The sequence below is a fragment of the Mesocricetus auratus genome, unplaced genomic scaffold, assembly GCF_017639785.1.
Source record: "Mesocricetus auratus isolate SY011 unplaced genomic scaffold, BCM_Maur_2.0 Super-Scaffold_100006, whole genome shotgun sequence".
NCBI lineage: Eukaryota > Metazoa > Chordata > Mammalia > Rodentia > Cricetidae > Mesocricetus > Mesocricetus auratus.
This window is the reverse complement of record NW_024429190.1, coordinates 31,979,944-32,040,292: the sequence shown is the minus strand read 5'-3', so window position 1 is coordinate 32,040,292 and position 60,349 is coordinate 31,979,944. Positions and strand designations below refer to the sequence as shown.

Below are 60,349 nucleotides of genomic sequence, written 5' to 3'. Positions count from 1 at the left end.
TCATATGCAAAACAACCTGAATGTAGATGAACTGAATAAGCTATCCATCCACACAATTCCATATACTCCCAATAACTGCTATCCATCCACACCATTCCGTATATTCCCAATAACTGCGAGATCCACAGTTCTCAAGGCTCTGGTATGCTCATCACACCAGATCCTACGCTGGGCCAGAACATCAGTAATGCCTAAGATGTGTCACCTGACTGCAAAGAGGCTGAGATAGAAATCAATGAGCCATCTAGAAAATCCCCAAATACATGAAAACCAAAAGATGTATGTCCAACAGAAGGAGCCACAGGGAAACAAGAAAATATTCCTACATGAAAAATAATGAAAGCGACACATCAAAACCTGCAAGGTGGACCCAAAATAGTTCTTAGAGGAACATACACAACTTTAAAAAGTAGGAAAACTTAGATGTTCAGGAACAGTCATAAGAAAACAAATAAATACATAGTATCAAACATCACATGTATATAGATGTATCAAACATCACATGTATATAGGTGGAGAGAGGTAATCCAGAGCATAAACCAATAATCCAAACAGAAGCATAAAACATAAACCAAGCAGAAAAACATGATAGATATTTTTTAAAGTCCTCAGTAGATTATTTGTAAAGGTTGATAAAACTGTTAAAAAGTCGAGTAACGCTAACCAAAGGAAGAACAAGAATTCAAAACAATTGATATGAGATGAGAAAGAAAGAATATTATTTCACATCCTAAAACCATTAAAAGGAGTAGTAGGGGGCTGAGGGATGGCTTTGCAATTAAGAATGCTTGGTTCTGCTGGGTGATGGTGGTACATGCTTTTTATCCCAGCACTAGGGAGGCAGAGACAGGAGGATCTCTGTGAGTTTGAGACCAGCCTGGTCTACAAGAGTGAGCTCCAGGACAGCCTCCAAAGCCACAGAGAAACCCGGTCTCAAAAAAACAAACAAAAAAATAATAGAATGCTTGGTTCTTTTTCACTTATATGATACTAGAGAATAAGCAACCTACCTAACTGCCTGTAAAACCAGAGTAATGGTCTCCTTGAATGGGTGGGGAGAGAGAGAGAGAGAGAGAGAGAGAGAGAGAGAGAGAGAGAGAGAGAGAGAGAGAGAGAGAAATATGGAACCACCCTACATTTTGAATGCTTACACATCAAAGATCATGCATGTCACTGCTTATAAATTATACCTCAAAAAAATCTGAAAAGCAAGACATCTTGTAAACATGAGCCAGAAAGGAAGATAGGCAGATGTTGGGCTGGCCTTGCTGGTATGAAGATGACCTCAAGTTCATATCCTTTCCAGGCAAGTTATTCAAATGGAATTCTGTATTATGTGCCATTGGTCCTTAATATTCAGTCTCGCAGGATTTGAGATCAGACTTACAATGAGGAAGCATCATTCTGGGCTGAACAAAGCCTTCTTATTCATTGGTGGGATGGCTGCCTTGCTGAGTTCCTACCCAGTTCCCAAGGGTATCAGCATCACTCTCCAGAGGTCTCTGGTGGAGATCTGGAAAGTCTGGGATCAGGAGCTGGGAAGACAGCCCAGTCATTAAGGTACTTGCAATGTAAGCATGGAGATCTGAGTCTGAGTTCCAGAGCCCATATAAAAAAGACAGCATGGTATAGTATGTGCTTGAAATCCCTGCTTTGGGGAAACTGGGACAGATAGATGCCTGGGACTTGCTGGTCAGTCAGCCTAACCAAATAAGTGAGCCCTAAATCCCAGGTTCAAAAACACAAGGTGGGTAGCATTCTAAGGAATGATATCTAAGGTTAACCACTGGACCCCACATTTGTATACACACAGCACACACACCAAACACATAGGCACACCCCCCCACACACACATGCATGGACACACACATATATTAACACACAGTGTCTTAGTTACCATTCTGTTGCTATGATAAAACATCAAAACCAGCGCAAGTTATAGAAGGGTTTATTGGGGCTTTCTGTTCAGGGGGTGAGGGGGGAGGGTAAGAGTCTTTTCCCATAATGGCAGGAAGCATGGCAGTAGGCATACATCTTCCAATAAGGCAACACCTCACCTTCTAATCCTTGCCAAAGAGCCACCACCTGGGGCTAAGTCCTCAAATGCCAGAGACTTATTGGGGACATCTCATTCTGTGAGTTCTTACTGACCTCAGGTAACCAACTTGGCAGTTCGTACACAGCATTCATGTGCTCCAAGCCACATTGTTCCCACACATTTAAAAAGAAAAGAAAAAAAGCCCACCACTGCATATTAACCAGATTAACCAACATAATGAGAGAAATTCATAATTAAGTGAGCTAATGTATGTAACAAAAAAGTGCTTAGCACATAGCAACCGCCTCATTGTGTAATTTCAGTACCTGTTTTCTTTTTAAGATAATTTGCTTTATAACTGGTCTGGGGAAAAGAGAGCTCTCAGGCTGTAGTGTAGAAACTGGTGAACGCAAGTGCCCACTGCCCACTCCCCACACCCGGAGGCCAGAGGGACACCAGGGACCCTGCTCTACCACTTTCCTTATCCCCTTGAGACAGGGTATCTATTTACATCACATGGAGCTGGCCTAGCAGCCAGTGAGCCCCAGAAATCCTCCTATAATTCTGAACAGATGAGAAGAAGCCCCGTGCTGGAGTAACAGTGTGCACAGCCATGCGCAGATGTTTGGGTGCTTAGGAATCCAAACTGAGGTCACTGAGCTTACACAGCAATCTCTGTTACCCACTGAGCCATCCCCAAGCTGCAGGTGGATTTTCATATAGATGTCTGCTTCCTCTTTTCAGGACCCAACCCGTTGTTTTTGTGTTAGTTGGCTCTGCTGAAATAGCAAGGCAGGGAATGGTAAACTCTGTCAACTTCAGCAAAAAGGGAGATTTCCTTGGTTCACACAGTTGAACACTCTAGGATCTTCTATTTAAATAGCTCTATGCCATCCATTTCTGATGACCCTAGGTCTGGCCTCCTAGAAGCTGTTTGTATTGTTGAGGAGGGAATCTTGTGGTGTGTCAAAGGCCCAGCTCTTTGACCAGGAGTGGGTGGGACCAGTTTCACAGGAATCACATGGGGATGGGGGAATGGCGATGCCCCCCAAAGAAAGAGACAGAGTCTGCACTTGAAGAGATCAGTGGCCCCCCGTCCCCCGTTTTATCAGCTATGACAGGCTAACATGTACTCACATGTGCTTGCTGCTCCTATCCTGGTCACTAGGAGGTCAGATATCCTCCTCGTGGCAAGGGACCAATCAGAAGTCAGCTGACTGGGCTGTGATTTACAGATCTGGGTGTGCTTTTTGGACAAGTGCACAACAGTGACGTGCAGACTATAGCAACTTCCCCGGAAGAGCCTATGGGCCATAACAACTAGTTGAACCAATCAGCACAGGGCAGGTCGTCCAAGCCTGGAATCGTACCAATCCTGAGACTGTTGCATACCCCTAGACACTCCCCTTATGCTGCCCTATAAGATCCCTGTCTCGTGATTTCTCAGGGTCTTTTCTCCAGCCATTCGCCATGGTGGTGGGGTGAAAGGCCCAAGTTAATGGGGTTAGCTCATTAAACAACTACAATAAAAGACTCTTTGCTTTTGCATCGAAATGGGCCTCTTGGTGATTTTGGGGTTCAGAATTTGGGCACAACATACTGCTCTGTCTTCTGTGTGACTGACACGTGGTTTTGACCCTGCAGACTGTGTCTCTACACATCTGACATGGAATCCATACTTGCTTTCAAGTCAGCAGATACAGGTAGGTCCTGGGGGAATTCACTCCTGAGAGTGAACCAGAATCAGAAGGCCTCAAGGACCAGCCAGACTCCACATTGTGATTAGTTTACCTGAGGCTCTGATGATCACACGATCCTGTCCTCCATTTTTACATCTGTTCTCATCGAGGCTTCAGCCCTGAAAATTCCTAAGAATATCAGCCCCACTCTGAGAAGGAGGCTGTCCATGATGACAGTCCATGACTGAGTCTTGATGGTTCATGTGTGTCGCGTCTGCTGCGCGGCCTGTGTCCGAGAACGTGCGGAGGGTGTCGGGGATTGACAACACAGAGACTCGTTCAACGATGTAAAGAAAACTTTAAGCAGGCCCCAAAAAGGTTCAAGAAAACTTCCTAAGAAAGGCTCCCACCAGAGAAGCTTCTGCTCTCTCTTCTCCCCTGGCTGGTTCTCCTCTGACCCCAGAAACTGATCTGGGCGTGGCAGAAGAGGCGGTTAGTCTCTGGACAAGGTCGAGCTCAGGGTGGTTTCTGCGGGCAGGCCTTTTCCAGGAACTTAATGCCCCCAGGCATTGTATTGTTTTTAGTAAACATTGTCTTTAGTGAACATTGTCTTACAGCTGCCTACTCCCAGGCAGAAGGGGAAGTGGGTCTCTGCTCAAGGTCTGGTGTTCCCACACATGTGCTGGAGTCTCTTTCTTCATTTGCTAAGGATTCCCTTAGCACTGCCCTTAGCACTGTAGGTAGCTTTGTGGGCTCAAAGGGCAGGGAGGGATATTTTGTTAATGTATTTCATTTTTTCACATGGACTATTGAGTCATTTCAAGCACTTTAATTGCTTCCTGTTATGAGACCAGTGGCGAAGGATGAATAAATTCAACCATTCATTTGGAAGCTTAAATGCCGGTTGACTGGAGAAGAAACCAAGTCTTGTTTTTCACAAACAGTACCAGAGAGTGTCCCAGACTTCCACTGTCATCAGCCACCACCGTCATCATGTTTGGGGACATTTCACACTTTGGAGATTATTTGTATGACATGCAAAACTCTACAGTTCCTTGTCTTTCCTTCCTAACATTTCATTCAGGCCTCCATATTTTACCACAGGGCCTGGGGCAGACAGAGTACCCAAGGAAACTTCCTTATGAATCTAGTTCACTTGACACAAGGCAGTTGCCTAGGATGGCTGAGTACAGAGATGGAAGAAAGAAGGTACTTGAAGACCAGATGTTTCTGCATCTTTGATTTTTTTTTAATCTCTGAACTTCCTTCTCCATGATTTGATTAAAAAGAAAAACTTGGTTCCAGCCAGGATTTGGGGCCTAAAAGAATACAATTTTTCTTACTGTGGGAGGAATTGGTCTTTCTAAAGGCAATATTCAATAAAGAAGGCTTTTTCCTTTACCCACTCTGGGCAATAGATCCCAGACTGTAGTTTATAATAGCATCAACCCAACAATGTCTGCCAAGAATGCTTTTGGCTGAAAATAATGGAAGATATGACGAGAAGTTTCTGAGACACTTGGTCAGTTGTCACATAAAAAAGAAAGTCTGGAGCTAGTAGGCTGGCCCTGTTGTGCCAGCAGAGCTCACATTGGCAGCACGGTAGACTTTTGGCCTCTCTTGGGTGGCAGGGTGACAATTTTTTGTACTCCAAGATGTGGCATTCCATTTCTGGGAGAATAAAGGAAGGGAAACATCCTGTCTTCTAGATGTTTTGATGTCTTGTGGCCAGGAATTAATCACAGGGCACTGATACAAACAAGAGTCTGTCAGGACAAGCCTTCTTTTGCTCTCAGAACAAAATGGAGTTTTGTTTGCCAAGAATGAAGGAGGGGTGTTAGCATTGGCTACCACACTGATTCTGATGTTTATGTGTAGGTCTCTAATATATTCTGGAAGCATCTAAAGAAAGTGAGATTAGTTGGGGTAGACTAGCTTATCCCATAGAATTGAAGTGGGGTTACCTAAGACCAGGAAGGTCCCAAATTCCAACCACTGCCACCAGCCATGGTGAAGTCAAGTTGTGTTCGTTTCTGATCTAGACGAATTGAGGAGTGACTTAGCAATGTACAGCTACAGGAAATGCTTCCATCTGGACCCTCTCATCCCTTGTCATCCTGCTTCTTCAGCATTTACAGACTTCCTATTGTTCTCAGCCATATACAAAACACATGGGCACATTGTGTTCTCTCTGCCCATCATCATAGTCATCCATGTCTTCCCTGTTGTGGGAACTCACTCAGCCAATACCCTTTGCGTGTGCCAGCCCATTAAGGTGTGGTCTCAGGTGCTATGTGTGGACTGAAGAGTGGGGAAAGAAGCCTGCTCTCTGTGTCTTGTGTGGTAGTCAGAGATCTGATCACAGCATCCTGCATCCTGCACCCCCAGGCCAGAAGACTGTGGGTGGCTCTCTACCGTTATTGTTATTCATGAGTGTTCCCCAAATAAATATTTGATATCCTTTTATTTGAGCTCTTGTGGACCCCTTACTCACACCTACAATCTGCCCACCCATCCATTCACCCTCCCCCACACACTTATTCATTCAATCTAAGTGTTCTTAATTCAATCAAAGAAGAGTCTCACCAACAATCAATACTTTTTAAAACCTGTGCTAGACTATTGCATTGGTCCATGTGTACATCCTACAGTGTGCTTGTAAAAGAATCCCTTTTCCTTTCCTTCCATCCAGGCATATGGCCAATTTCTCTGAAAAAGCTGCAATCCTCAGCTCAAGAGAGGAAGCAGTCTGTATCTGCTGTGGTTTGGGCATGAACACAATGCTTTTCAGTTGAAGGTTACTTGGGAAATTCCCTTCAGATGTAGCTGTGACTTTGTAGAATTGTGTGATGGTCAGAGATATGCAGTTAATCTGGGACTTTCCTTTCCTTGACCAGCACAGCCAGCCTTGAAGCATGGGGTTTTGCTTCTGAGCCCCATGGGAGTAGGTGGTGTCTCTTTTTTCATGCAGAGGAAAAGCAAGAACAATAAAAAAAACTTTAAAACAACATTGCATTTCTCTCTTAGCTCAGACACAGAAGTCTGAACCATCAACCAACACTCTCAGCAATTATCTTACTTTTCCAAGAAATGCAAGAGGCTTTCCATCATAATGTGTGGATACCTAGATACAGTTTTTTCAAAATTGTTACCAGATGGCTTGGAAGTGTGCACTGAGGTGGCATCTTAGGCCAATCCATTATAGGACAATGCCACAAAGCACACGGTGTAAATAGATGCTAATTTCTCAAAGTTCTGGAAACCAGCATCTAAGATCAACGTGTCACCACAGGCCCTTCTGGTGCATAGGTACCATTTTCTGAGTCACTGAATGACAGACAGAGGGAATGCTGACCTGTCTTCCTCTTTTCCCACCATGGTAGCATGGGCTAACTTTTCACAGTCTTCACCATCAAATTCCTTCATTAGGAAGTTAGGGTTTCAGTATAGGAGCTACAGGAGGGGTGAACCAAGCCTTCGGCACCTAAGAAATGAGCATTCGTGAGTGAAAGGGGCAAAGAGAAGGAATCACCAGAGGACAGGTGCCTTGACTAATTTTCTTTTACCACAGTCACCCCAGGCACAGCAGCTTCTAAATAGCCATCGTTAGCCATCCTTTCCTCCTGCTTCAAGATTCTGCCTATCAGAGGCTTCCTTGATCTTATGTAGCTTTGCTTTTGTGACTATAGGCTGGAGACTTTGGCCTCAGGCAAATAGAGGCCATGGTTCTTTCTCATGTGCCCCCTCATCCTCTAAGGCCTCTCCTGAGGCCAGATCTGCCCAACAGGAATTGAAACTCCCATAGTGGCTCAAAGTTCTCCAAAGGTCTTGGGCCCTCTAACTTTGAAATCTAGAAGTATTGTTCCATTTCCTTCCAATTCTCTTGATCAGAGGACAAACTCAGATGAGGAGAAAGGAAATGTAAACACAAACGATATGGGATCCAGTGTTGAGACTTGCCCCCAGAGAAGATGAGCATGCACAGGACAAAACTGCCTCTTTCCAGTTTTACTTGTGACTGGCCTCAAACCTCGGGCAGAACCACTGAAGAAGTGACTGTTTTCAGGCCTGTGGGTTGTGAAATTGTGTTGTGTGAGACTTCAGAGTCACACTCAGAACCACAAAGGCTTCAAGGTAATCCACTCATTTCCTCTCCACGCTTCCACATCTGTTTTTAATAACCCTTTCCCTGGACTGAAGACAAAGCCTTCTGAGAGCATGTGAAGTAAATTTAAGGGAATGTTCTTGATCTGCTGTGGCCAAGGAGGACTTCATGGCCACCTGTAGCAGAGCCTTATTTAAACAAAATGTGTTGATTATTTTTAGCATAACTTAAGCCCCAGGAGACTAATGAGGTGTTAACAGTGCGTGTTAATTATGTGATTTCTGTTGTCTTCATTAAAGCTAAGATTCTTAATCCTATTTGCCACCTGAAATCCCAGGAGAGCCCCGGTACTCCTCTGACCCAGCATCCTTTAGTTCCCCCCCGCGGTTCACACAATCACAGAGACAGAATTCCGTTCCCCTGAGGAGAATCAGATGAGTGGCTCACACATTCGGGAGACCTCGGGTTCCCCCTTTCACAGCCCTTTCCGTTCTTAATCTCCGTTATTAGTTGTAAGATCTGACAGAAAGTTCACTGTGCAGGAAGCTGGCGACATGAGCACATGCTGAATCGTTTAGGACTGACTGTCCTTCACAGAAAACTGCCAGAGAAGCTGAAAACCAGGAGGAACCTGAATCAACCTCCACTGCTTTTCCTAAGCATTTCAATTAACCGAGGAATTGTTGCGGCAGACACGCGTGACTCTGATTATTTTTAACTTCTGCAATCTATTCTATACTCCTGTCCCGAGTGACAATACATCCCATCCAGAAAAACCTTCCCTCAGAAGAGATAATCACCTGTCGTAGACTTGTTTGAAGGTGCAATGAGCAGCCCCTTCCTGGCTCTGACTGCATTGCCAGTGCTTGAGTCTTGGCTTGGTGATGGGGTTAGGGGCCTTATTGCCCGTCCTGGAGGTAATGGGGTTCTTAATGATGGCCTCATCGGGGCATATGAAGTTGTAATGAAAATAGCAGGTGACCGTGATTGGCAAAAAGTGCATTATGAGTCTCCTTAGTAATTAGAGTCGTCTAAAAATGGAATGGACTGTCACAGGAGGAGGTAAGCCTGCTGTCAAAGAGGCAGGGACACAGAAGTGGGGGACCTGTCTCAGGTGAGGGGAGAGTCAATCTTGGGTGTATGTGCGAGCCTCTTCCAGCTGTCATCTGGATCCTTGGCATGTTCTAAGTCCATAGAAACCAGCAGTCTGGACTTGGGTGATTTATAAGATGGAGTGTGATACAGCTGAATAATAGGCAGAACTGGGTTCAAGTCCCTGCTCTGACACTTACCAGCAATCCTCAAACACTGAGTAGCTGGCCTCAACTCTCTGGGCAGCCATAAATGAGCCCTGGAATATGTTGCTTCCAGAGCTATTGTAAGAGATGGAAATAATGCCTTTAAAATATGAGGCCCACAGTAAGCACTTAATAAATCACAGCTTTAGTGACCCCTAGGAGTCTACTTCTTTTTATTTTTTTATTAACTCTCCACTTCAATGATACAGTCACAGTTTGTAAAACCGGAAGAAATGGAGGGATCGTTCATATCCAACTGCAGCACTTGATCAGCCAAATAAAACAAAACTTCCTATGTCATCATAGGCAATGCCTCCCACTCAGGCAGAGTCCTGCAGTCCTCCCCATCCTTACCCCCCATTCCAGGAAAGGATCTTCACATTGCTGAATGGTGGCCATATGATGGACACATACATACGCTATCCCCCTCTGCTGTCATACTAGTTTTAGAAGTAGGCCTGACCATCCCCCACTTTACAGAGGAAAAATGTTTCAGAGAGAAGTCTCAGGCCTACCAAAGGACATTTGGATGTCTCCTGGATCAACCCAACTGAACTGCCACCAAATCATCCTTGAAATTTTGTGGCATCCACTACTCTCACAGGATGGTGTCAAGACAGCTACCCAAAGATGCTCCCACCTTACTGGGCAAGATAGTAGAGGGCCAGTCAGTGAGAGTCATGGAGTGGCCCCTCTGCTTACAGATTCTAAATGAATTGTGAGCTGCCGTCAGCTCATTCCTGAGTGTGTACCATGCGTGTGCGCAGTGTGCAGATGCACTTGTCCATGTGTGTACATGTGGAGTCCAGAGGTTGATGTTGAGATGTCTTCCTCAACCACCTCTCCACATTTTATTTCAAGACAGAGATTCTTACTAGCTCTGGATCCCACCAATAGACTAGACAGGCTGACCAGCAAACCCTAGGGTCTGCCAGTCCCCAGCGCTGGGGTTACAGATGTATACTCAGTACCCAGCTTTTCATATGGGAGCCAGGGATCCAAACTCAGGTCCTTGCACTTGGGCAGCAAGCACTTTACCCACTGACCGTTCTACCCAGCCCAATTAACTTATTATTTATCCATTTACCTCAGGCTTTATGTAGAAGAGATGTGTGGCCTTAATAAACTTTTATATCCCCTTTTGCACGCGTGACTAAAGATTTGACTATATAAAAAGTTGTATATAAAAAAGTCACCCTATCTTTCAGATACCGACTAATCTCTAGAGACACTTTATCAGTGTCTGTTCATAGCCTGACTGAGGTTTGGGGGTTTTCTTTGTTAATTGAGATGAAGTTTATGCAACACGCAGTTCCCCATCCTAAAGTGTACAGTTCAATGGCCTTTGGTGCTTGCATAACACCGCCCGGCCCCTCTCTCTTAGTATCAAAACATTTTTATCATCCTGGAAATGGAACTGCAGAAGTCAAAATCTCCCATTGAGTAATGACTCCCTGTCCCTCCCTCCTCCCCACTTCTGCTCATCCCAGCTTGCTTCCCCCCATGAAACTGCTTATTATGGGTTCATTGTATGGAAAGAACACTATGATAGTGGCCCTTAGTGTCTGAGTTCTTCATTCCATGCTTTCCTTGGAATGAGATGTTTCTTTGTTGGGGAAGTCCTGTTATTTGCCTGTGCATTTGTCAATAAAGTACTGTCTGGCCAATAGGGAATCTAGATAGGAGGGACTAGGAATCCAGGAGGACTCTGGGTAGGAGAAACACAGGAGAGTCGACATGTAACGCCGGGTAGGAGCCCGGAAACTTCTCCGGTAAGAGACATACTTAGATTAACAATTATGAGGTAACTACTTAAGTCAGAGCTAGCCAGTAAGAAATAAGCAAGGCCAACAGCTTCATAATTAATATAGCCTTCTGTGTGTTTATTTGGGACTGATGCGGATCTGGAACCAGGCGGGTGAGAAGGCTCCTCTCAAGGAAAGCTTCTCTTAACAAAATGGTGATCAGGAGTGGGATCATGAATTTCCACGCAAAATAACAAAAGCTTTAAAGGAATTTTAGAAACAGAAGAATGGAGAGAAGCACAGATTTTTGGTAGCAGCATTTTTCTCAGGTGTGCTCTGTTTTGCTAGCCACAAGCCGAGATTCACGCGGCTTGCTTACTGGAGTCTTCCTGACTTGGCATAAAAAGAAAAAGAAAAAAAAAAAAAAAAACAGCCAGCAAGGTTGTTTTAAGAGACTCTACTAACGATTAAAGGTGTGTACGTACATCTGGAAGTGGCAGCTTTTGCTGGATGTCAGCATGGACTGAGGCGGTAAACTGGAGTCACGCTTACGCCCGCCATCTTGATGAAAAACCGGCAGTTTAAAACAGCCGCGGTTTTACAGATAAGACACGTGGCCAGAAAAACATAAAGATTTACTGTAAAGTCAGACTTGGATAAAGGAAAGCCTCTAAAGGTTTACAGTGTGTTTAAAAATATATGTGAGATTGAGAGAGAAAATGAAACGGCAAAGTGGTAAATAAATACAAAAGCCGGCGTTGTGGTGGCGCACGCAGGTAGGATTTACTCCAGAGGCAGAGGCAGGCGGATTTCCAAAGAGAAACCCTGTCTCAGAGAAAAATAAATAAAAGTAAAATAAATAAAGTAATAATAGATAAATAAATAAGCCACGCAAAGATGGAAAATACACAGAGTCTGGATACTGTACGCTATTATGTTTTTCAGTTTTTTCATTGGTTAACTTCGTGTGTGTGTGTGTGTGTGTGTGTGTGTATTCCTGATGATGGTTTTGGTTTTATTTCAGTTTGTTTAAAATAAATTCTTACTGGTCATGTTGGCCAGCACTGGGGAGGCAAGGCAGGTGGATCTCTTCAAGGCAACTTATCTACACAATGAGGGCCAAGCCAGCCAGACCCTTTCTCAGCAATGACAACAACAACACAAACAAAACTAAGATACAGGCTCATCATGCAGCCCAGGCTGGCTTTGAATTCACAGCTGGATTGCCTCAACCTGGGATTAAAAATGGGCATACACCACATCCATTTCTTAACATGTTTTTGAGGGTCATTCAAGTTGTAGCTTTCATCAATACCTCACTCGTTTTTATTAATATAGTCTAATTAACATGTAGCGATTATGCATTTTTATGCAGTGCGGTGTGACATTTTGAGATGTGGCTACAATGCATAACAATCAGATGAGGGCAATTAGCATCTGTATCACCTCAGACACATGTCATTGCTTTGTACTGAGAACATTCCAAATCCTTCCGACTAGCTCCTTTGCAATATTTAATTGACTGTTGTCAACTGTAGCGGTCCTCCTGTGCAATGGAATAGTGGGTGCTATTCCTCTATTCAACTGGGCCCACCTGTCACCACCCCTGCCTCCTCCAAACCCTTCCCTGACTCTGATAAACACTGCTCCAGTCTCTGTGTCTTCAAGATAAACTTTGGCTTCTACATATAAGTGAGAGCATGCAGTATTTGTCTTTCCACGTCTGGCTTATTCATCTGACACTTCATTCCTTTACAGGGATAATTGATATTCTACTAGGCACATGTCTCTCAATCTAGTTACTCCTTCATCCACTGATGGACATTCTCATCCTGTTGCTGTTATGGATAATGCTTCTATAAGCACTTGTGTACAATTTTCTGTGTGACTCCATGCTTGCGATTCTCAAGATTATCTGTCTGTGAATGGATGTTCTAGGTTATATGTTAATTTATGTTTAAATATTGAGAAATCAGTGTTGGGTGTGTACGCGTGTTTGTTTTTACAGTGCTGGGAGCCAAACGTGGGACCTCATGAATACTAAGGGAATACTCCACCGCTGAGCTACCCCCCCCAGTCCTCGCTTGTTTCTCAGCACACACGATTTCCCCCACCTTACACATTTGTTTTATTCACCTGACAGTGGGGTTTAGAGTTCTTTCCAGTGGTGTGCTAGTAAATGTTTAACAACCTGCTTTTGTGAGGTGCAAATTCCCCTGGGATAACTTTCAGTGTGGCTGGCTTTAAGCCATGCAAGACCACTGATGGCAATATTCGGGAAAAGACACTAGCGAAATATCCTCGTGAATGGAGCCAAGCTGGCTGTGGTGAACTGCTAGAACTTTCCATATCTGAGCAGGAGGAGCTGCCTCATTCATTTTTATGAGTGCATAGCGCACCACTTTAAGATGTACTATAATTCTTTAACCTGTCCCTGATGGCAGACACTTAGCTGGCTTCCACTCTTTTCTTCCGCAAAGCAGGCTTTAATGGATAACCTCATGTGTGTATCATTTTGCTCATGCGCAAATAGAGCGGTAGACCAGGATTCATGACACCCTAAGAGTCACCAGGGAAGACATTCTTAAAAGGCAATTTATTCCTTCCTTGAACCATTCTGGCTCTTAGAGCAAGTGCAGCGTGGAAAAGTCACTATTTCTGTTCTGCTTTCCTTGTGAGTAAAGCTGATGTAAATTAACTAGCCACTTGCAGACATCAAAGGATTGCCATCAAACTTTGAAACAAAATAGAAAAGTGTGCTTTTCTTCTGAAAGATAAGAATTAGTGTCAGCTGTGTGGAAAGCATGGGACTGACCCAGACCCCCTTAATGTGGGTGTCAGTTAGGAGGTCTAGGTAATCTATGGAGCTTTGGGTAGTATTTATCCCTGGCGTACAAATATACTTTGAGTGACCTTCCCAAATGAGGGATGTTCTCTCAGCCTGGACTCTTGGGAGGGGGCAGACCCTGCCCTGGATGAAATGACAAACTCTGGAGATCCACCATGGAGGGCTTCACCCTCCCTGGGGGTCGGAGTGGAGACTGAGTGGTGGACTGGGGGGCCTGGTGGGGAAGGCGGGGTAAGAGGGGAGGGAGAGGGAGCTGGGATTGACATGTGAAACAAGCTTGTTTCTAACTTGAATTAAAAAAAAAAGAATTAGTGTCAGTATCAAGTTCACACAGGGTGAGCTAAAGAGCTGTTCTGGTACAACAGTGGGAAAAATTCATAGCTGGCAAATTGTGACCCACTGTAGGGACACATCAAGATCCACGGCAGAGGGACTGGTAATTAGGAGATAGGATAATGTGTTTTAGACCAGTTCTTGTGCAGATTTTAGAATTCTAGACAATGTTTCTCGATGGTGCTTGTACCTGAGAATGAGCTAGGGAGTCTTTAGAATCTTAATTCCCTAGCCCAAAGCCACAGTTCCCCCAATCATATCTAGAAGCAGGCACCCAGGCAACTGTGTTACAGAGAGCTGCAGAGTCCACTGTTCAGGCAAGACTGAGAAGAGATTATAAGGAAGGCCTTACAGCGGGAAACACATCTGCCAGGGTTAGCTGGGGCAACAGAGCCAATGGAATGTGTGCCTATAAATAAAGAGATTGATTTTTAAGGAATTAGATACTGCCAAATCCATTTTGCAGAGTAGAGCTTCCGCAGGCTGGAGAGCTAGGGAAATGGCTCAGTGGGTTATAATACTTGCTATGCAAGCTAAGAGGACCCAAGTTCAGATCTCTGGCACCCTCATAAAAAGCCAGTCATGGCCACTCTCAGCTATAATTCCAGACCTACAGGAGGGGAGGAAACAAGAGGATTACTTTGACTGTAAGTGTGAGACACTGTGTCACAAAGAGAATGACAGATGGCAGTTGATGTCCTCAGGCCTTGTGCAAGTCTGTGCATCCATACACCTGCACACAAATCTCTCTCTCTCTCTCTCTCTCTCTCTCTCTCTCTCTCTCTCTCTCTCTCTCTCTCTCTCTCTCTCTCTCTCTCTCTCTCTCTCTCTCTCTCTCTCTCTCTTTCTCTCTCCTTCCCTCCCTCCTCCTTCAGCACCAGCTAGAGTAATTTTGGCCAAACATTTTAGCATTCTGGTTCAGCCAGTGAACACATGATATTAACCATCACAATTTAGCAACTCTTTGGGAAAATTCAGCTTCATCTTTCTGAAGTAAAGATGGTTCAGTTGTGTGGTCACTGGGGCTTGTATTTCTTGTTTGGATACTCTCTCCAAAATGTCTCAGCAGCAGCCATTGACTTGTCATCCATAAGGCCTGTGTCTGGATCCCATATATGTCATTAAAATGAAGGATTATGGGAAAATATTGTCGTTGTTGGTTTGTTTGTTCATTTGTTTTCATTTCTACTGACTGTAAAGTAGAAGCTTTTATTAGAAGACTATCAACTTTTTTTTGTACAGTGACAGTGAATGCCTCTGAGTGTACAGGAAGATTTATTAGGACAGATATGAGAAGGTTGGTCTCAAATTGTGGCTATGTTCCTTTAAGAAAATCTGGGCCTGCAAGATAGCTCAGCAGACAAAGGGGCCAGTCACCAAGCCTGAAGATACAAGTTTGATCCTCACAAGGACCCACAAGGTAGAAGGAGAGTGTTGACTCCCTTATGTTGTCTTCTGACCACCATACATAAACCATGACACACAGACAAAAGCTAGATAAATGAATGAATACATAAGTAAATGTAATATAATTTTAACGGGAAAAAGAAAAATCTAATTTCATTCATCCTCTTGAAGAACTCCAGTATCCGAATCAGACTTTAAAGAGATTGGCGAAGAGCGTCTTCCTGACCTTTCTTGAAAAGCACCTATACATTATTGAAAACACCAAGAGCAGCCTCCCTCCTCTGGTTCTCCACTGGCAATGAGTTCTGTAAAGTGGCTCTCCATATTCCCAGCAATGGGATTTGCCTTCCACATTAAATAGTGGGAGTTGACATTAGAACCCACTTGTTCTATGCCGTGGTCTATCACACTGACCATATTTCCTGAAGAACTTAATCATGAACCACAGGAGAAGAACTGAAGATTATCTCTATCAGTTACTTTTCTTATTGTTGGGACAAGATGACTGCTAAAGACAACTTAAGGATAGAAGGGTTTTGAGGATAAATCCATCACGGCAGGGAAGCCATGATGCCAGAGCGTGAGACAGCTGGTTACCCTGTGTCCACATTCAGAAAGCAGAGAGAAATGAATGCTCAGCTCACCTTTTTATTTTCATGCACCCCGGATTCAACTCAGCGAAGGATGCCACCCACAGATAGTGTGGGTCTTTCCACCTTCACCCAATCTAGAAACTTCCTCACAGCCATCACTAGAAAATTGCCTGCCTGGTGATTCTCAGTCCAGTCAAGGTGATGAGCAAGACCAACCATGATACCATCCCAGTATACACTTGAAGTTTTTAGCCCGGTAAGCAGATCCAGGTCATAGCGACAACATAGGAGGTCTGAAGATTCACCCTGTACCACACTGTGACCATGTATGATACTCTGGTTCTCAGAATTCTTGGGTTCTGTCAAAGCCACTCTGAAGGTGTGGGAGCAGCTATCTGCAGAATCTGGGGCTGCTGAGAATCTGAGGGAGACTTAAGTCAGCTTCAGTTTGCCGTGGGGAGCTGTGGGGAGAGTTTGTGAGAACTTTGGCCGGGGGCAGAGGGGGCAGTTTTTATGAAAACAGTTTCATTGTTTTCAGCTACAATAAACTCACATTTAGACTGGTCCAGAAGCAGGAGGGCTGCAGCTAAAAATGAGTTAATCTTTTATTTTCAGGGAAGGCAGATCGTGTCGTTAAAACAGGCGGCATGGTGTGTAGACTTGCCTCATTGGCAGACGCACCGAGAAGGGCCAAGCATGCGGGCTCTCTTCTCCTGGCTTCTCTGTTCGTGCAGGAGGCATGTGGGCCAAGCTGTCCCAGCATGGAGACATGCAGATCCCCCGTGTTAAAGCATGTCACTCTTCTATCCCATCCCAGCTACAGCTCTCTTTTAAAATCCTGTCAGGAGTGACAAGGGGGGACCACCTGTGCAGACAGCAGTGCGATGTGTGCAGGGGAGACCAGTATACACCCAGGTACTCTACTTGGGAAAACATTGGCATACTTCTGTACTGCTTGGTAAATATGCAATACTGCTTGGTAAATACTCACTGACATAAGTCTATCTTGCTGTCATCAGCCCTTTATCCCCCTTGGGAACTTTACAGACTTCCCCAGGATCCAGAAGCTAAAAAACGCCAATTCCCAGTACAGTAGGTCATTCAAAATGATTCTCTCTGTTGTCTTGACTAAGCCTCAGCTGCAAGACTCAGAATTCAGAAAGACTGGTAGCAAAACGAGTTTTATCACAATTGATAGAATCCAGGGTGTGTTGGGAAAATGACGGACAGCCACCTTCTGCTTCTCTCTATTATTGAAAGGGCTGTGGAGATTTCCTAGGTCATCAGCAAAGGGATTCAGCTTTGGCAGCAGAGCCAGCTACACCGTTTTGGATGGGCTCTGGCCAACTCATAGTGACCTTTGCCCGTGTGTTCCATCAAGTTAAATAGTCACAGTTGCACAGGGGTTCCATCAAGTGTAACACTCATGGAGAGACTACATTCCCAGCCCTGCCTCAGGACAGCCAGCTATTTCTATCCTGATGTCCCTCAAAAGCTCAGGCTGTGTCCCCTGGACCTGTTCACCTTGCTCTCTGCAAGCTGTGGCACTCTGCTATGGGTAGACTCCCAAAATCTGCCTGAGATCCAAGAAGGGAGTGCTGTCTCCTTATAACTGCTTAATCCAAAAACACAGGTGTGTCAATGATCCTACAAGGGATCAGGAATCAGGACATCAATTCAGTGAGACCCAGACCTGGCTTCAGTGTAGATGATTCCTGAGCCCCACTTACCACAAGGGTGTGAGGTTAGTTCCATTGAGCCCTAGAAAGGTAATAGCTTACCTTAGCATGCACAGCTTCAAACTTCCAAAGTCTTGTAGATAAACAACTAAATAAACCCCCCAGCTGTTAATCATTACACAAAGTACGTCTCATGGGTTCTCAAAGGTTCTGATGCTGACAAAGAGCAAAAAGCAGGTGGAACTTGTGAGTTAAGCACAAATCTAAGTTTGAAGGGCCTTGGCTGCTCTCATGCTGCATTAGACAGGGTTCTTTGGAAGAGAAGTCCAAGAAAGTACATACGTATATTACAAAAGGGCATTTGTTGGGTTGGTTTATATGACAGGATGATGAATAGAACAATAGCTGAGTGTATGTTGGAGACACAGATATCACTGTAGCTACTCAATCTAAGAAGCCTCTGCCTCCGCAGCTCTCATGCAGTGCTGAAACCCTCAGAAACTCCCTGGAGAGGTCCTGGTATTGCATCCATGTCGAAAAGCCAAAGGAGCTGGGGTCAAAAGTCTGTGGACAATGCCAGCTGCTGTAGGCGTGCACAGGGGGAAGGGGACTAGCACCTGTGCCAACATCGCCTTTCTATTTCTCAGGGATGGTGCCACCCTTGCTCAGGGCAGATCTCCTCCCTTGCTCAGTCTCATGGTTATCTTAGTTACTTTTCTATTGCTGTGGTAAGACACCATGGCCAAGGCAACTTACAGAAGGAAGAGTTTCTCTAAGGCTTACGGTTTCTGAGGATTAGAATCCACGTCCGTTATATCATGGGGCATGGCACCAGGCAGGCTGGCATGGCACTGAAGCGGTAGCTGGGAGCTTGCATCTTGGTGCACGAGCAAGAGAGGGAGGGAGAGAGGGGAAGAGAGAAAAAGAGAGTAGGAATGACACAAACCTCAAAGCCAGCTCCCAGTGACATACCTCCTCCAACAAGATCATGTCTTCTAATCCTTCCCAAACAGTTTCACCAACTGGGGTGAACCCCAGTCAGATAGGTGAGGCTAAGGGGGCCATTCTCATTCCATCACACGTGTCAATCCCCACAAACACCCAAGTTCAACCACTCTGACCCCCAGTCTGAGTTGACAACCAAGGCCAGCCATCACACACAGGAAACAAGTGAGTCAGCAGGAAGCCTGGAGGAAGGCCCCTTAGTGCAATCCTTGTGTACTCTCTCAGTTACTTTGCTGTCTGATCTACAGGGTCTAGAATCAGCTTCAGGCCCAGCAGCAGTGTGTTCAAGCTGTCCAATTGTAGCTTTCTGTAGCCATTGCGTACTTGTGGAATGGAAAGTCAGCAGGCACGGATGGGATGGCCTTAGACCACTGAGTGTGTTTCTCAAGACTTCCAGCTTCCCTGATGCTTTTTTTTTTTTCCTTTTGGATTTCATCTCTTTTGTTTGGGGTATTATTTTCCCTCATGACCTTGTTAAATCGGATTCATCCTTTCTGGATCATCTTTCTCTCCTTTTGAGTCTAACCATTATAGTCCTTTGGTGGCACATCTGTATTAACCTGGAATAATACAGATACCATCAGCGTGGCCCTCCCCCTAGGATGGCTCACACAAATTCATATAGGGCTCCATTGTAAGTATCCACATAAAAATTAATTAAGACACAAACCTACTAACTACCAGTTGAGTCAATAAATCAGTCCTCCAACTTGCTTGTCAGTGCCACAGAAATGCCTTCACATATTCTGAGTACTCTCTTTGGCTCTCCGTGATGGTGACAAGCAATCCCTGTGGCAGACCCTTGGAGATCAGAGAACACATAGCATCATCATTCCCTCAGCTCCTGAGTCTGCCTCACTACAGACATCCAGGAATTCCTCTCCTGTCCACTTGGAACCCAGACATGGCAACGCTAGACCACTCCTGCTTATCTCTGCTGTGCAGAGACAGAGAGAAGCAAGCTGTTCTCATCCGAGAAACAAATCTTCATTTTCACGAATTTCAATTATGAGTCTTTTCAACGCTTCCTTCAATGGGCAAGAATACAAAAGTGTCTTTTCAGAAACTTTCTTCTCAGTACTCATGGAAAGCGGTCCTGTATAGACAGAATACTGATTGTCCACACACGCACAGGTTTGGAGGTTTACAAGGCAGTTACCTTTTCACAGAGGATCACCAGTCTGTCTGCTGTGGGCAAGAAATAATTAAATGACACATAACGGCTTGTGCTAGGAGGCAAAGAACACACTAAGTAGCGGTTGAGGACATGGCAACGGGACAGTAGGAGAGACTTGGAGGGTTGTATAGGTGTCTGCTCAGGCCACCATGACAAGACACATAGACTGGATAGATGAGGCCAAGGGGTTTATTTAGTCACAACCACGGAGGCTGGAGATCCAAATAAGATGTCAACAGGGTTGGTTTCTCCTGCGACCCCTCTCCTCAGCTTGTAGATGGTCTTCTAGTGTCCTCACATGGCCTTTCCTCCATCTGTGCACCAAGGGGGACTGACAGACATGCGTTTTGGCTGTCTCTCTTGGTTTTCACTGTTTATATAAGCAGTGGGAAGTATTGGTGGGGGTAACAACTGGAAGCACAGTAGAGTCCCTCGGGAGTTCAAGGCCGCCCCTTTCCAGGGCGCCGCTCTTAGGATTAAATCTGACATTACAAATGCAGGCGCCCCAGAGCAGCTCCTCAGCCACCCTGTCCTTTGCTTGCTTGCTTTGAGACGGAATCTAATCGTCCATTCCAGGCGGATGACCCACCTGTTCTCCTGCCTCCCAGTGCTGAGGTTACAATACCACGGTGTCCACTAGGCCTCCTGTCTTCATATACATCCTTGGTGAAACTCCGCTTTGAGATGTGGAACTTGATACAGGCCCCGTGTGGAGCCTCAGTCATCGGCTCCTTCTTCTATGACTCGCTGTGGGTGGATGTGATGAAGGGACAGAGGCCACTGTACTCTGGGACTTCCCAGAGGCACCCCACATACCCCCCAGAGTTTGGATTAGGAGCAGCATGAGATCAGATGTGTGAACATCCCCTGGAAAGGGTCGTCTCCAAGGTCGCTTGGGACAAGCTGCACAAGTAATAGGCTGGAGACACAGCTGAGCATGCAGCTGCCTGCAGCTGTGGCACTCTGGGCTCCTACAAGGAAGGGACCTGGCTGGTATCAGCGAGGGTCTGCTGTCTTCCTCATCTCCTAACAATGCCAGGGTTATTAGATAAGGTCCCAGGCATGTAAGCACACTTAACCTGAATGACCTCTGAAAACACATTGTCTTCAAATAGTCACATTAGGGTGAGGGCTTCAGTATGTGAATATGGGGGCCACAATGCAGCCCATGATAGGCCTCTGTTCTGTGTTGCTGCCCAAGGCCTGCTACTTGAGCAAAAACAGGTCAGTTAAGCACTCTGGATGTCATAGTATGGAGAGCAAAGTAGGTGAGGGTTGGCATATATAATGACACACATAGCTAGCTTTGACTCCTCATTGCCTCAGGGGAGTGAATGTAAGCACATTCTGTTCAGACAGGTTGGTCCCCCTGTCCAGTTTTATTGTTTGACCTATTTCTCCCATTAATTGTTTCCTAGAGCAGACAGGACTGGAGGGCAGCAGAGTATGGCGATGCTTTGGAGGTTCTGATCCTGCAAGGAAGTAGATTTCACCTTTAGGCTTCTTCCTGACCCTGAAGGATGGTCCTTGAAGTGTTGTGTCATAGCCCACAGTCCAAAGTGCAATCCGTCCCCACAGGGCCAGAGCTGCCTCCATGTCCCAATTGAATTCTCAATGCTTCATGGCACCCCCGAAGCTGAGTCTCCAAAGCCAGCTTGAAAGGATCCTCACAGTTACACTAAAGATAACACAGAAAATGGAGTCTGGGTGATAAATCAGAAATAGAGAATCCCTAAGGCATGCATTTTCTTCCATCTTGCCTTTTTTTAAATTATAAAACAAGCAGAGAAAATCATCTACAGCAACAGAATAATTACTTCCGCCTATTGTTTCCCATCCTCCAATCAGTATCTATCATTTCAACACAAGATATACGATTCTGTTCTGCTTACTCTCCCTAAACTTGGTTGTATACATTCCTGAGAAGTGGTATTTGTGTCCCCTACCCATGAAGCTGCGATGACTTTGTGACCATTCTATAACCAATACCACACAGCTAAGAGATGCTGTTTTAAGTTTCAAATGCTGGCAGGATAAGTTTCAGTCTTTTGGGGCCTTAGTTCCAAAGGATATCAGCACTGCCGAAGAAGGCCAACTGTCCTGCGCCTGCCTGGCCACAGAGTCTGCACACTGCCATAGTGATGGACAGGCCAGCCAAGCTCAAAGCTGACAGCCAGCATCAAATCGAGACTGTAGGAGTGAGCCCTCTCCCACGGCCAGTCCCATCAACTCAGCTGATATTTGCAGCCCCAGCTGACATCTTGCCTCTGCTGCATGAATGACCTCAACGGAAAGAGGCTCAGCTGAGCCCTTTTCAAATTCCTGAAGCTCAAAATTGCCAGCAAAATAAAATGGTGGTTTTAAGCCAGCACACTTGGAGACAATTTTTCACACAGTGATAATAGCCAAAGTGAATTTTGGTATCCGCAGATGAGGGGTTGCTATACTAATAATAAAAAAAAATTAAAGCACAGTCTTTGAGATCAGATTGCAGGCAAAGACTGAAAGAGCTGAAATCTTACATAGTTGGGGTGGTTGTCAGTGAGGGCTTCTGAGAAAGCCAGAGAGACATTCAAGACTTGTAGGCAAAAGAGACCTTTGTTATACAGTGGGAGAAAAATGCAGCAACAATATCACCTGCAGTGTGGGAAGTAGAAAATATACCAAATGAACTCTGTGATCCCTAAAGGAAATGTCCAGGCAGTGTGCAGAAGATGCCAACAATAAAAGGAGAAATGACTGGCCAGTGCGATGATTGTAGGTAAAGATGCTTGCCATCAAGTTTGATGACCTAAATTTGATCCCCAGGACACACATGGTCAAAGGAGAGAACTAACTCCTTTGAGCTGTCCTCTGACCTCCTCATGTGCACCATACAATGTGTACGCATATACACACATGCACATAAATACATAGAACACTAATACATTTGAAAAAATAGAGAGGAGAGCTGCAAACAGAAAAGTGAAGAGGAAAAAGGAAAAGTTCTTTTGTTTTCAGTTAAAACTTATAAGAAATACAAAGGTGGGAACCTGTCCCTGCAAACCAGCCCATCCATCCGAGTCTGGTGAAGTAGCAGTACTAGTCCCGCCTCCACCCACGGGAGGAGCCAAGTGTGGGCCTGTTTTCCAGCCGGTCTTCCAGTGGTGCCCTGCTTGGAGCCTCCTAAGGCTTGGGGCCTGCCCATGGGGGAATCCATACCAGCAAAACAGCCCTTCCAGAGTCTGTCAATGTCACAGCAGTAATACTGCCTCCACCCAGGGGAAGAGGAGAGCCATAGGGATATTGGACCTGCTTGCACCCACTGGAAAAGAACTTTGTTCTTGTACCTACCAGGAGAGGAAAAGACTCCACCAGGACTCACTGGAAGAAGGGATGGGAAGACTACACTATAAGAACATACTCAACAACAGAAAGATTCATATGATGCCACTAGAGATTAGGGACACAGAAGAAGCAGAAGAGAACAACCCTAAAAACAACTTTATGAAGATAAAAGAGACCCTGAAAAAGGTAATGAGAAAATCCCTTAAAGAAACAGAAGAAAAAACGAAGAAAAATTTTTCAAGAAATGGAGGAAAAGACAAAGCAAAAATTGCAAGAAACAGTTCAAATAGTGCAAGGTTTGAAAGCTAAATACAGACAATAAAAAAAAAACACAGTCTGAAGGAATGCTGGAAATAGAAAAGCTGGGTAAACCATCAGGAACTGCAGAAGCAAGCATAACCAACAGAATTCAAGAGATAGAAGAAAGAATCCCAGGCATTGAAGATACACTAGGAGAAATAGATTCATTGAGCAAAGAAAATCCAACAAATTCCTAATACAAAATATCCAGGAAATATGGGACATTGTGAAAAGACCAAACCTGAGAATAATAGGTACAGAAGAAGGTGAAGAAACCCACCTCAAAGGGGAAGAAAACATATTCAACAAAATCATACAAGAAAACTTTCCCAACCTAAAGAAAGACATGCCAATGAAAGTACAAGAAGCCTACAGAACAACAAATAGAATGGAACACAAAAGGAAATCCCCTCGCCACATTATAATAAAAACCCCGAACATACAGAATAAGGAAATAATATTAAGAGCAGCAAAGGAAAAAGGCCAAGTAACATACAAAGGCAAACCTATCAGAATTACACCTGACTTCTCCAAGGAAACTCTGAAAGCCAGAAGGTCCTGGATAGATATTCTACCAACACTAAGAGGCCACGGATACCAGGCCAGACCACCATACCCAGCAAAGCTTTCAATCACTTTAGATGGAGAAAACAAGATATTCCATGACAAAACTAGATTTAAACAATACATATCCACCAATACAGCCCTACAGAAAGTTCTGGAAGGAAAACTCCAACCCAAGGAAGTTAATTACACCCACAAAAACATAGGCAATAAATAATCCCACTTTACCAATAGCCAAAAGATAAAAGGGGTGAAAATCCACAGACAATTCCACAAACAAGAACAAATCCAAAACAAACAAGAATGAACAAATGGTCATTAATATCCCTCAATATTAATGGTCTTAACTTGCCTATAAAAAGACACAGGCTAGCAGAATGGATACGAAGGCACAATTCATCCTTGTGCTGCATAAAAGAAACACACCTCGACTTCAAAGATAGATGTTACTTCAGAAGAAAGGGTTGGGAAAAGATTTTCCAATCAACAGACCCAAGAAACAAGCAGGGGTAGCAATCCTAATATCTAACAAATTATACTTTAAACTAAAATCAATCAAAAGAGATGAAGAAGGACATTTCATATTCATCACAGGAGAAATTCATCAAGATGAAGTCTCAATTCTGAACATCTATATCCCAAATACAAAGGCATCCACATTGGTAAAAGAAACATACTAAAATTCAAATCACAAATAAAACCTTACACACATATAGTGGGAGACTTCAACACTCCACTCTCACCACTAGACAGGACCACCAGACAGAAACTTAACAAAGAAACAAAGGATCTAACATAAGTTATGACCTAATTGGGTTTAACAGTCATCTATAGAACATTCCATCCAAACAAAAAAGAATATACCTTCATCTCCACACCACATGGAACCTTCTCTAAAAATCGAACACATAGTCAGCAACATAGCAAACCTCAATAGGTACAAAAAAATTGGAATAACCTCCTGTATCTTATCAGACCACCATGCTTTAAAGTTAGAATTCAACAACAATACAAATTGCAGAAAACCTACAAACTTATGGAAATTGAACAATGTGCAATTGCACCATTCCTGGGTCAAGGGAGAAATAAAAAAATTTAAAGTCTTCCTAGAATTCAATGAGAATGATGACACAACATACCACAACTTATGGGACACTTTGAAAGCAATGCTAAAAGAAAAGCTCATAGCACTAAGTGCCCACACTAAGAAACTGGAGAATAGTCACACTAGAGAATTAACAGCACAACTGAAAACTCAAGAACACAAAGAAGCAAACTCACCCAGGAGGAGTAGATGCCAGGAAATAATAAAATTGTGGGCTGAAATCAATAAAGTATAAACTAAAAAAACAATACAAAGAATCAATGTAACGAGGAACACCGGAGACCTGAGGACTGCACACAGCCGATCTGGATCCCAGCCCAATGGTATTCAGCCTGCCCAGAGACTGCCAGCTTCCAAGTCCCAGTCTCCACCCACGGGACAGATGAGGCTAGGGTCCAGCCTACCCAGAGTTTGCTAAGGTCCCAATACCTAGGACAGCCTCCATCCACGCAAGAGGAAAGCCACCAGGGTATTGGACCTGCTCCCACCCACTGGAAAGAAACCGTGGTCACATACCTGCCAGGGGAGGAAGAGACTCCTTCTGCACCCACAGGAAGAAATAATGGGAAGGAAACAATACAAAAACACACCCACCAACAGAAAAACCAATATGACACCTCCAGAAACTAGAGAATCTACACCCCCAAGACATGAACACTCCATTGTGGAAGAAACAGATAAGAAAGATCTTAAAAACAACTTCATGAAAATGATAGAGGCCCTCAAAGAAGATATGAGAAAATCCCTTAAAGACATGGAAAAAACCCCCAAAAATACAAAAAATGAAGGAAAAAACAATCCAAAAAAAATGCAAGAATTGGAAGAAATGGAGGAAAAGACAATAAAAAAAACTGGAAAAATGCAAGAAATGGAAGAAAAGACAAACCAAAAACTTCAACAAATGCAAGAAAGAGAGGAAACAAAAGCAAAATTACAAGAAACGATTCAGAAAGTACAAGGGTTGAAAGCTGAAATAGAGACAATAAAAAAACACAGTCTGAAGGAATGCTGGAAATAGAAAATCTGGGCAAACGGTCAGGTACTATAGATACAAGCATAACCAGCAGAATTCAAGAGATGGAAAACAGAATCTCAGGCATTGAAGATATACTAGGGGAAATAGATTCATTGACCAAAGAAAATCTTAAGTCCAACAAATCCCTAACACAAAATATCCAGGAAATATGGGACACTGTGAAAAGACTAAACCTGAGAATAATAGGTATAGAAGAAGGTGAAGAAACCCACCTCAAAGGGGAAGAAAACATATTCAACAAAATCATACAAGAAAACTTTCCCAACCTAAAGAAAGACATGCCAATGAAAGTACAAGAAGCCTACAGAACAACAAATAGAATGGAACACAAAAGGAAATCCCCTCGCCACATTATAATAAAAACCCCGAACATACAGAATAAGGAAATAATATTAAGAGCAGCAAAGGAAAAAGGCCAAGTAACATACAAAGGCAAACCTATCAGAATTACACCTGACTTCTCCAAGGAAACTCTGAAAGCCAGAAGGTCCTGGATAGATATTCTACCAACACTAAGAGACCACAGATGCCAGCCCAGTCTGCTATACCCAGCAAAGCTTTCAATCATGATAGATGGAGAAAACAAGATATTCCATGACAAAACCAGATTTAAACAATACGTATCCACTAACCCAGCCCTACAGAAAGTTCTGGAAGGAAAACCCCAACCAAAGGGAGTTAACTACAACCAGAAAAACATAGACAATAAATAATCCCACCTTACCAACAGCCAAAAGAAAAGAGGTGGAAATCCACATATAATTCCACCGCCATCAACTATTCCAAAACAGACAAGAATGAACAATCAATGGTCACTAATATCCCTTAATATTAATGGTCTTAATTCACCCATAAAGAGACACAGGCTAACAGAATGGATTCAAAGGCAGAACCCATCCTTCTGCTGCATACAAGAAACGCATCTCAGCCTCAAAGACAGACATTACCTCAGAGTTAAGGGTTGGGAAAAGATTTTCCAATCAAATGGACCCAAGAAACAAGCAGGGGTAGCAATCCTAATATCTAACAAATTAGATTTTAAAATAAAATCAATCAAAAGAGATGAAGAAGGTCATTTTATAGTCATCACAGGAGAAATCCACTAAGATGAAGTTTCAATTTTGCACATCTATGCCCCAAATACAAAGGCACCCACATTCATAAAAGAAATATTACTAAAACTCAAATCACATAGAAAGCCCCACACACTTATAATGGGAGACTTCAACACCCCACTCTCACCTCTAGACAGGACTACCAGACAAAACTTAACAAAGAAGCAAAGGAACTAACATAAGTTATGACCCAATTGGGATTAACAGACATCGATAGACCATTTCACCCAAATAAAAAAGAATATACCTTCTTCTCAGTGCCACATGGAACCTTCTCTAAATCGACCACATACTTGACAACATATCAAATCTCAACAGGTACAAAAATAATTGGAATAACTCCATGCACCTTATGAGACCACTATGCATGAAAATTAGAATTCAACAACAACACAATTTGCAGAAAACCTACAAACTCATGGGAGTTGAATAATGCACAATTGCACCAGTCCTGGGTCAAAGAAGAAATAAGAAAAGAAATTAAAGACTTCGTAGAATTCAATGAGAATGAAGACACAACATACCACAACTTATGGGACACTTTGAAAGCAGTGCTAAGAGATAAGCTCATAGCACTAAGTGCCCACATGAAGAAACTAGAGAATAGTTATACTAGAGAATTAACAACTGAAAGCTCTAGAACACAAAGAAGCAAATTCACCCAGGAGGAGTAGACGCCAGGAAATAATCAAATTGAGGGCTGAAATCAATAAAGCAGAGACTAGGAAAACAATACAAAAAATTAATGTAACAAAGAGTTGGTTGTTTGAGAAAGTCAACAAGACAGACAAACTTTTATCCGAACTTACGAAATAACAGAATGTGAACATGCAAATTAACAAAATCAGAAATGAAAGGGGGGACGGACATAACAATGGACACTGAGGAAATCCAGAGACTCATCAGGTCATACTTTGAGAACCTGCACTCCACACAATTTGAAAATCTAAAGGAAATGGACTATTTTCTGGATAGATATCACTTGCCAAAATTCAAGAACAGATAAGCAATTTTAATAGACCTATAACCCCTATGGAAATAGAAGCAGTCATCAGAAGTCTCCCAACCAAAATATCCCAGGGCCAGATGGATGATTTCAGTGCAGAATTCTACCAGAAATTCAAACAGCATCCAATATCAATTCTCCTTAAAGTGTTCCACACAACAGAAGCACAAGGGTCATTGCCAAACTCTTTTTACGAGGCTACAATTACCTTGGTACCCAAGTCACACAAAGATACAACTAAGAAAGAGAACTAGAGACCAATATCCCTCATGAACACTGATGCAAAAATACTCAATAAAATATTGGCAAATCGCATCAAAAAACACATCAGAAAAATCATCTACTATGAACAAGTAGGCTTCGTCCCAGAGATGCAGGGATGGTTCAACGTTCAAAAACTCATCAATGAAATCCACCATATAAACAAACTGAAAAAGAAAAACCACATGATCGTCTAACTAGAAGATGAAAAGCCTTTGACAAAATCCAACACCCCTTCGTGGTAAAGGTCTTGGAGAGATCAGGGATAACAGGAACATATATAGACATAATAAAAGCAATATACAGCAAACCAACAGCCAACATCACATTAAATGGACAGAAACTCAACGCCATTCCTATAAAATCAGGAACAAGGCAAGGCTGTCCACTCCCTCTGTATCTCTTCAATATTGTACTTGAAGTTCTAGCTAGAGCAATATGACAACAAAAGAAGATCAGGGGGTACAAATTGCAAAGGCAGAAGTCAAACTTCTACTATTTGCAGATGATTTGATAGTGACCCAAGAAACTCTACACGGGAACTCCTACAGCTGATAAACAGCTTCAGCAAAGTGACAAGATGAACTCAAAAAACCATCAGTAGCCCTACAATATACAGACAATAAATGGGCTAAGAAAGAAATCAGAGAAACATCACCCTTTACAATAGCTACAAACAACATAAAATATCTTGGGGTAACACTAACCAAACAAGTGAAAGACCTGTATAACAAGAACTTTGAGTCTATAAAGAAGGAAATCAAAGAAGATACCAGAAAATGGAAAGACCTCCCTTGCCCTTGGATAGGTAGGATCAACATAGTAAAAATGGCAATCTTGCCAAAAAGCAATCTACAGATTCAATACAATCCCTATGAATATCCCAGCACAATTCTTCACAGACCTTGAAAGGATAATATTCAACTTTATATGGAAAAAACAAAAGACCTATGATAGCCAAAACAACACTGTACTATAAAGGAATCACCATCCCTGACTTCAAACTGTATTATAAAGCTATAGTCCTGAAAAGAGCTTGGTATTGGCACAAAAATAGACAGGTAGACCAATGGAATCAGAATTGAAAACTCTGATATTAACCCACATACCTACAAACACCTGATTTTTGACAAAGAAACTAAAATTATACATACAATGGAAAAAAGAAAGCATCTTCAACAAAAGGTGCTGGCATAACTGGATGCTGTCATGTAGAAGACTGCAGATAGATCCATATCTATAGCCATGCACAAAACTTAAATCCAAATGGATCAAAGACCTCAACATAATCCACAGCCATACTGAGTCTCTTAGAAAAGAAAGTGAGGGGTGCCCTTGATAGAATTGGTAGAGGAGACTGCATCCTGAACATAACACCAGTAGTACAGAAACTGAGACAGACCTTAATAAATGGGACCTCCTGAAACTGAGAAACTTTTGTAAGGCAAAGGACACAGTCAACAAGACAAAACAGCAGCCCACACAATGGGAAAAGATATTCATCAACCTCACATCTGACAGAGGGCTAATTTCCAAAATATACAAAGAACTCAAGAAGCTAGTCACGAAAACACCAAATAATCCAATTAAAAAGAGACCAACTAAATAGAGAATTCTCAATAGAGGAATTAAAAATTGCTGAGAGACATTTAAGAAAGTGCTCAACATCCCTAGCCATCAGGAAAATGCATATCAAAACTATTCTGAGATACCATCTTGCACCTGTCAGAATAGCTAAAATCAAAAACACCAATGACAGTTTATGCTGGAGAGGATGTGGAGAAAGGGGAACACTCCTCCACTGCTGGTGGGAGTACAAACTCGTAGTACAGCCACTTTGGAAATCTTTATGGCGGTTCCTCAGAAAAAATGGGAATCAATCTACCTCAAGATCCAGCAATTCCACTCTTAGGCATATACCCAAAAGATGCGCACTCATACAAGGACATCTGTTCAACTATGTTCATAGCAGCATTATTTGTAATAGCCAGAACCTGGAAGCAACCTAGATGCCCCTCAGCTAAAGAATGGATGGAGAAAATGTGGTATATTTACACAATGGAGTTCTATTCAGCAGAAAAAAAAAAACAATGGAATCTTGAAATTTGCAGGCAAATGGATGAAACTAGAAGAAACCATCCTAAGTGGAGTAACCGAGTCACAAAAAAGTAAACATGCTATGTACTCACTCATGTATGGATTTTAGACATAGAGCAAAGGATTACCAGTCTAAAATCCACACCACCGGAGAAGCTAGGAAACAAGGAGGACCCTAAGAAAGACATATGTGGTCCCCCAGAAAAGGGGAAAGGGACAAGATCTCCTGAGCTAATTAGGAACATGGGGGGAGGGGAGAGGGAATTAGGAGAAAGAGAAGGGGAGAAGAGGAGGGAAGAGGAGGACATTAGGGTGCAGGAAGATTGAGTCAGGGGAAGAATAGAGGAGAGCAAGAAAAGAGATAACATAATAGAGGGAGCCATTATAGGTTTAAAAAGAAATCTGGCACTGGTGAAATGTCCAGAGATCTACAAGGATGACGCCAACTAACAATCTAAGCAATAGTGGAGAGGCTACCTTAAATGCCCTTCCCCAATAATGAGATTGATGACTACCTTACACGCCATCCTAGAGCCTTCATCCAGTAGCTGATGGAAGCAGAAGTAGATACCCGCAGCTAAACACTGAGCTGATCTCCTGGAATCCAATTGCAGAGAGGGAGGAGTGATAAGCAAAGGGGTCAAGACCAGGCTGGAGAGCCCACAGAAACAGATGACCTGAACAAGGGGGAGCTCATGGACCCCAGACTGATGGCTGAGAGGCCAGCAAGGGACTTACCCAGACCCCCTAAATTTGGGTGTCAGTGAAGAGGCCTTGGCAATCTATGGGACCTTTGGTAGTGGATCAGTATTTATCCCTAGTATACAAATGGACTTTGAGAACCCATTCCACATAGAGGAATACTCTCTCAGCCTAGACATACAGGTGAGGGCCTAGGCCCTGCTCCAAATGATATGACAGACTTTGAAAATCTCCCATGGAAGGCCTTACCCTCACTGGGGAGCAGGAAGGGGATGGGATAGAGGGTCAGTGGGGGTCAGGGAGGTGGGGAGGGAGAGGGAACTGGGATTGGCATGTAAAACAATCTTGTTCTAATTTAAATTTAAAAAAGAAAATAAGAAATATAAAGGCATTACTAGAATTTTTGCTTTAATTATGTGTTTATACATATATATGTACACACACACATATGGCATGTGCATGTGTATGTAGGTGCCCCACAGAGGCCAGAAGAGGGCATTAGTTCACCTAGTGCTGGGTGAAGAGCAGGGGCTCTTCCCTCTAACCCCATCTTAGCAATTTTTGATAAGGCTTTTCGTTCCCTGGCTAGATTTCCCATTGGCCAGTGAAGTTTACCTCTTCTTGAGTTTTGGCCAGGTTTAGTGACACACTTGTGACCAGAAGACCATAATTCTTCATAACTTTCTAGGTGAGATCACAAACAGCCGTGATGTTCTTGCAGCAACAGCCTTGAGAGACACCATATCTGGGTACGTGACCAGCCAAAGCTGCCATATCAGAGAGGCTGTAGGAGGAGCTCTGACCTTGTCTTAGCTGGGCTTGCAGATGATAGCTGCCCATTGAAACATCTGTGTGTCATGGTGGACCAGGTCAAGTCACCCATGCCTGCAGCATGGACAGAGCCGAGTCAAGCCACCCATGCCTGCAGCATGGACAGAGAGCCAGGACAAGCCACCCATGACTGCAGCGTGAACAGAGAGTCAGGACAAGTCACCATGGCAGTGTGGACAGAGAGCCAGGTAAAGCTGCCATGACAGACTACATGCAGGATCTTGGATTCCTTTTGAGTTCCTGCTGCAGAAAAAAACTGTAAGCAAAGCAAAGTGATTGGTTCAAGCTGCTATGTTTTAAGGTAACTTTGTTATGCACCAAGCAACTGGGACATGTTGCTACACAGCCTTCTTTATAGCCTTTAAGTTACTACAGCTGCGAGAGAGAGAGAGAGAGAGAGAGAGAGAGAGAGAGAGAGAGAGAGAGAGAGAGAGAGAGAGAGAGAGAGGGATTCCTCTCCAATATACGTGATAAAAGCAATCACCTTCCTCTTTTTCCTTCAGTAAGGACAACAAGGAAGGACCAGGTGAAAAAGAACAAATATTTGTATAACTTCTAATCTTCATGGCCGAATTATTTTTGAGAAAGGTAGTACCAGTTAGCTACCATGAGCTTATAGGCATAGCAGTTGATTATGACTTCACCAGCTTTGGGTATTGTCATTTTAAGCCATATTTAAAAGCATTACACATTCCAAATCTGTTCTTAAGTAGCTGCTGTAAAATTCTATTGCTCTGATCCTAGGAGGGAATCCATGAAAGCTATAGACAGAGCCTCTCCAGCTCAGTCTAGCCCTGCCCCTACCCCTACCCCTCCTTGAAATCTGGTTAGTGCTTCTCTTTCTTTCATCACATTCTGTCTGTTGCATTCCCTGCTTATTCTGGACAGTCAGCCAAAGAGATACTGTTTCATGACTCCTACAAATTATTCTGACGTTTGTATGTGGGTTTTGTCCTCCTGACACCAACTTGCCATTGACAGAGAATTTGTTACAGGTCATCACAGATGACCTCATCCATTCTCTTAACCACTGTGCAAGTTAATTTTTAAAAATGCATTCCCTCTGTCTGGCTGTCTCTGCCTGTCTCTCTTTCCTATCTCCTCCCTCCTTCATTCCTTCCCTCCTTCCTTCTATGTGTGTATATGCAGCGCCCGCTGGGCAGCCTGTGTCCAAGAATGTGCAGAGGGTGTCGGGGATTGACAACACAGAGACTCCTTCAACGATGTAAAGAAAACTTTAAACAGGCCCCAAAAAGGCTCAAGAAAACTTCCCAAGAAAGGCCTCCCTCCAGAAAAGCTTCTGCTCTCTCCTTCCCCTGGCTGGTTCTGCTCTGACACCAGAAACTGACTTGGGTGTGTCAGAAGAGGCAGTTAGTCTTTGGAAAAGGTAGAGGTCAGGGCGATTCCCGTGGGCCAGCCCTTTTCAGGAACTTATTGCCCTGGGCATTGTATTGTTTTTAGTAAATATGTTTTTAGTAAGCATTGTCTTACAGCTGCCTACTCCCAGGCCGATGGGGAAGTGGGTCTCTGCTCAAGGTCTGGTGTCCCGACATGTATAGGCCAGATGTTGACTTCAGATGTCTTCCTCAGTTGCTTTCTACTTTATTTTTTGAGGGAGGGTCTGTCACTGAGCCCCAAGTGCTCTAATTCCGATAGCCAGACTGATTACCCAGTGGGTCTTGGTGATCTTCCTGTCTCTGCCTCCCTGGCACTGGGATGGATTACAGACCCACACCACCGTGTCAGGTCAACATGCTTGCCCAGCAAGTACTTGATAAAATGAGCCATCTCCCTCACCCTGGAAGGCAGATTTTTAATCCTCCTTTTGAGATGCACTGCTAAACCTCAGCGATATAAAGTAACTAGGCCTGTGGCATGCCTTGTGATGGTTGGAAACAGGACCCCCGGACTTTGCTCCTCACCTGGATCATGAGTCCACTGAGTACCGAATCCCCACCTACTTAGACTCCCAAGAAGAAACTATGAAGTGTCAGAAATCCCTGTTAGCTCCTTTCAGATGTTGTCTGTGTCATCCAAACACTGACCTGACTTTCATTTATTAACTACTTCAATTCAAAAATCAATGTCTGAGTTAGGACTACATCCATATTTCCAAAGACAATAGCATTAAAATAGTCTTGGTAGATACTTGGTGAGAAATTACTCAGAAGAAATAAAAGTGACTATGTCTGTATTCATATAGGAACATCGTTAGGGAAATTGCATTCATTTCAGAAATTTTTATATTTCTTAAATAACATGAGAAGAAAAATATTTTGAGTTTAAAGTTAAGTTCACTTTTCTCTGGTTCTTCATATTTCTTCTCCCATGGAAGAACAGTCAAAATCAAAAGGAAATTCCTTGAAGAAACTAGAGAGCAAGCTATAAACATGACTTCACTTCTCTAAAATGTGAGCTCCCAGGAAGCGACGTTGTCCCTTGCTGTGTCCTTAGTACTTCAATAGCACCAGGTGCACATATTAGCAAAATGAATGCACAGACTAGTTTTCTACCCAACAATCTCCTGATTTCTATGGCCGAGAGCATTTGTTTTGGAACTCCAGACCCAGCTTCTTCTATGGGATCAATTGTAGGCTTTTAAAATAGCCAAAGCCTGGCCCTTTTCATCCTGGGTTGCCTCATACAGCCTTCATATGAGAGGATGTGCCTAGTCTTATTGAAACTTGATATGCCATGTTTGGTTGATATCCCTGGAAGGCCTGTCCCTTTAGGAAGGGAAACAGAGAAGTAGTGGATCTGGGAGGAAAGGGGAAGTGGGGGGAGATGAAGAAGGGGAATTGAGTTGGGTTGTAATATATGAAAGAATAATAATCAAAAAAGAGTATCAGGATGAGAAAAAATAATCAAAACCTGATCCCAGGCTAGCCCTTAGGTATCTCAGACCTTGTGCCACACCCATGGAACCAGATTCTGCATTTAAATAAAATCTCCACATTAAAGTTTTCACATAATGCCTGGATTAGTGTGGACCCTGAACCAGCATCATCCGTATCTGTGGTGATTTGAAAGAAAATGGCCCCCATAGGGAGTGGAGCTATTTAGTGTGGCTTTGTTGGAGTAGGTGTGTCATGGAGGGTGTAGACTTTGAGGTCTCCTTTGCTCAAGCTACACTCAGTGTGGCATACAATTGCTTCCTGTTACCTGCTGATCTGGATGTAGAACTCTCAGCTCCTTATCCAACACCCTGTCTGCCTGCATGACGCCATGTCCCACCATGAAGGTAATGGACTAGCCGCTAAAACTTGTAAGCCTCCCCTGCCAATTAAATGTTTTCCTTTATGAGAGTTGCTGTGGTCATGGTGTCTCTTAACAGCAATAGAAACCTGAACTAAGACAGCGTCCTTTGGGAACCTGCTGAAATGTTGATTGCATCAATGATACTTGGCTCAGGTACAGTGTTCTGATGCCTACTAATGTTTGAAAACCACTGTCCCAAATTCAATCTCAACCAACTTGGCCCTGACCTCCCCTTGGATTTGGGCTTTTAGTTGTAGTGAATGAGCTGTTTTCTTATCCCCCACGACCAAACCATTACTTGAACCTCTCCAACATGGGGAAATCACGTTGTCTTAAACCTTTATGCTCAAAATTTGAGTAGCTCTGAAAATTCGTCCCTACTAATTGTAAGCCATATGATATATGCAAGAACAATGAGAAATAATCTCACTCTTCTGCCATAACCCTGAAGAGCCCTGATGTAGCATGTTGGTGATGGATTCCAGAACACATGGACAGATCAAGTCAATGCTATCAAAGACTGTGGATATAGCTATCCCTTAACAAAGGCAGCCAGCAACAGGAGCAAAGAAATCTGAGAAACAATCCATGCTCTACTCCCCAAGCAGTTCACCTACAGAACTGCATTTTTCAGTAGGGTGCCTTTTTCTAACTGACCTCAAGGTACTACACCTACTAGCTGTGGCCCAGACTCTTGTCTCTGCAACTTACAATCTTTTAGATGGCTAAGCACACTACGATGCTACTCTCCAAGATTGGAACAGCATACACAGTTCTAGCATTGTCTATGCTGTGCTTGCCCATCTTGACTATGGCTACTGATTCAGTCATAGGATTGTTGTCTCTTCAAATCCCTGGCCTCTCCTCCAGGTTCACCGACAGCCTCTCAATTGTCAGCTATTTGATCTCTTTACAGTTTTGTGAGTATATTTTTAAGTTTTGAGAGCTTCATAGTTTTCCAAATTTGTTAAATCAAACCACTGAATATTTTTGAGCAAAGGAATGCTCAAAATTCAAAAGGATTTGTGTTTTCTAAATGGAAAACAAGTATTTGCTATTACAGGTTACAACCTGAAAAAAAAAGTGTTGAGTTTAATTTTTAAAACAGTAAATGAGCAAATACTTACACACGCACACACACACACACACACACACACACACACACACGCGCGCGCGCATGCAATTATTCAGCCATTGCCACCCTGCCACTTGCTGACAAAAGTATTTGCGATTATCTTCACAATGATATGTCCTTTGACTGGAATTACCAGGCAATAACCTATTTCTAGGTAACCTTTGGGAAACATACATAGGTATTTTCTGTAGTGGGATATGGAACTTATGTTGTAGGTTTGCTCTGTTGATCCTGGACCTGTCTCTGGGAGCAGAGAACAAATTTTATACTTCTCCCACATATAAATCTTGTAGAAGTTTGTAAATATCTGTATCCCTCTGCATCTCTGCTCCCTCTCCTCTACAGTGTTCTCCCATTGCTCATTGCATGGCAGCATCAATTTACCAACTCAATTGCCCTTTGCCTGTGTGATTTTCTACAGCATGTAAAATGTGGGGTGTCTAAATGAAGACATAATTAAGATTTGTTTTTTATTCACATGCATGTGTGTGCATTCGTGTGTGTGTGTGTGTGTGTGTGTGTGTGTGTGTGTGTGTGTGTGTTCATCCACACATGCATACAGGTGCTCACATAGTCACATAGGACAGAAGAGGCTATCATCAGATGCCCCAGGACTGGAGTTTCAGGCAGTTGTGAACCACTTGATGTGGGTGCTGGAAACCAACTATGGTCCTCTGCAACAGCATTGAGTGTTCTTAACCAAGGAACCATCTCACCCGCTGAGAAATGATTTTGAATTGTGTGAAAAGGTTGAAGCATAGAAACCATGGCCGCCTCCTTATGGTTTGAAAGAAGGATAGACATGTTGAAAGCTTGGCCCCCAGCATGCAATGCTAAAAGGGGGTTGAGGCTGTAAAAGACAGAGCTTAGGGTGAGATCACTGGTGACTTAATGTTGTTCTCAGGGGAACCTTGAATTTGTTCTCACATTGCTTATTGTTATAAACAGGAAGCCCAGCCCTTGAATCACTCTCTAGCTTCCTATCTTGCCAAAATGCATTTTCTATTTCATATATGCTCCTGCCCTTTTAGTGCAAGCTGTCACCATGACATCATCCACCTGAAGACACTACAGTAGAAGCCAGCATCACATCCTTGAACATCGAGAACAAAGACTAAAATAAGACTCCTCTTCTTGTGCAATATCCAGCTTTAAGTATTTTGTTACAGCAACCAAAAATAGACTAAGATGTGGCTCTCATTAAATGCACAGTCACATACTTACCCTAACAGAAGGAATGTTTCTATTAAAGCTGCTTGGTAGGCCAGCTTGGTATGCATCAGTACATCCTGCTTCTGGTCATGCAAACAAAAGCCAAAAACCATTTTGATGTACAGTATCAACAGAGAAGCCCTTGCTACGCAACTCTGCCTTGAATGGTCCTTCCAACCACAGACTTCTAGGACATCCCCTTCTTCCTCCTAACTTTCTAGAAAAGACAGCCAGCCCACATGCCCACATGCCCTGGTCCTGTCACAATCCTTTCCCATGACAGTCCAGGACTTCTTTTCTAACTATTGCTGGCTGCTTATTTATCAGCACATTTGAAAACCTGATTTCAAACAAGAGCTACAAAAAAAGCCATGCTATGTGTGGGGAAATCTGGTGACGATGATTTGTTATTATTACTGCTATTCCCAGCCCAGATGGTTCTCCAGATGAAATGGATACAAACTGGAGCCTCTTTGTGGCTGGTGACAGGTGCAGACTTGGCCCCTCCGGTGGGATTTCATCAGGCACTCAGCTCACCACTGGGGCAGCAGCTTCCCACAGGCCTCTGTGTGTTGTAGCAGTCCCGAAAACTGTCAAGTGAATAATTGGCCTCTTGTCTGAAGACTTTAGAAGAGTCCCTTCTGCACATCCTTTGAAAAGCTGCATCCATCAGGCCCTTAGTTTGCAAGCAGCAGAAACAGGCTCTGGCTAACGTGAACAGGAAAGGCATTTATTGGGTAGACATGGGGGGGTCCTTCTAGAAATGATGAAAGGCCAAAGAGCCAGCCTTTGAACATGTTGAGAAGCAGGAGAGCCCTGGCAAGGGAGGAAGCAGGGGGAACATTTAGGATCTTGTCAGGGTGCTAAAGAAAAAAGAAAGTACCACCTCTTTTGGATTATTCCTCAACAAGATTTTTAAGTTGTGGCAACAGTGTTTGTTGACTTTGCTTTGGCTTAGGTATGTTTTCTGGCTGCAACAGGGTAGGACCAGTGATTGGCAGAGCCATCCGAGCAGCATGCAATAGACTGTCAAGGACAACATGATACTGAAGAAGGAAGACTTCCTGGAAAGCAGGGGGAAGATCTCAGCAAATTCCTCTACATAAAAACAACCCTAAAACTAAGTAAGACTGACTGAGCCAACAACTCCAGGACACTGCAGATTAACCAAATGCATACAAAAGCTTTTATTCTCAAAACCTGCTGACAGGTTGAGTGAGGGTGGTAGGACTCTACGATGTTTTAGCCCGGGGATTCCCCATCACCCTGTCAGTTACAGGAGCATGGTAGTTTAACAGAACAAGGCATGCCATGAAAAGCAACAGCTCGGGGTGGAGAGATGGCTCCATGGTTATAGTGCCTGCTGCATAAGCGTGAGAACCTGAGTTCAGATCCTTGGCACACACATGGGTATAGCAGTGTATGCATCTGTAACATAGTGCTGGGGAGGAAGTAGAGACAGACAAGCCCAAGGGCTTGCTGCCCAGCCAATTAGATAGAAAAGAGAGCAAGACACCCTGTCTTAGAAATTGAGGTGGAGAACAGACAACATTAACCTCTGACCTCCACATGCACCTGTACTCACACATGTATCACACACACACACACACACACACACACACACACACACACACACACCAGTAGCTTTTCTACGTGAAGAGGCTGACTTGACTTAGACTAGACCATAGAAGAAACCCATGCTTCCAGATACCATGGAGAACCATGTTGACTGACAGCATGAATGACATCAGTAATGGGGAAGGACCCATGTTGCGATGATTCTAAGGTTGTGATGACAGAAGGAGACTGGAAATGTAGACAAAATTTGAGAGGAGGTTTTAAAAAGCTGAGCATCCATTTCAGGCCTTGTTGCCGAGCTGAGGTCTGAGAGGCTATGGCCTGTGCAAGGCTGAAGGCACACTCAGAAGAGATTGAAGAGGAGTCTCCAGTTACTGGCACATCGGTGACTAAATGTGAGACTCTGTGTCCTAGCAGAGAAGACATAAATGCCCAGCAGAAAGGAAGAACAGGGGCAGAATTCTAAGTTTGAATGCAACAAAGGGTAGAAGTCTTACAGTTGTGCTATGTGTGAACATAACCCCTAGTCCACTGGCAAGCCATGGGGCATGGCTAGTGGGAGGAGATAAGGTCAGAAATAAAAACAGAAACAGAGGAGGAGGAAGTAGCTTAGCAGAGACATGAGCAGCCATGCTCTATTGAAGAGAGTGACTCCACAGTCTCAGTACAAATAAACAACAACAAACAACAATAAAAGCAAATACATAGAAAGGGTCTAATAGAGCCGGGCATTGGTGGCGCACGCCTTTAATCCCAGCACTTGGGAGGCAGAGGCAGGCGGATCACTGTGAGTTCCAGACCAGCCTGGTCTACCGAGCGAGTTCCAGGACAGCCTCCAAAGCCACAGAGAAACCCTGTCTCGGAAAAAAAAAAAAAAAAGAAAGGGTCTAATAGTCCTGAGTGGGTGTGAAAATCACAGAGGAGTGGCTACAACAGCTTGTCTAAAATTTCTAGTTTTCAGCTAAAAATTACTAAATTCTCATACAGAAAATTAAAAAAGAAAGCCCAGGGAAAAAGTTGTCAGTAGAAAATAAAATGTCTCTGGGAGGTCCTTGGAGATGTTGGACTTAAGGAAAAATGTCATAACACATTAAACAAATGTGATCACAAACAAAAGGAGATTATATTTTAAAATTAAGAGAAAATGTGATGACAGTGACTTATCAGAGACCGGCAAGCAACATATGTTAATATTTGCATTAATGCTTTGAGAAATTCATACAGGCTTCAGAGACATTCTCCCCATATTAGCCCTCTTCTCCTTCCCCCAACTTCTCTCAGATTCACCCAACCCCTTCCAATTTTCTGTTCTATTTTTAAAAATAATCTACCAAACCAATTTTGAACTATTCATCTACTCATGATGTAGGGCCATCTATTGGAGTGTGGCTGACCTACTAGGGGCCACATTCTAAAAGAAAGTTGACCCACTCTCTCCCCAGAAGCCACCTATGGACAATAGTTCTGCAGCGGGACCTCATGAGCTCTTCTTTCCCAGCTGGCGTCTTTATTGGCCTGATCTTGTGCTGGCCTTACGCTGTAAGGTAACTATACCAGAGAATACATATGGGCGCTTAAAGCCAGATAGAAAGTCTTTATAGCTGGCTAGTGGCTGCATGGAGCCCAAATCATGCAGCCCCAAAACTTCCTTCAGTTAACAAGAAGTGAAACTACAGAAGCCAAAAAATAAAACAAAACAAAACAAACAAACCAAGGTTAGTTAGTACATACATTTAGGGACTTTCCCAGAACTGTGAACTCTGATGGATTGGGTCTTTGTTCTTGTTTCGGCAAGTGCTGGGGTCTACATGCTGGCGTCTTAGGTCAGAACAGGGCCTCTAACATGGCATCAATTGTCCTGATGCTGAGGACCTGTTGTGCTTGTGCAGGTAACCACAGTTGCTGTGTTCATGAGTGCAGAGGTCCTATCATGTTCAGAAGACACTGTTTCAGTCCATTCCTCCCTGACCTCTGGTCCTTACAATCTTCCCATGCCCTCTTCCTTGATAATTCTTTATCCCTGGGGGGCGGGGGCTGTTGATATAGATATCCCATTTGTGTTTGAGTACTCCCTAATCACTTATTTCCTGTGTTTTGGCCAGCTGTGAGCCCTTGTGTCTTCTGGTGCCCAAAGAAAGTTCTCTGATGCAATCAGCACTGCATTAACCTATGGGTGTAGAGATATGAATTTAGAGGACAGCTTGATACTATGTCCATGTTGCAAAATAGCAAGAGTAGGTTCACCTGTGAGATCTCCAACCATGGGTTCTTGGAATAAAGCACTAGGCATGTGTTTCCTTCTGTGGACTGGGCCGTAATCAGATCAGAAAGTGTATTTGTTACCCCATAACCCTCATACCACCACAGCATCAATGGGCATATCTTGCCACACTGGTTGTTACTGAAGCTCGGGGCCTTCATGGCTAGGTAAGACTGCTGAGGACTTTCCCCCAAGAAGCCTGTACAATACCTTCCAACACCATGAAATTCCACCAGCAGGGAGAAAGCTTCTTGGCAGTACCAATTTATGGGTAGTAGAATATGCTTGAAATGAAGGGTGGAGTTCAAATATTGGCAATAGAGGTTAAATCAGAGAAGGAACTGAGAGGGGAAGAAGACGGGAAAGGAAAGGAGAGAGATTACTAACACTAAGGACATTTAAAAAAGTCATATGGAAGGTGTAATGGGTTTATCTTCATATCCACTGGTTATTAATTATGTTATCTCCAATATGAAGTTGATCCTCTGTAGTAAGGTTTCCATTTCACTCAGTTATTTTCAGCTACAGCTCTGCCATTTGGTTCTTTTGAAAAGATAATATGGAGGTCTGTCATTTTATAACACACACACACACACACACACACACACACACACACACACACGAGAGAAGATAAAGAAGAACAATAATTAGAAACCTAATATCAACCAAGTTGCACCTGATTGCAAATATCTGGAAACTCAGTGTTGACACAATAGAGGACACATCGTCTAATGTTACAAGAAACTTAGAGGTTAGGGACTTCCCAAGTTGCCTCATGCTAGAGTACTCTGAAGACACCTATGACCCAGATGCTCCCTGATTTCATTGTCACCCCAGGTCCTTGTGAGCACTGCAATGCTAAAAAGAATTATACAGTAAAACCAGCCCTTCACACACTGTTTAGACTGCCCTAGCAGGGTGGCAAAGAGAGCAGAAATGCATTGCCTCATTGTCCCACAGTTCTGGAAGGCAGGGGGCCAAGGTCCATGTGTTCTTAGGACATTTTTTCCCTAAATAGGTTTCTGGAAGAAGGTGTTCCAGACCTTTCTCTAAGCATTCAGTAAGTCTTGGTTTTCCTTGGCTTACAGCTACATAATCCCAGCCTCTCCTTCTGATATCTGGGTCATGGGTCACTATGTCCAAATGCCCCTTCTATAAGGCCTTGAGTTATATTGTCTTAAAGACATAGTTTTATCTGGGATGGCCCCACTTTAATTGTATCAGTAATGAAGCCATTTCAAGTAACATTAGGTTTTTGAGCACCCAGTGTGAGGACTTAAGTATATATTTTGGGAGGCACAGTCCAAACCTATAACACATCAAGGAAAATCAAGACTGATGGTTAATGTTACATGCTAATATGGGGGTAGAGGTCCAAGATATTTAGTCAAACACTATTCTGGTATATCTACACTGGTCTTTTTGGTGGAGATTAATGTGTGTAATAGGTGCACTAAAAGCTGGGCGTTGGTGGTGCACGCCTTTAATCCCAGCACTCGGGAGGCAGAGGCAGGCGGATCTCGGTGAGTTCGAGGCCAGCCTGGTCTACAGAGTGAGTTCCAGGACAGCCTCCAAAACAATACAGAGAAACCCTGTCTCGAAAAACCAAAAAAAAAAAAAATAGGTGCACTAAGAGCTCACGTGGGAGGTCCTCATCCAGTAGAAGGCCTGAGAGGAACAAAACGGCTGACTGACCTTCCCACGATGGAGGATCGCTCTTTTGACCTATCTGCCTTCTAACTGGAACTCTTGCTTTTTTCCCATCTGTCTCACTCTGGCTGGCCCTCCCAGAATCAAGAGGCTGCTGTTCTTGGATTTGGAGCTTTCCCTTCTGGCTTCCCTGATTATCAGGCCTTCGGTTGGAGACTGGTTGTAAAGCCACAACTCTCTTGGGTCTCCAGCTTTGCAGATTTGGGAGTTTAACATGTTACCTTGCTACTAGCCAATCTCATGTAATGCACACATACACACACATACTCACACACTCCCACATACAGTATACATAATCCATTCTCGTGTAACACACACACACACACACATGCATGGAGTCTTGCCTTTGCTTGCTAGGTCTTCTGAGTATCTTTCACCTACTTTTGCAAACCTAAGAAACCCTGTACAGAAGCTATTCTTACTGGCCATGTTTGCAGAGTGAGACACAATGATTGTCTTAGACCAATTTTAATTTATTCAAGCAACCTGGCAGAGATGTGGATCCAGGGACAAAACCAGGACTCTACCAGCATGAAAGGACAGGGAGTAGTTTAGGACCAGATTTCCAGGCAGGTAGGTGTGACAGGGACTAGAGAGATGGTGGAGGATCTGATCTGGTGAGACCTTTCCCCCAGTGTCCAATGTAGCACTTGAGCCTCTTGGACTCTCCAGATGTTCCATAGGGGGAGGTGCCAAAGGCACATCTTGCCATCTAGTCCTAACCAAAACAAACATTCTCCCTGCACAGAAATAGTGATGTCTAGATTTTGCCTAATCACATTAGTTCCACAATTCATTCCTTCCCTCCAAACAAGCCCAGAGGTGCTGTTACTGTCTAGGAAGTGAGAGGCAGACACAGTATCAGTCTCTGGGAGGTACTTGCAAACCTGAGTTTTCATAGGTGATGGGTCAATTGTCTCATGCTAGGTGCTGCAGTGGAATGGTCTCTTTTCTTCTAGAGTGTATATTATGCTGAAACAAAAACCCAACACTGTAATCAGGAGGACTCCCTCAATGCTGGGAGTTGTGATGACAACCTGGCCTATTGCTGTCATTTATGCCCACAATAACACAGTGACATGAATCTGTGCATTCTCTTGTTCTCTCCCCCTCCTCCCTCCCTCCTTTCTTCCTTCCCTTTATCTCCCACAACTTATTCAAGCTAATTTGAACAGTGCTGGACTCACATCTGACTCCACCTGACACTGAAACCTGTGCCCTTGCCCTCGGTGTGTGGGGAGCACACATCCATTGGACGGTGTGAGAGCGACTTGTTGGAGAGAAGGGCAAACAGCAAAGATCTTCTGAAAGGAGAGCTGCCCATGGAAACTCACCTTGAGCCATGAGTAGAATTTATTATACGCCTTTTTTCCTTTCTGAGAGCCAGATAGAGAGGCACAGGAGGGGGACAATGAATCTTCCAAGGTCATGCTACAAGTCACCGGTCAAGCCTGGCCTGTCACTCAAAGTTCTTAATTCCCAGCTACTGGCCTCAGCTGAGGAAGCACCATGTGGGGCTCTGTCAGCACAGGTCTGGAATAAAGTAGCTACCTGCAAGATTTCCCTTCTACCTCCCCACTCCGCAAACAACCTTCTCTTTGCCCCTCCTGCCAATCCATAAACCGACCCTGGAAATGCCAGGGTGAGAACATCACATTGGCCATGAGGGACTCCGTCAACTTCTTTGCCTTCTGGCTGTTCTAAACAAACAAAGGGCAGGGCACAAGTTATTAGTAAATACCAAGGCTTAGTTTATTGTATAAAACTTCAATCCAACAAATAAATGAGCCATCAAGTTTGAATTTATGTAGCATTCAAAACACATTAAAGCCATTTGACCATGACAAAGGCCTTTTCCTGCTCTGAATGATGAAAGCCAGCTCTGCAAATACCCTTCGGATGAGACATTAAGCAGGTCCTTTCAGTTTGTCTCCAGGGACTGTCAAGGTGGAAAGGAAAGGTCCTAGCACTCTTTCTAAAGGATTCTTCAGGGAAAATCCCATCCTGGCTAATATCTTTTTTCTCCAGAAAAGGGTTTGTAAACCTGTGACAGTCTGAACAATGACAGCCACTTGACTAGGGGCATCCAGCTGGCCAGCACCACACTGCTATTAACCTTGAGATACCCCGAAGTCACCAGGGGACACCTGAGTTCTCACTGAAGCATGAGGAGAACTCATGCTAGAAGGTTCTGATTGCTTTGGGGGCCTGTCTCTGAGCATTTTCTCCATCTGCAAATCAGTTATGATAATCCCTACAAGGGTAGGGGGTAATGAGAAATGAAGGTGACAATGCAGGAAAGAGCCTTGCCCAATTCAAAATTGGCACTGTACGAAGCACATAAGGATCATGGGAGTCCTCCCCACTGCCTCTCATTTTAGTTACAAAACAGTACAAAGTTCCTCATTTCTGTGGATGCCGTTGCTTGTGCCAGGAGTTCTTCTCAGGGATGGCAGCTCCATTAATTGAGGAGAGGCTCAGAAGAATGTCTTCATTCGGCAAAGAGTGTCTGACTAGTCAGCATGTGCTAGTATGGCTTACTACCGAGCACCAAAGACAGGTAAGACGGGGCCTTGCTCATTCAGAGCCAGACACAAACAGTGGCACTGGCAACCACTCTGGTGAACAGCGATATAGGTCACCAGTCCCTTGGCAGAGTCCAGTCTACCCACGCTATTTAAAGAGCTTTAGGGTTAGGATTGATTTGTGTATAGAAGTTTTTGATCATTTAAGCCACTAATTCACCTGTGTATATAAGTGCATGTACTATGTATATATGTCGGTGGCCTGTGTATTAATACAGGTGCAAATGTGTGTAAGTAGAGGCTGCAGGTTGACATTGAATGTCTTCCTCAGCTGTTCTCCATTTTATACATTGGAACTGGTTCTCTCACTTGAGTCCAGAGCTCAGTGATTCGGCTAGTCTAGTTAGCCAGCTTGCTCTGGGGATTCTGTCTCTCAGGCTATGAACTGGGCATACAGTTGGGCTGCCATTCTGACCCCAGCATTTATGTGGGTGCTGGGAATCAAAATTCTGGTCTTCATGCTTATACAGCAAGAGTGTTACCCACTGAGTCATCTCCCCAGCTCCTGTGGTCACGAGTCTCCCTTCTACCTGCAGGACCCCGGCCACAGCCTCCTCCCTGGATGTTCCATAAGGACACTCCATACAATTCTCTGTGCGAAGGAACCCTGGGCAAGGGCTGGAGGAAGAGGATAGGGAAGTGGGAGAGCAAACTGTGGGGACACCAGACCTTGTTCAAAGACCCACTCCCCTACTAGCTAGGGCCCGAGGGGCTGTTTGTGTTTTCCCTCCAGGAAGTGAGAAGCCCATTTGGGTCCCTGAACGGTGCATCAGGCATGTCGACCCCAATACTACTCCGGATACTAGGAATGCTCACCATGATAAAGATGATCCAACCATTGCCGAACATTCAGGTAAGGGAAATATGGGCACTGGTGAGGATCCCCCCCCCCATGTTGATGCCAGTTAGTTATTCCAGCTCCCTGTTCATCAATTTTTATTGCACCAATAATACATTGGGAGTGGCTGCTGCCAATGAGAGATTAAAAAGTCAGAAACTAAACACTCTGAGTTTCTCCCTCCTAAAGGGGAATCTCTGTTTTATTAAAAATATTTAATGTCTCCTAGATTAAATCTCTAGGCCTTAGCCTGACACCAAGGTCAGAAAAGAGGGGAACCCAAGAGATTGCCCTCAGTTGGAGGGTGGCTTGTGTAAATCTTAAGGCTTTTTGCCTGAGGGAACATCCTGGGTTGAAGGATGGATTGAAAATGGGTGAATAGCTGGGCATTGGTGGCACACGCCTTTAATCCCAGTACTCGGGAGACTCAGGCAGGCAGATCTCTTGAGTTCAAGGCCAGCCTGGTCTACAGAGCAAGTTCCAGGACAGCCTCCAAACAATACAGAGAAACCCTGTCTCAGAAAAAAAATGGGTGAATCAAAAAAAATGGTAACAGTAAAGAGGTACTGGTGTTAAGTAAAGAAAAAGAAAAAGACAAAGGTATATAAAATGAAAAATTCTGTTTGCATTTAAGTTCTATTTTGTGAGTCATCTCTAAAAACTTTTTGCCAAAAGCCTGGCCTCTCCACCTTGCATCTACAGAGTTACAAGGAGTAGATACGGCTGTACCCCATGACTGTAGCTCAAATAGAGGAATGATGAGGAGCATATAGGACTTTTTAACCTTTTTAGTTCAAAGATTGGCTGGAGTTGTTCTGTTACATAGATTTCAATTAAGGAAGTTTCATTTCAACAGACTAATCATGACCTAGGGAAAAAGGATGACCGAAAGATGCATGTATGTTCTGAATGTATGGTATGGCCACACCGGTATATATGAAATGTGATTGTGAATGCATGAGTGTGAACTGCTTATATGATAAAAAGGATACTTAAATCCCTTCAAAAATGTTTTAAAAGTTACCTAAATTGCTTTAGATATAGCCAAAAGGAACATCCAGCCAGTCGGTTAATGTTTTAACAGAAAAGTTAAGATGAAAATGAGGCCTTGTCAGCTAGTGAGAGCTCTACAGGTTAGATTGGGAAAAACTGCTCACAGACTTCAAATAATTTTCAAAAGTTATTTGGGACACAGTATAGTTTACAATCTTTGAGTGATTTTCAGAAGTTTTTGGCAAATACTTAATGGATATGTCCTTTTTAAAGGGCATCTACAAATAATCTAAGTAGTGATCCCAATTCACCTAGATAGTTAACCAAGGAGGGTAGACAAATTCTTCTACTGTTATGGTCCAGCTTCAACAGTTCAAAAAAAATTTTTTAGAAAATAAAAAAGGGGGAATAATGTCCCCAGTCCCCACATGACTCATCAAATAATACACTCCTCATTTAAAAATTTTAAAATGTGAATCTGCTTCAGACAGATTCTGGCATGATGGAACTTGAGCAACCATTGCTCAGGTCAAATGGAGACATCCATGCACTAGACAGTGGAGAAGATCCTAATTTGGGGTCGAGGGCATGTTTGTGTTTTCTTGCAGAAAAAGAATAAAGCTTCCGCAGCTGTCAGACCATTTGGTGAGATGCATGGAGCAGAGAAAAACTGTACCTGAGACCATGGGAGCCTACCTAAGCCAGTTTGAGTGAGATCTCCTAAATCAGTGTTCCTGACCCTTGATGTCATCGAATCTACAGCCTGAGAAAGAAGGAAAACAGTTGGTTCGAGATTTCCAGTTTCTCAACAGGCCTGCTGCATCAACCTCCCGGACCTGTGAGTTTTCATCCCGAAGCCAACAGAGAACTGGAAAGACTAACTGTCTGCCCTTGACACACCTCAAAACAACAGAATTCATTTTGCCAGTTTTTCCCTTTGGGGGAAAAAAGGACCCATTTAAAACATTTGGACATTGGTATGGACTGTGATGAGTGGCAAAAGCCTCTTTTTAGTATTTGAACAGGACATGGACACTTGAAATATCAGACTTGGTGGTTCCTGTTTCTGGAATCACGCCTATGCCAATGTATTTTCTGGAGAAATGCAACTTGTCCTAATGAGACAAAAAGGAGACTTTGGCTCAAGTCGCATATTCAGCTGAGGCTAGTGACGTTAAATCAACAAACTGCATCACCACAGGAACAAATTGGTGCTCTGTGGATAGTGCAACAAGCCTCTTGTTCATATTTTTTATAATGTTACATGTGTAACATCAATGATTGTGCCCAATGTATCTGTGCAAGTGCACTTTCTAAATGCTTTCCTGAGCAGATCTTAGAACGATTGTAAACTTTATCACTGTTTTGACCATCAAATTGTAAATGTAAATCAGATGCAGGTTACCCTTGTAACAGAGGAAGGCTGGTAGAATGTTATGGCCCAGATCTGGTGATGGGTACGGTGATGGAGAGGCGCTATGTCAATGGGGGTCCTGGAAATGGTGGCAGTGGCGGTAGGCATTCTGGCTTTATGCCGAGCTCAAACGTGCCTTGTTCCAGAGGCAAGAGATCCGTAACCAAGTATTGCTTAGCTTAGCCCATGGCAATCCCGATAGCCATGAAGTTTGGTTACAGATGATTTAAGGATGAGGTTATTCCGTTGACGGGCAACCTGTGGGGAAGACCCCTCCCTCCTAAGACAGGGGTTACGAGGTCCCCCAAAGACGGGCAGGGGAGGGTGACCCTACTTGACCTAAGCCAGGAGTGCCTCATTAGAAAATAAAAAAGGGGTAATTGTGGGGACACCAGACCTTGTTCAAAGACCCACTTCCCCATCAGCCTGGGAGTAGGCAGCTGTAAGACAATGTTTACTAAAAACATGTTTACTAAAAACAATACAATGCCCAGGGTAATAAGTTCCTGAAAAGGGCTGGCCCACGGAAACTGCCCTGACCTCGACCTTGTCCGAAGACTAACCGCCTCTTCTGACACACCCAGATCAGTTTTTGGTGTCAGAGCAGAACCAGCCAGGGGAGAGGAGAGAGCAGAAGCTTTACTGGAGGGAGGCCTTTCTTGGGAAGTTTTCTTGAGCCTTTTTGGGGCCTGCTTAAAGTTTTCTTTACACCGTTGAATGAGTCTCTGTGTTGTCAATCCCTGACACCCTCCGCACATTCTCAGGACACAGGCTGCGCAGCTGATGTGGCAGCAAACCTTCTCTGGTCTGCAGAGGCCTGAGCCTCTGGGGGAGGGATAAGAAAAATTAGTTTTCAAAATCAGGGATACACTTTTCAACTTTGTTTCATCATCACAACTGCCCTGGGAAACAAATACTCAGATCCTCTATTTTCAATGGAAGTAAAGGGGGGGGGGAGGTCAGAACAAGTGCCTTTTCCAAGGTCCAGAGCTTACAACATCAGGATTTAACCCCAGACTCCATCCATCACCCATGCATCAAATCTTTCCAAGACATCACCTGTGCCCAGCCCTTGGTGTAAAGTGCTCATCAGATGCGGGTGTACTCTCATAAACATATAGATAGGGAGGATGGAAAAAGGAAAAGTGGAAGTGGAAAGATGTTATCTTGGATTTATACCATGTGAATGGATACCATGAAGGTGGTGCCTTCTGGAGAACAGCCAAGGAGGGAACCTGTTTGGTTGCAGGTGGCCACAGAAGGCCAAGCTGGAGAGGTACAATTTAAGATAGCCTTGACAGAGCCATTGAAACGGCTCAGCAATAAAGCAAGTTGTCCTGTAATCTCCACATGCACACTGTGGGATAAGTGTTCACGAGTATACACACACACACACACACACACACACACACACACACACACACTGCATAAAATGTAATAAAATAGCCTTGAAGATAAGAAAACAATCAGGGGAAGGAATGTATTGAGCAGAGGGATTTAAGACCACCCTTCCCAGAGATGCCCAATGATCTCATCAAGGGTAAGACACCTAAGCAGTGAGGCTTCAACAAATGGTGAAGAGAAAACTAGAGAATGGCACTCATGTCATTGCTCAGAGTCAGGGGCCTTCTGGTCTTAATGGTAGCCCTAGACAAATGCTACTCAGGAGCTAGATCAAAAACAAGGACAGCCAGGGGACCAGACAGGTAGCCACTGTCTAAATTCTTCCCAAATTCTTCATGCAATGCATTAAGAGAAAACACTGAGAGTGGGTTTGGAGACCAGGAAGGGACTGACCTCTAGTTAGCCTGTTTTCTGAAGCCCCCCAAAAAGACCACTACTGCTATTTACATTTTCGTGTAAGCCAAACTAGCTTCAACCATCGGGGCTGTGTAAACTTGTGTTTAATGTCAGTTTTATATTAATATTTACTTTAACAAGATTGATCGTTTACATAACAATGCATATGTAAAGTCTGGGCTACATTTGGGTTTACACACATTTGCATAGTGTTTACAGATTGATTGATTAACCCGACTGTGCATAAGTCCAAGTAAACTACTAGCTGTTTGTTTATTTTTTTCCCACTGGGCTTTGTAGCCTATATCTTAATAAATGGCTAAACTGTGCCTAAGTCCTCTATTATAACCTTCACAGAAGATTTAATAAGTTTGAAAAGTAATTTTCCCTTAAAAAAAGAATGAGATGAAATCAGGGGGGTTATTTTTTCCCCTTAATCTTCAGCATTAAATAGTTCAAAAGGAGGACACCAGCTTAAACCGGATCTAACAGAGATAAAACCAGGCCAGAGGGAACTCTAGAGTCAAGACTCTGACCTTGGCCCTTGCTGAGGGTTTCCCAGGGAAGCTTGGCTTTGACAGTGGCCTTGACAAGAACTCTGCATTATTGCAGGAAGTGATGCCAGAGGGTGCTGCTTCCTTCCTGTGACACCCTGAGCACCTCCTCCATGTTGAAGGATAATCTGGAAACAGTTTAAGCCCGTGGCAGCGAGGAAGAGGGGAGAGGTGGAAGAAGACTGTGAAGTGATAAAGACAGAATCATAGGTGCCCTGTGCTCTGTGCACCTATGAGAGTTTGGTCAATCTCTTGGCGTGTGACCCATGACCCACATGGACATATGCAGGGCACTGATCTCTGTTCTCCATTCCATTTCCCTTCCACCTACCAAGGAGTGCCAATCAAATATGCCCAACCTTCTGCAGAGAGAGTGGGGATAAACAACTTACCAAATAATCAGCTCAGAGCTGGCTGTTGCTGATTGTGTTTAGGCTCAAATGCAGACAGAAGTGTAAAGTTCCTGCCTGGAGCTCTGGTCCTGGGGGTTTTGGGGCAGACTAACCAGACACAGGGCATCCTGTGTGATTGGCTCTGTGTGTGTATTTATCCCCAAATGGGAAGTAGGACAAAATGGTGAAGGCTGCCAGGGACTATTAAGTCCTGGATATTTGGGGCTAATTGTTATCAAAGTTCTTAGCTTCTTGGATCCATTCCGTGGGTAGCAGCTGGACTTCTAGCAAATCTAACATAGGGCTGTTTGGTTCTCTAGCTCCACTGTTGAAGTTGAAGGGTTGGTTTACTAGCCAGGTAGCTGCAGGCTGGGGGGTCAGAGTTCTGTTACCTCTAATTCAACCTTTGCCTATGTGTGTGTTCAATTTGTTTTCTGTGGGCATGTGTTTTAAATTAACTAGCCATTATTTTGCTAAAAACATCTTGGCATTCTTAGCTTTTTGCTGAGCTCAGTTTTCATTAGTTAAGAGTGTGTCTGGAATGCTGGATATAAAGTTTGTTGCCCTTCAGGCTGTGTGTGTGTTCCGTAGCATGCAGCACCGGCATTTATCTCTGTTCTCAAGGGTTACATCAAATTGTCTCCAGTTTCTAGGACTCCTGACAAGATTATGGGATGCATTCCCATGTTTGCTTAATTAAAGGATGTCTCAGCAGAGCTCTCTGTTCAGACAGGAGTGTTGAGTCATAAGTATACTACTGTATGGTACCTCTGGCTGGTCCTTATGGTGGCAATCAGCAGCGTACAAGGCCCTCATTTCCCCACATCCTTGCCAATACTTCATAGCACTTCACTCTCTTGGTCGTTCCTCATTTATCTGCAGAAGCTCTGTGGTCTGTTGGTTTTGAAATTCTGCAGGTGTTTTTTTTTCCTAGCCGGACACCTTCTTCCAGTTCTGTTTAACAAAACTCTTAATTTTTTTTAAAGATCAAAACAATTTGTTTGTGTGTGTGTGAGTGTTCATACATGCCAGTACCCACAGAGACCAGAAGGGGGCCCTGGATTTCCAGACCTGAAGTCACAGACAGTTGTGAGTCACCCAGTATGGGTGATGAGAACCAAAACCAGGTCCTCTGCAAGAGTAGCAAGAGCCCTTAATCACTGATCCATCTCTCCAGACCTTATTCTTAATTTGAAGATTTATTTATTTGTTTTATGTGTATGAGAGTTTTGCATATATATATACATATATATACATATATATGTATATGTATATATATAGTGTTCATGCAGGGCCTAAAGAGACCAGAAAAGGATTTTGTATCCTCTAGGACTGATAATTAAAGACACTTGTGAGTTGCCTTATGAGCACCGGGAATGGGACCCAGGTCCTCTAGAAGAACAGCGAGTGCTTTTAACCACTTCACCATCTCTCTAGCCCTGACCCTTGTAAATTTTAATAAAGCTAATTTCATCAACTCTTTGAGTATTTGGGTGCCACTATTTTAAAACATCCCCCCTTAGCCTGAAGAAGGCGAGAATACTCCTCTCTGCTTCTATCAGCTTTTGTAGAAAGTTGTTTTGTTTTTTTAACTAGGCGGCATTGACCTAAAGTCCAGGGGTCAGTTAACTTGGGGTAAAGAATAATTACACTTCAGTTTTAACTAACTTTCAGTAGACATTATTTCTTTTTAGTATAAATGTGGGCACCAAATCAGTAGTATTAACATACACTGAATTTGTCACCAAAATAAGTTAAGTATATTTTTACTTTAAATCTACAGTTGGTGGAGATACCTTACATTTCTGGTAAGGCTCTTCACGATTTTTAAATTACTGTAGTTTTTCAAATTTCATACCAGGTCTTATCAGTTCATGCTTTAGTTTAAAAGGCACATATTTTACTCTGCATTACTCTACATAATTGGTTGCCTTGGTAATCATATTCCTTTTACACATTTAAGAACATTATTCTGAGGAGGGATGTGTAGGTGTCTTCAGAGTGTCAAAACGATGCATGTAAGAGCAGTGCTCTAGGACTGTGCCCGCTCAGTTGGGTCTGTATCTGTGTTCCCCTTTGTGTATGGCTTGAAACAGATCCCTGCCTCATGCTGTAGTCCAACACCATGAACAGAATAATCTATTTCTTCCTAGGTGGGTTTGATAGTCATTATTACAGCATAGGTCCATACATGCTATATCTTCCTCCAAATCTGTTTATACCATTAACATTCAATCCAAGTTAAAAGTTTAAAATATGAGAGCAGGAGTCAGAAGGAATGTTGTCACATCACACTCGTGAAGTTTGCAGTTGAGGTTTTAGGTTAATTTTCTTTTTTATTATTACATGTTAATTCACCCTAGAGTTTATTCTAATATGTAAGACTTTTCAACAATGGATGAAAAGACAGTCTAGGACTGTTGGTTTGGGATGAGCTATTTTGCATTCTGCATTCTTTACCTGGAATTGACAAAGTTTTCTTAAAAAATTTTTTTGAGACAAGGTTTCTCTGTGTAGCCCTGGCTGTCCCAGAACTGGCTTTGTAGACCAGGGTGACCTCAGACTCAGAGATCTGCCTGCCTCTGCCTCCCAGGTGCTGAGATTTAATAAAGGGCCAGTTAGCAAACCAAGGCCTCACAAACCTAAACTGTTCAACTGTGTCCTTGAAGGAAAGCAGTCACAGATGATGTAAGAGCAAGAGAACTCAGTTATATCCCTGTAAACTTTACTTCCAACAGCAGGCTGGCTAGGACTGACTCAAAGCCAGTCAGCCAACCTCTGTTCTGTATCATTTGGGGTCTTCCTCACCTTACAAAAGGTTAAATATTGTGAGACTCAATAATATTTTAATCTTCAGTGTAAAATATTATAGTCTAAATGGCCAGTGGTAAGAATATCATTAGGAAAGCCATGGCAAATCCAACTACAACAATATGGCACAGGCACTTAAGATGTTTCTGGAAATTATCGATAATATTCATGTGCTTTTGATGTAATTATTGGTTAAAATTAGAATAAAATTAATACACATAAGATATAAAACAGAAATGTAAATAGACAGAGATGTTGGGCAGGGTGGTATACACCTGTAATCTCATCAGTCAGGGTGATAAGGCAGTAGAATTGTTACTTGGAGGCCAGCCTGGGCTACATAGTGAAATCCTGTCTAAAAACCTGAAAAGAAATAAAGGGTGAGCCCAAGAGGGATGGCGCAGCAACACATTGGAGCACATGCAGTTATTTTCCTCTGAGTACTTTTCTATGTTCTTTATAATTTCTCCAGTGGGGCTGTATTATTTTTGTAAGAAATGGACCCGAGGTCTCAGATGTGGCCACACAGCCCACAGTATTTATGCAAGGCAAAAGTTTTACTTCTGCTGAAGACTGCAAAGCTATGCTAAATCGAGCAGGTAAGCACACCCTCCGGGGGCTCCTGCTGGGCTTTTAGTCCTAAAGCAAGGAGGTTCCCTGCCTTACTGCATGGTCAGAGCTCAACCTCACACTCTCCCAGGACTGCATAATACAGAGGTACAGTGCCCAGAGAGAAATGAACCGAGAATTTATTTTGATTTCAGGAAGTGCTGACCCTGGAAGAATTTGAATTTTTGCCAAATAGCTTCTTTACAATTTTTTTTTTTAAAGAATGGAGTTTTGTGATATTTAACCCTTTGGTAGGAAACAAAAAAAGGTACAGATGTTTACATTTCCCACAGTTTTAACTGGAAAGCAAAATCTAAAACTGTTTAAAGAATCACGTTTTTGAAACAGTCTGCAGTTGTCCCCTTAACCTCCGGAAGCATCGGGCAGATAGGACAGCAGAGGCTCACTTAGTCACTTCCTCAGAACTCGTGATAACTGGGGATAAAGCAGAACCACTTGTGACTTTAATCTCTGAATGGAAGATAGCAAGTAATCATTAATGGATAAATATTCTATAAACTGATTTATGAACCATTTGGGCTCTTGACAGGACAGTGCACAGAATGTGAGAATCCACCAGGGGCTCTCTGATAAACTTTCTAATAGCTAAGTGTATACCGCCATCATCAACATCCCCATTTTATAAATCTGAAAATAGAGGCCCATAGCTCCTTAGAACATTGTCCAAGCTCCAGTCATCCAGAAATAATGGAGATAGGTTGCAAACCTGAGACACTTCTCTTACCTCAAAATTACTGCTAGGATCTTGTGTTTCCATTTGCTGATGCTCTAGCATTCATGAGGACCTGGGTTCAAGGCCTAGGACTGAATAAAGGGAAAAAAAAAGAATGGAACAAATGGTTGCACTCATTCACTAAAGCAGTTCTCAGCATGTTCCCTATAGGCAGACTTGGTGTTGCTCTGCTCCTACCCATTTCCGAACAGACTGCTTCCTTTAAGACAATCTCTCTTGCAGATATTTCACTCGCTTAAATAAGAACTCCTCTCTTCTTCCTCTTAGGGATTCCCCTCTTTGCCTAACTCTTATCTGAATCACTGAGCTTGTATCTTCCTACAAAGCAGTGTGATGGTTGCCTGGGAAGCTTTGACCTTGGAAGGCCTCCTGTAGAAGGTACCTTCTGTCCCTAAGGACTATGGATGGTCCTGCTGTCTTACCCTGGAGCATCACTGATTACTTTTTAGATCTGTCCAACACACCTGCTTATCCCTCACCTTTTGTCATTTGCCCTCCTAGAATCTTCCAATGGTTGTACACTCATGATTCAGACTTCATACTTTGATATCACTCCCACCAATGTCCATATCTAGCATGGTTCTGGCTAGTTTTATGTTAGCTTGACACAAGCCAAAGTCATCCTAATGAAGGGAGCCTCAGTTGAGAAAATGCCTCCATAAGGTCTGACTGTAAAGTATTTGTAATTAGTGATCAACGGGAGAGGGCCCAGCCCATTGTGAGTAGTGACAACCCTAGGCTGGTGGTCCTGGGTTTTATAAGAGAGCAGGCTGAGAAAGCCATGGGGAACAAGCCAGTAAGCAGCACTCCTCTATGGCCTCTGTATCAGATCCTGCCTCCAGGTTCCTGACCTGTTTGAGCTCCTGTCCTGGCCTCCTTCAATGATAAACTACAATGTGGAAGTATAAGAGAAATAAACCTCTTCTTCCCAACTTGGTTTTTGTTATGGTGTTTCATCAGAGCAATAGAAACCCCTATGAACACCTTTTATCCCAGCACTCAGGAGGCAGTGACAAGTGGATTTCTGTGGGTTTGAGGCCAGACTAGGCTACAAAGTGAGTTGTAGGACAGCCAGGGTACACCGAGAAAGCCTGTGTTGAAAAACAAACAAACAAAAATGAAAGAAAAAAGAAAAGGGAAACCCTAACTAAGACAAGTTAGTACCAGAATAGTGGGATTGTTTGGGGTAGGATTGTGGAAGGACTTTGGAACTTTAGCCTAGAAAAGCCATTGGGTGTAGAGAGCTCAGTGGGCTCTTCGATGGGAACTTGGAAGGTAAGGATGTTGAGAACAGTGCAGATGATAGGGGCCTGGCTTATGAAGTTTCAGAAGGAAGTAAAGACTCTGTTGGACCATTGGAGTGAAGAATCTGTGGTGTCCGGTCAGCTGGAGCTGAAGAATCGGCTGTGACTAACAACAGACCAGAACCACTAAAGTAAAAACCGTTACTTTTCTGGGACAACTGATGCTGGTTACCTGGAGCTGAGACGGCTGTGATGATCAAGAAGAGACCATCATTAAGGTGACATCTTCTGGGAAGTGTTTCTTGAAAGCACACAAAACTGTGTTCCGGAGGCAGCCAAGGTTGTGCCTCAGCTGGCAGTTGAACTTGGTAGTGTAGGAGTCGCCCAGGTGGTGCTGGTTTTGAGGGCATAAAGGGGTCATGGAGAGCATGCAATAGAAAACCCTAAGACAAACACCTACTCACATACTGTCCCACTCCTGTGATTTTCTTCCTAATGCTTCATACGATAGCCACACTGTTCATTTCTATTGCCTCTCAAGAGTATCAGTTTTCTGTGACCAGAACTCCTAATCACATTTATCACTACAGTTCCTATTCCTGGTTCCAACAAAATCCTCACAGAAGAGTTGTTGAATAAATTACCCTCATTATCTTCCCAGTAACTCATGAATCAGGTGCTGGTCTACAGGTCCAGGCCACTCAGACTCTGGGAAGCTATAGGATTTGTCCAAGTCCCACAACTAAAACTTGGAGAGTAGGAACAGGGTTTGTTGTCTGCATTACTTAATGACCTCCTAATGAATTTATTGATGAGGGAAGGATTCTCTTCCTAGGACATAGGAGCAGTGGGATACCTAACTCCTGATAAGGGACAGAAGAAAAGGGTGGCTTATTAAGTCACAAGTACTGAAAGGGAGGACAGACTCACTGCCTGTGATAGTTGACATTCCCTGCCAGCTTCACTGAGTTTGGAATCATCTAGGAGACACAGTTCTCTGTGTGTCTCTAAGGAAATTCCAGAGAAGCTTATCTAAGGACACTCCTTGGATGTGGGTAAAACCATCCCATGAGCAAGGGTCTCAGACTGAACAAGTGCAAAAAAAATTGAAGAGAACCCAGGACTGTCCTTCATCGGCTTCTTCACAGCAGACACAATGTGGTCAGTCTTCTTGTGTTCTTACCAACATGCCTCCCCGCCCCATGATGAGCTGGACCACCAAAGTTTCCCTTAAGCCTCTTTCGTTAGGTATCTCGTCACAGCAGCAGGAACTAATACACTGATGTGCCAGTTTCATAAGGACTGCACTCCAAAACAGTGAGTTATGGGATTTGTGGTGATGCCCTCATTCTCATAAGATGATATGGTCAGCTCGTTTGGATAATTCTGCAGGTGAACAAGAAAGGGAAACACACAAGTCAGGGACAAGCCAGAGTTCTACTTGGTCCATTTCATGAGAAAGTTACTAAAGGGAACTTATCTGTAGGAAGAGGGTGGTAAGGGGAACCTGTGGCTAGGTCATTTGAGGCCCTTTCTACTTCATCAGAAACTACAAGACACACTGTGTTGGGCCTTAATTTTAGGCCTCACATCACTGGTTAAACACTATTAAATGGAGGACATTGAAACCAGTAGCCCGAGACTCAGTAGACAAGTTGACTGAGGTGACCTGAAATGAAAAAGGTTAGCCAGCAGCCTCAGAACGAAGAGCCTGGCTCTTTCCAAACTGCTTGGCAATCCTCAGGAGAGACCTTCTCATTCCAAGGTATTGCAAGGCTGACAGGGCCAGCTTGTCTAGGAAGAGCCTCGAGGGCAGTACTTTAGGGCATTCAAGCTTGTGAGGAAAATGAATGTTGGCAGCCTGGTGTTCTGGAACCACGTCAGCACCTCCCTACAAAGCCAGTGTGTTCTGCTAGTGTTGATTTTAAATGTCCATAAAAATCAAGCTGTGATGGAGAGAATACAGTATCTTCTTGGAAGGAGGCCCTGTTTGGGGCAAAGAGCATTGAGACAATATTCCAACTCGAGATAACTGACCCAGGAGTCCTCCAAGATCATGTGGTCTTGAATAACAACTTGGCTGAAGAGTTCATTGAAAACATCCCATCTTTAATTCCAGCACTCAGGAAACCAAGCCAAGAGAATTGATGAAGCTACAGAGTGATACTCTTTCTCAAAAACAACAACAAAATCCCAGCATGCTTGGCCTCAAACATTTAAGTTGCCTTACTTGTGTCTTTGTTTAGATGTGTGGTTATATTGAACATGAAGGCATTCCATTTTTCTTGGTACATGTGTATTGTCAATGGTATTTCTTAGTCTCCATGTTCTTGATGTTGAATACTTTCTGTTCTCTTACCTGTCCCCAAAGAAGAGAGGAAGTAATCCCAGAGCTGCCTGTCTAGGAAGGTGTGTAGGTCAACTCCCCATGCCCCCGTCTCTCAGAAAGCATCTCCTGCAATCCTTCCCCTCCCTAAGGTGTTTGTGTGTCACTGCCATTTGCAGGAGCTCCTTTTACTGCCAGCCCGCCTTCCTTCACACTCACCTTGTGGAGCATGCCCACGCGGCTTCATCACAATTGCTTCATGGCCTTGGTCTCATCCTGTTTGGTCTTGTCCTTGCCCCTTCTCCTCTCTACTCCTCATTCACACTGCCTTCCTGAGTGTGGGAACACCAGACCTTGAGCAGAGACCCACTTCCCCTTCTGCCTGGGAGTAGGCAGCTGTAAGACAATGTTTAGTAAAAACATGTTTACTAAAAACGATACAATAAGTTCCTGGCCACTTCCCCTTCTGCCTGGGAGTAGGCAGCTGTAAGACAATGTTTAGTAAAAACATGTTTACTAAAAATGATACAATAAGTTCCTGGGAAAGGCCTTCCCACGGAAACCGCCCTGACCTCGACCTTGTCCAGAGACTAACCGCACCTTCAGAAACCCACACACATCCACC

The 60,349-nt window shown here is 43.6% G+C and overlaps 1 long non-coding RNA gene and 1 other non-coding gene across 2 annotated transcripts; both read right to left on the bottom strand.

Annotated features, from left to right (window-relative positions):
- Positions 1-20,782: 20,782 nt before the first annotated feature.
- Positions 20,783-20,920, bottom strand: LOC121141019. The gene has a single exon (XR_005877971.1). It is a non-coding gene; the product is annotated as a small nucleolar RNA SNORA70 (small nucleolar RNA).
- A 33,505-nt stretch (positions 20,921-54,425) lies between these two features.
- Positions 54,426-60,114, bottom strand: LOC121140680. The gene is made up of 4 exons (XR_005877608.1): positions 59,944-60,114; positions 57,631-58,784; positions 56,146-56,225; positions 54,426-55,835 (listed from the first exon to the last, which is right to left on the bottom strand). It is a non-coding gene; the product is annotated as an uncharacterized LOC121140680 (long non-coding RNA).
- Between the last annotated feature and the right edge of the window lie 235 nt (positions 60,115-60,349).